At 41.7% G+C, this 70664-nt stretch overlaps 3 protein-coding genes across 6 annotated transcripts in view; all 3 read left to right on the forward strand.

Annotated features, from left to right (window-relative positions):
* Positions 1-2472: 2472 nt before the first annotated feature.
* PNISR (PNN interacting serine and arginine rich protein) lies at positions 2473-31419 on the forward strand. 4 transcript variants are annotated; one of them, XM_061460240.1, is made up of 12 exons: positions 2473-2558; positions 14636-14754; positions 16001-16186; positions 18883-19106; positions 20767-20953; positions 21218-21408; positions 22002-22139; positions 23134-23233; positions 23936-23989; positions 25257-25427; positions 28054-29149; positions 29396-31419. In XM_061460240.1, exons 2-12 carry the CDS (start codon positions 14667-14669, stop codon positions 29424-29426), a joined length of 2466 nt encoding a protein of 821 aa, XP_061316224.1. In that variant the 5' UTR covers positions 2473-2558; positions 14636-14666; the 3' UTR covers positions 29427-31419. The 4 variants fall into 4 exon arrangements, with proteins under 4 accessions (XP_061316224.1, XP_061316223.1, XP_061316225.1 ...); XM_061460239.1 differs by lacking the exon at positions 2473-2558 and adding an exon at positions 2877-3004; XM_061460241.1 differs by lacking the exon at positions 2473-2558 and having other exon boundaries at positions 13434-14754; positions 28057-29149.
* A 2776-nt stretch (positions 31420-34195) lies between these two features.
* COQ3 (coenzyme Q3, methyltransferase) lies at positions 34196-41087 on the forward strand. Its single transcript, XM_061460242.1, has 7 exons — positions 34196-34295; positions 35389-35512; positions 35863-36015; positions 36163-36262; positions 37794-38036; positions 39154-39313; positions 40801-41087. The coding sequence occupies exons 1-7, from the start codon at positions 34229-34231 to the stop codon at positions 40995-40997; spliced, it is 1044 nt and encodes a 347-aa protein (XP_061316226.1). The 5' UTR covers positions 34196-34228; the 3' UTR covers positions 40998-41087.
* A 10720-nt stretch (positions 41088-51807) lies between these two features.
* The window catches only part of FAXC (failed axon connections homolog, metaxin like GST domain containing), a 21218-nt gene continuing 2361 nt past the window's right edge, over positions 51808-70664 (forward strand). The window contains exons 1-5 of the mRNA XM_061460243.1: positions 51808-52134; positions 52625-52760; positions 58034-58230; positions 64925-65142; positions 70594-70664. The exon at positions 70594-70664 is cut by the window's right edge and continues 46 nt beyond it. Coding sequence (XP_061316227.1) covers positions 51860-52134; positions 52625-52760; positions 58034-58230; positions 64925-65142; positions 70594-70664 — 897 coding nt within the window. The 5' untranslated portion in view covers positions 51808-51859. The remainder of the gene's footprint in view (positions 52135-52624; positions 52761-58033; positions 58231-64924; positions 65143-70593) is intronic.

Below are 70664 nucleotides of genomic sequence, written 5' to 3' on the forward strand. Positions count from 1 at the left end.
GCTAGCTGTTTTAGCTGGGCTTGGTGTATAAATAAACTGCAGAAACAGTGGGTAAGTGACTATTCAATATGATTTAAAATCTGTTTTTTTCTTGTTAACTGAGATTATGTGATTACAAAATACATTTTCAGACAGCAGTCTGTCAGTGTAAGTCAAAACGCTTACTTTGCACAACCTTATATAAAAAGCCTAAGTGAATTTGTTAAAACAATTCCAATGCATTGCAACTACTAAGACTACTTGACATAAATTCCATTGACATAAAATTATAAATACTCCTGTCTTCATTGATATTCATAGAAAAACTATTTTGCAAGTGTCAAAAGTATTTCTTGCATCTATTGCAGCTTCTTTTTTCTAGTATAAAATAAAAATGTGCAGTACTGCTTTTAAAAGAAAACAGAAAAGTATTTATTTTGAGTACATTGATGATTTCTTAACACTTACCCCATTGCTTTGCTAGGTTAGTGTTTTGGTTTTGAGCTGTGTAACACGGGGACCATTACAGCAAACTCTAAGGAAACCACCATGTCAGTGGCAGCCATTTCACCAAGTTGAATTCTGATTCTACTGTTATTTATTCATTCAGATAATCCCTGGTACGTTCATATGTTCTTGCACTTAAACAAAAGACAATCCAAGTAACCAAAAAAACCCGTTTCTAAGTCCAAAATACTTGTGAGCAATAAATCAAGCATATTAGAAATTTCACCTTGTTTTCATTCATTTTATTTTTCATCTGTTTGAATTAGTAGCCTACTTTTATTCTGCAGGTATTTAAATAAGAATATTTTCAGAATTTATAGCATTCCGATACACTTAATTTGTAGATTTATAATTCCAAATGTTATTAAGTAAACAGAGCCTTAAACACAGACTGTATTTAGAAAACCTGATCAATTTTCCAGCCTGTCCTAGGTGCTTTAACAAGTTTCTCAGAATAAAGCTGCCATTTGTCTTCTATTCATTTCGTCTTTTATCTATGTTATATATTTGACAAATGTATAAATAGAACATCCAACCATTTGAAAACTATATTGTTTAAATATAAGCTGTATGCTGTACAATTGAGTTCACAAAGCTTCCATTTTTTTCCCCTCAACTTAAAAAGACAGTATTTTTTCCTTTCACTTTGTGTCACAACTTCGCTGCACTTGGAGAAGCTACCCAGAGATGAGTCCATACCCTTAACCTACACCATTTGTTCCCCCTGCCTTACCATCTGTGGCACAGGTCAGAGATTAAGACAGTTTCTTTCCTTTGCACAAACCAAGCTCTCTAGTTCTGTGATAAGAGCAAGACAAAGAGTGGGTCCCCCTCACATACCCAGCTTCAGTAGCAGCTTGAAGCTCATCTGTTCATAAGCATCACTCCAGGGTTCCAGCTGTGTGTCAGTCAATGCTGCACAGATTTAGAACTTCCAGAATACTTAAATCCATGGAAACCATTCTCTGTCTAGTCATTCTTTGTGACACAAAAAGAGAAAATTCTAGAACACTTCAGCTAACAGTAATACGTAGCGTAAGTGGCACCAACAAATCTCACACTTAAATCATTACATGAAGTAAAACACAAGTTTCTCAACACTTTCCTACAGATTTATAAAAAGTTATTTTGCTACTGCATGTATTAATTTATCCAATGATCAAAAAGACGATGGGTGTTTTAGGCATTTACATCAGATGACACTGAAGGAACGACAGGCAGTGACCATGGCAATGAGTAATGTGCCAGCTAATGACAATGTCTGTTCCACAAAAAGCAATGCAACCACCAAGTCCTTGCCTAGGTAAACAACCCTCATGTCGATACAACAACTATATACCAATTTTAGCTTATCTTCATACGTTAAAATGCAACTATAACTTTAATTTGGATATTCAATAGACTTAAAGAACTGCCCTCCTCCACATATGCACACACTGGCCGACTTACTCAGGACGCCGACACCCTGCAGCCATACATCGTGTATGTTACGGATTTCAGTGCAATACCACGACCCAGAGTTACACCCGCTTAACAAAACAACTTTATATACTTCTTCATGCCGACTCAGCCCTCCTCTACCCTGGGACACTCTCACTAGCAATCACCTGTGGAGACAGCAGGGCTGACGACTTTTCCCGGCTCCCCTCACATTAACGCATACAGGCGGAATGGGGAAGGCCGCGCCGCTCCTTTGGAGGGGCACACCGCTAGAATCACGACCCCGCCTTTCTCCCCTGCCGCGGCTGCCATGGAGAGCGGCGACAAACAGGAACTGGTGTAGCTGCCCACAGTCAAGATGGCGGCACCGGGCACTTCCCGCTGCCCTTCGCTTCCTGCCGCTGGGGGAAGCAAGGGATGCACCACCCAACTCTCCGCGCGCCCTTAGCAAAGATGGTGGCGAGAGGCGCTAGCGTGTTCCAGGCAAAGGTCAACGCCGTGACGCATTTTACTTCCGGGTGACCGCCACTAGGCGCCATATTGTCTTGTTCGGGAAGACAGGGAGTGAAAGAGAGGAGGCGACGGTGGAGCGATAGCAGCGGCAGCGCCTGCGGCGGGAGGCAGGGGAGAGTGTAAGTAACGGGGCAGGCTGCGCTCGCCAGCGCTCCCGGGGGCCGGTGGTTGTCGAGCTGACCCGAGCTTCCCGTTCGCTCCTCCTTCTCCTCCTCGCCGAGCCGAGCCGGGCCGGCAGTCTTTGGAGGGCGTGCAGCTGCGAACGGAAGCCGGTGGCCTGAGTGAGAAGGGCAGACTCGAGCTCTTCGACCGCCCCCGCCGCCCGGTGTTCCGCGGCGCATGCGCGGTGGGGGGACGAAGGGCTGCCGGCGCCGGGGAGCCCTCGGGATCCCGGTCCCTCCTAGCGCGCATGCGCCGCTTTCCTTGCGGGGTCTCCGGTGTCCGCGGAGGCCCGGTCCGTTACCTGCCCGTGCGCATGCCCCGGGGCCGCCCGTGCCGGGAGTGAAGCCGCCGCGGGTGCTGGTGGCCCAGCGCTGTGACCGGGAGCGGCCCGTGAGGAGCGCACGTAAGCGGGCTCGCGGGGGGAGCGCGCAGCCGGCCCGGGCGCGCCGATGGACCGGTGCTGCTCGGTGCCCGTGCAGCAACGCTCCCGGATGTGTAGGGGAGAACGTCTACTGATGCAGTCAGTAGCCTAGCTAAGGAGCACCAGTAAGGGGTAGCTGACCGTGTCAGCAGCCTGGCTTCTGCAGATAAAATGTCTCCGTGGAATATTTGTGCTGTTTCATGGGTTTCGTGGCGATTCTCGTGAGCTCATTCCGCTGGAGGGCTCCAGAGAACTAACATTAACAGTTTAATTACATGCAGCAACATTTTGAAGATACCTGAACCTGGTTCAGTAGTTTGGTAAACGCAGGATGTTTCTACATTGATCCTAAACAAACCACAGGTTTGCAAGCCCTTTTGCATTGATCACTTATGCACAGATTCTCGGACAATCCCACAAAGTTAAACACTGAACTAAACTTGGATGGGATGTGCTAGGCTTTACAGTTAAGGATGAGGCCACAAAAATGGTAAGAGGGCTGGAACAAATTAGTGTACAGACTATTCAGCCACCTTGGTTATTGTTTATTTCTTCTCTTACAGCCATACTTGTAAATGTTTGTATGCAAAAAATATTGAAAGGTGTGGGATACAGGGAATGAGGTATGCCCTAAAGGATTTGTGTTAAGGCAGAGTGTCAGCCACCTTTTAAAGATGAGGAATGGTAGTCTTCAAAGCAGAAGTCATGTCTACCAGCAGACAGTATTTAAGCATCATTTTACAAAGGCAAAGTTACAAATAACAGTTCAGTCCAGCTGAATAGCTGTATCACGTGTAGAAGTAAGAAACCCCTTTCAAATTCAAAGGTCAGGCCATGCTAAGAGATAGTGCCACTTCTGAAGGTGACAGAAGCTGTGCCTCCCTGTGATTGTAAAACTGGGGAACTGAGAGCCTCAGCTTTGTCCAGGGACAAGGTACTGGAATTGCTGACAATTCAGTGACCAATCAGAAGACAAGCTACTGATTTCTAATTAGTCTGGGGCAGCAGCAAACCTGGTGTCATCTCTGCTATTATGTCATTACAAGAATTCCTTATTGTCTTTGTCAGAGTGACATGCAAACTCCTGCTCTCAAAGAGTGGTTTCTCCACTTTTGGGCTCGGAGGTATTGCAGGGCTTAAGTCCATGAATTTAGCATAGTTCTGCAGTGTTTTAGTGGACAGCTCACCATATGTAATCTATAGTGATAGGGAGGAGTCTTAACAGTGTTTGATTTTCAGTTAGGTGCAGGATTATGCAGATATACTATGGACACAGTGGTGTCCTGTCTCCCTTCTTTTCATGACTGAGATACCTGCCTTTGGCAACAAGTGACACTATGAGTAGGTTTTATTAAACCTTCTTTCATCACTAGCTGAGCTCTCTTCTTTAAGTGATAATGTGTATCATTGAGGGTAATATCTGCTCCTGACCAGCAATGAGTAGTTGGTTGGTTGTTTAGTTATTGGTAGTACTCTTTGTGCAGTGCATATTCATCAAGGAGGAAGTTGCAGATGGACAGTTCACTTCAGAAAAAACATAATGCTAATTGCAGATCTAGCATCAGGTCTTCTGTTGGAATGATATGTGCAAAAAATAAGCAGATCAGACTTCCCCCAAAATTCATTTTGTTCTTTTGAAAGGGTTGGCTTCAGCTGAGTGGATATGTAGATTGAAGTTTAAAATAGCAGACTGTGGAAGCACTTCTTGAATGACTCACTGAAGAAGTTTTCATAGTACTTTTTTTTTTGTTTTTCTTTTTTTTTTTTTTTTTATTTGGCCTTTGCTCAGCCTACTTCATCTTGGTAGCACTGTATTAGTCAGACATGCTGATGTGTGAACCTGGTTCTGGAAAACTTTGTCCCAGAACAAGCTGTTTTCTTCAGTTCTTTTTCTGGTTCTGTATTTTGTATCTTGGTTACACATTTGGAAGGCCTCTGTTCTTCAGTCTGAGAAAGAATAGTTCTGATGTGGCAGAATGGGTGTAACTGAAGTTACGCTGATGCAGTGGAGTAAGTGAAGTTGACTTCCAGCATTCTAGTAATGCACAGATGTAAATAGGCTGGAAGAATTTTGCATGTTTTTGGCTGGACACAGCAGACACATCAGTTTAGCTACTAGCTCTTACGAGAAAGATCCATACTTTCTGGGCATTAAACATCTGCAACAGTTTAGGGTAATTCCCTAAGGGATGTATAGAAGTTTGTGCTCAACTTAAAGTGTGATAGGTGAAACAGAGTAGCAGTCAACATAGTTATTTTAATTTTTTTTTCCTAATTTATTACAAACTTATCTCACCCCAGAAAAGTTTCATTTTCTAAGCAGCAGCTGAGTATAATACAGTACTAAATATTCATTTTCCCAAACGAAATGGAAGCTGGTGTGCTTTTGTCTGAAAGATAGTACTAATTTGTTCTGACTCTGAGTGAATGTGTGTCTGCAGCCCTTCTGGAGTAATGCCTAGAGTTGGTTCCTACACAGGTGCATAGGGTGCAGAATGCTCCCATACTCCCAGATCTCTTCAGCTGCAGAGGCGTTCTGATTTATGTGGGTCCCCCCCATTAGGACCACCAGCTGATGATTCTTGTGGTACCCTTTTGCATTAAATTTTTCATCTTGGTAGAAGGGCTCCTCTGGCTGTGTGAGGCTATTTTTCTTTTGTACCTCTCTTTTCAGTCACCTGCTGTGTACATATTGTTACAGTAAATTATTCTTTATTCCAGTGGCACAGTAGTGGAAGATGTGCTTAGTTTTAAATTTCCTTCCAGTTTGGAGTACATTGAGATAGATATTCTTCGAATCTATACATTGTGTCCTTTATTGAGTTTGGACTCCAGTTCACATGGATGAGCTGCTCTGTGTCATTCTTTGGGAGAAACATGTGAACTGTTGGGGTTGTATCTGTATTTATCCACTAGTCCTTCCAGCCTCATCAGTGATGCCTCTGCTGTCATGACCCTAATGAAGCAATAGCATAGTGGGAGGAGGAGGGGGAAGGTGGGAGAGAAGCAGCTCTCAAGCTTTAACTCTTCATGTTGTTGGTCTGATTCCTGTCTTTCTGCTACCTGCTTTGTTCTAGGTGTTGTGAATGTATGGTTAGATTTAGCCTGTGTGCAAATGAGTGGTTCCATAAAATTCATCACAGAAATTCACTGTAAACCTTCAGTCACTGTGCTAAAACTTCACAAAGTCAATTTCGACTACCTTGAATGAAAGGAAGATACCTTACATTAGAACAAGGTGCTTATACAAAAGGTCAAGAGATCAGGCTTTTGATTTCAAGGGCCTCTACTTCTGAGACATCTTCTTTTTCCTTTAGGTCCATCTCCAGGCTTAAGCCTATAGGGGACAGAGAAACTCTGTCCACACAGTATGTGGTGCTTTTGAGATCCTTCTGTGGATGTGAGATGGGTAACTCCCTGCAGCCCAGGAGTTCCACGAAGAGCATCAGAGACTGCTGCTTGTGTTGTCTTGAACTCATGCTGAAAGCTAATGGCGCTGATTATTTAATATTAATTCATTTCAAAAACAGTATTTGCAGTTTATTACAAACCAGGAATCCTACCTCTTGGGATCCTTTCCTTCAGCTGCTCTGTAGATCAAAAGATAGCCAAAAGTCATGGCTGCAGTGGCAGGTTGTCTTAGAGGAGATGCAGGATCTGTAGGTTTGTTTTGTTGTTTTTTTTTTTACTCTATGAATGCAATATCAAAAAGTGTGTGTTGCATTTAAATCCTGGGGTCCAAAGGCTAGCTATGTAGGTGTTCTCAAAGCATGCATGATTGCCTGTGGTTTCAGCTTCTTTCTTTATTTAGATGGTGGATACTTTGCTAAAATGCAATGCCTATTTGGAAGGCCTTCAAGATGAGCTCTTCAGTCACTGCAAGAACTTCTGCAGCTATGTGTTAGAGCTCAGATTGCAAGTAAAACTTGTCAGGCCATCTTGCATCACTTGTGGACCAGGCGTTCAGGGATGATGAGTAACATTATCAGGAAGGTGATGCAATAGCTTCTCTTCTGCATCAGAAAGCACTTGATTATTGGCTTTGGTTCTGTAGGCTGTGGAATCATATTATTAGTCTACCTGTCTACAGGCTTGAATAAACCAGACTGCCAGATTGTGTGTCCTGGAGATCTAGTCAAATGATGTTGATGTCTAATGTAAGAGTTCCTGACTTCGATCTTTTAAGCTCATGACACAGCAAAAGGTGCCTGCTCTGTTCCTCCTAGGGACAGCTTGAGTCCCAGGCTCTCTCCTTCTTTCTTGGTGTTGAGGTAATCTTCCTTCTAACAAATACCCTGTTTAATTTCATTTTCCAGAGATTAATTGTATTTCATTGCTAAGATATTTCACTTCCATGAATTTCTTGGGACAACCCATTCAGAATCTCCAAATCTCTTCTTCTGCAGAAGGTGTCAGTGTGCAAGGTGTTCTGCTGTGTAACATTCATAATGAGGAGAAGCATAATGTCACAACAGGAAGTTAGAGCAAAAAAAGAGTGTGCTTGATGTACTCGCCTGGCCAGCTAGGTATGGTTAGCTATTTTCCTGATGCTCACCTGGAGCTGAGCTAACTTTGTAAGTATCTGTGTTTCTTGTCTTAGACTATCTGCATCCATTGGAGAAATTGAGATTATCCATTAGCTCTCTTAAATTTTATGTAGGGGCAAGTCTTGCTTACCTTTCCAGGTGAAACTTCCTGATATTTTTCAGTTCTGCTGCAACCAATGTCATAGGTGTATAAGAAAGATAGCATCTCCAGGATGATAAGTGGGCTTTGTCTCTTGAACTTCACAGGACTGAGCCTTGCTCCCTAAGACTGTTCCTATGTATGGTTGAGAGGGCTGAGCATAGTTACCTCTGCACAAGTGCTATTGAACTGGCTATCAGATTTGATAATCTTAGACTACAAAGCTGCCAGTGTAGAGTTGTCTGAGGAATCTGAGTGAGCCTGGTAGAGCTCAAGTTCGGTTGGTGGCCTTGTCTAAAAAACAGGCCCATTTTTTACATGTGGGCAAATAACTGAAGGGCTCCTTCACCAAGTACTGTGCCATTGGGAAATTGTCAGGAAACCATGCTCTATTTGACAGGGTGGCATCCCCATCTCTGTGAAAGTCGGATTATATCAATGTAACTGTGTTTTATGGGGAGTGCTGGGGAAGTCTCCCAGAGTTAAAAGGTGAGCATGTGAACTATCAGTCAAAACTCTGGTTACTGGTAAGTAATGTCTAATACTTTTCAGTATGTGTGGTGTGTCTGGACACATCATACAACCGTATCAGATAATAACTTACTTTGCAGACAGATAAGCATGTTGAAGGAGATGGCATTTTCCTAAAAGAATAGGTATAATCTATAGCTGAGATGCACATCGCAATTGAGGAGAGAAGTGGAAAGTTGTCTTTTAAAATACCTATTCTTTCTCTGTCTCAACCTAGCTTTTTGTTGGGTAAAATAGTGGAGTATAGTAGAGATTTTGACACCAACTTTAAATTTTTGTGGGTGCTCTTGGCTGTCAGAGGTTGCTGTCTGCTGGAGATCAAGGCAAGTCCTATCTATGCTGCTGTTGTCAGCTTTTATTGTCAACAGAGGAGTTTTCACCAGAAATCCTTTCAAAGGTGGCACATTTAGTACCAGTAATTTGCTGTAATAGAACTTCAGCAGATCCTGCCTTTGAATAGAGTTCCAGTTGGTCCCTCCTTTGAATAGGAATCTTTTTCTTGTTGTCGTGGTTTAAAACCAGGCAGACAGCTTGTTCACTCACTTCCCCCCCTTCTTTCCCTCCCCCTACTCCCGGAGGGACAGAGAGGAAAATCGAAAAGAATGCAACTCCCACAGGTTGAGATAAGAACAGTTTAGTAACTAGGGTATAACACAAATCACTACTGCTACTACCAATAATAACAATGATAAAGGAAATAACAAGGGAAGAGAATACAACACCTCAGCACCAGCCGATCAGTAACTCGCCCCCCCCCCAGCCTGACCAAGCTCTGATCGATACCTCCTCCAACCCTGCAGTCCCCCAGCCCTTCCGGCTAACTCCCAGTTACATCCTGGGCATGACGTGCTGTGGTATGGAATACCTCTTTGGCTAGCTTGGGTCAGGTGTCTTGTCTCTGCTTCCTCCTGGCTTCCCCTCCTCCCTGGCAGAGCATGAGGCTCAGAAAGTCCTTGGCCAAACCAGAACATCTCTATCAGCTCTGTTCCCAGGCCGAAAGTCAAAACACTGCACTGCACCAGCTACCAAGAAGGAGAAACATGACTGCTACTGCTGAACCCAGGACACTTGTAAACATATGACAGAATGTATTTCAGAACATGGCTGCTCTTAAATACTCTAGCAAAATCTTAAGATTTCATGTTAACTTTTCATGATGACATGTAACTTTTCATGATGACATGTAACTGAAATTAAATGCGAATTGATGGGATATTTTTCCTGTGTGATTGTGCCTCTGTATAAAACAAAAAGAATCCCGAATTGGCTTATGTCTTCATTGGTAAACAGATTTTTAATAGAGTCAGGTTCTTATTCTGTGATCTTAACATCAGGAATGTCTCTTTAAGCACCAATAAGTGTTCTTCTGTGTCTGCTAGAGAAAGCAGAAGCGCTGTGTCCAAATGGAGGATAGAAGAGGTAAATAAAAAAAGCTTACACCATCATCATGAGAGGGGTAGTATCTGCATTTTCCTTTGCAAATAGGTACCTGTAAAATCGATCCATTCTTTGAACCTGTTTGCTTTTCAAAGCCTGTTGTAAGCACTGGTGGTGTTAGAACCGGTGAGTCTTAATGATTTCTCAGTTCTTGTACCTCTCTGTTAACGTCTTGTTAAGGTTTGAATTTAGTAGATTATAGCCAGTGTTCATCGCCTCCTCCCCCCCTTCAGTGGAAAATAAAACTTGTTTCACTGCGATTTGGATGTTCTGATGTGTATTTGGCCATGTGTTGTTATTAGTGGGCCTAAGAGCCTCCTGCTGTGATAGGTGAAGCCTCTTTCAGGTGATGCTGATTTTTTATTTTCTTTTTGTAAGAAATTAAAACTCATTTATAATTCATGTGGCAGCACCCTAAGTTAGTTTTGGCAGTGCAGATTTTAATTAGGTGGGAGAAGACTTTGCTTCTCTTTTCTCCATTATTACTACTTTATGTGTCTCAGGAAAATGTTTGCTTCTTGTCCACATACGTTAGTGCAAGAGGTTTCAACTGTTTCAAGCTCTAAGTTACCTATTTGGCGGGTGGAGAGGCACTGTTTATTGGTTTTGGGTTTGGTGTTGTCTCTGCTTTCCCCAGGTTGGGTGTGAATCTCTTGCAGTAAATGTAAAGTTGCTGGAAACAGGCTACATTTTCTTTGCTGTGTTTTTTGAGTTCTTTTAGAAACAGTTTGTGCCCTTTCCCTTTCATTGTATGGCACTGAGGTTCAAAAGTGTCGATTTGGTTTGTTCGTTATCAGAAGACTTGCCTCAGACTGTTTTTATTTTCGACATCTTTAAATTAGCATCATTAGCAAAGGAAACTGTCAGAGATGTCTCCTGGGACAATGAGATTCTCTTTAAGAGTTTTATATACGCAGTAAAGTTTCCCAAACAGTATACAAAGTTACATTACTTTTATGTAAAAAGGAGTAACTAAAGCCAGTTTGTTTGCCTCAGAAACTTAATAGGAGATGAAACCATTAAACAGTGCTTAGCAGAATATTTTGTAAAGACAGTAAATTCATCTTTGAATGCCTGTAGCCTCTCTGTACTGAGAAGATTGTACATCAAGTACCTTTTCCATTTTTACCTTATACCAGTGAGTGAAAACTTTGAAAAGGTGCAGGAAACCAAGTAGGGAGCAAAAAACGGAGGAATTAGCAATGGTGTCCCTTTCTTTCAGGTCACCGTACAGATGGAGAGGCCATACAGCAAACCAGTTCTGTTCACTGTCTCTGAATAGAGCATATTAAAATATATCATTTCGTTTTCAGTATTAAAGAATTTGAATACATGTGGTCTTTTAGCCAATATACCTTAAGGTTAGTTTTATAAACATTTTAAGATGCTCATATTCCTTCATATCTAGTTTGTTTCTTTTCAAAGAATAGCATACTGAAGATCAAATTGAAATAAAAATAAGAATTAATAATAGTTTTGGCTAGTTTTCACATGATATTTGAAAAAGGGCTTTTGCGTGTTCAGTTTCATAAAGAAAGTGATGCAATTGCTTAAGTATTTGTGTAGTACATATTCCTCATGAGTAAAGAAAGCTTTTATATTGAATTTGGTAATAAATCTGTGTGCTTGAAAGCCAGCATTTTTTATAGTTGCCAACCTAAGAAAATCAACGTTTCTTCAGGAAAATAGTGAAAGTACAAATGCAATACAGAATTAAAAGCTTTCAAATACAGTCCATGAACAAAATTTAGCAGGTTCAAATAGCAGTGATCTTAAATCAGTCTGTTCTGGATGGCATAAATTGAATTAACCAAATGTTAAAGTTCTTCAAGGTTTTACACAGCTGTTGCTGTCTTCTTGTGCATCAAAATAGAAATGAACTCCCCCACCTGATTTCTCTGCCCAAAATAGCAATAATAAGGTGAGATAACCTCTTGAAGACTCTAGGCCATATTATGTTGCAGACTGATGAAGAAGCAGCTATGTACGGTAACAGCTAAAACCTGACAGGGTTATTCATTCTGGCCCTGAAGCCAGCTGGCACTGGGTGAGTGCCTGACCTTCCAAACCAGAATGAACACGTCTTAACTGCCTTCTGAGTCCCAGGTCTGTGCTGATACCTGAAACGTGTTTGGGAGCAGCCTGGATGAATGCTAGGTGTCCTGGGTCAGTGCTGCTCTCTGATGGGGAGATGGTGGAGTCCTTTGGAGTGTGGATTTGGCCTCAGCATCCTATGCTGAGAGGGAAACCAGGAGGGGAATGAATGTTGCTGCTGCCTGGTGTTGCTGCCTAAAGTCACTGCCTGTATTCTGTGTCTCGTGGTCACCTTTTCAGATGCCAGTTGATATAGCTGCAGAATAATTTATCTCCCTATCACCAAAAAGTTGAGTTAATTTCTTTGAACACTTTATAAAATGGTAAGATAGTTGCTATTTCAGGGACAGGATATGCACAGGAGATCTGGAGGCATTTGCTACCTTTGGCCTTCTTACTCTCCAAACTGGTGCTTCAGCTTGTCCACAGTGAGGATCAAGGCCTGCAAATAAACAAGAAAAGGCTCAAATACTGAATGTCCTTTTCAGTGCAGAATCCATGAGAAACAGATAACTGATAAGCATTTTATCAGGTACAAAAGTTTATTACAATCTAATTCTGTTAGCTGGAGCATGTAAAAAAAAAAAAATCCAAAGTATCTAAGATTTTAGGACAGAAACAGTCCTATAAAATTAAATCTCATCTGATCCTATCAAGTAAAAGCTGTATGTAAGAGGTTGCACTTCAGTTGAATTTGTGATTTAACAGCTGGGAACAAAGGGAGAGGCTGTTCAGGGCTGGTGGTTATCTTGAACCACAGTTGTTACAACTTTGGTTTAAGATGTTAACAAGTTTATTTTGACAATTGAAAGAATTTGGATTCTGGATGGAAAGATGAACTGAGGGGAGGAAGAAACTTATCTTTTTCTTCTTTAGGGTGGAAATAGTATATGAGGTTACTACTTCATACTTGGTGTATGAAATATGCACATAGGAGTATTTGGAGAGTTATGTATGTGAGGGCCTGCTTAAATGTTGCATTAAGTGCATTATTAGCCAGCCTTGCACTCAATTGGTATAAGAAAGTTGATTTCCTAGGTACAGATAAAAATGTAAAAAAGAAAAAAGGACGAAAGAAAAAAAAACCAAAAACCAAAAAACCTTACCACAAAAAAACAACCACCATACTGAATTTTGTAGGAAAAGATAGTGAAAATGGTAAGGTAGGTTTTGCCCAGTGCTCTTGCTGTTGTAAAGTTGATCTGGTCTTGTTTTAAGCTCCCCCCCCTGCAGTCCTGTGTTGTGTCCCCCCCCTCCCCCAAAAGGCATTTGCAAATGAATTTTTCTGAGCCGTACATGCATAATTTTTGTACTGGCTTGAATATAAGTGGTTTCAGAACAAAGGTGTTCTCCAATTTTTCAGATTAAAAAGAAAATATGACAGAAGTATGCAAGAGACAAGCTTGCATTCACCTCTGCATGACCCAACACCCCACGATGTTCTGTATAGCTTTTTTTGTTGTGCGTTTTTGCAACGTGATGCTCTCTTCCTATGCAGTCATGTAATTATTTGTATGAATGTGTAAGCACTAAGCATGAGATCCCTTTGCAAGTAGGATCTACTCTATTTTTCTGTGTGCTGAAAGCCAGCTCTGTCTGGCTTTGCCAGAGCCAGGGCTGCTTGCATCCTGCTCTGTAAGAGCGGTTGTGGTTATGTTCCTGGCTGGCCACCTGAGTGGCACTGGCTGCTCTGAGCTACTTTCTTCTGAAGTTGACAGGCTGTACTCATCTATCCTGTATTGCACTTGGCTGTGAGCCACAGTGAGGTTTTGTGTGCACCTCCTGTGAATGAATGTTTCTGTTTCTTTTAAGTTTGGAGTATTTGAAATAGCCTACATGGTTGATGGTTTTATTGCGTGAAATCAAGGATTGTCTGGTGAATGGTAAGAGGATATGTTCTTTGAGAGTGAAGCCTGTTGCGAAGTGGGTAGGACAGAGGGAGTCTTACCCCACTGGTGTTTGGGAACAGCTTCTAGAATGTTCTCAAAACTGCGCCCAGGGTTTGTCTTCAGAAAAGCTGTTTGGAGCAGTGCAGGTGGCCACTGGTCCTCCATGTGTAGTAGCAGGTTAGGTGTACGCAGGAGGTGCAAATGACGGGAAAAGAGCTGGCATTCCATTATAGGCATACCAACCTGGTAGGCTGCTCTGCCTTGTCAGATTCTTGCAAAGCTGGTCCTGGAGCTTCACTTAAAGCAGGTTATGGAGCCATCGGGTCCTAGAGCTGCTGCTCCCTGCTCAGGGCATGGAGCACAGCACCAACAAATGTTTCTCATGATTTTAAGAGACCATGTGGTAAATGCGCAGCTAAGCAGAGGCTTGTGGGTTTTTTTTTTCTTCTTCCTCACAAAGCATGTATTGTTTAGAAATTACAGTGAGCCTGTACAGCACATAAAATGCATGTGGACACCTTGTTGTACCTGTGCAATCATTAATGATGTGTTTTACCATTCAGTGATTTTCCTTTGTCTCGCTTAACAGACTTGCATGACACTTGTATAGAAAAATACACATCTTTTCCTTAAGAAACAGGCAAGGATATCACTTAATGTCTTTTACATTTTGACTTTAAATTGCATTTACTGTCAGATGAGTTCTTGTCTTATAAACTTGTCAAACCTCTCCTTGAACGTCATTTTGTAGTTAATTTCTTTGTGAAAATACAGAGAAAGCATACTGGGCTTCTGAAACTGATGGTAATGTTTGCAGATATTACTCTAAAGGATGAACTGTTTCCTCCAGCTTAAAATATTAAGCCAGCATTGCTTCAGCTTGCTTTGCAAGGCTTAACTGTGTCTGCAGTTATGTAAGTTTCAGTTATGTGATATTTCATGGGCATCTATTTAAACATACAACTATTATTTTTAGTTGAAATATAGACTATATAAAGACTTAAAAGATGTGGGATCAAGGTGGACAACCTTGGCAGCAATGGCCTTTGAACCAACAGCAGTGGATGCAGTCATTTCAGCACCAGCAAGATCCAAGTAAGTATATGGAAAGCTTCGTGGATTCTTTTATTTTTCCTGTTGTCAATTGGATTTGTGAATCTTTGTTCAGAGCATGACTGATAGTTGCCTTTTTGTAGCTGCTCCCAAGATAATACAGTTATAATGTTTTTCTAAAGAACTAGAAAAATAGCGTCAATTCCAAATGTTTTAACATAGTTAATATTTAATATGCAAAGTACAGACAAGCAACCTGAGTTATCCTGGACAAATTATCAACATTTTACCAGTCATACTGATTAACATTTAGACCTTACGTACTTTTACAGAATCTGTCCCTGTGAGTTACAGAATCTGTATTTCTGCCAGTTCTATAGCCAAGATTAATTATTTATTTGAGGAAATCTGCTTTTTATTCAGTGCTTGTGTGGCAGAAATACTAATGCAAGTTTATACACAGAAAAACTCTCACTGGAAGATTGGTATGGTATTTTAGGTTACAGCAGTGATGATCATGATCTCTTGTTTGGATTTCTTTCCCCCATCAAAAAAATAAACCCACCAAAGCAATAAACCTGAAATTGAGAGTGAGGTGACAGCAGTTCAAAGCATGAAGAGAAATATAGGAATAGGTAAAAGAAAGCGAAGGTGTGTATTTGATAATCTGGGTGATTGGGCACACTGGTTTTACATTGCTTTCTGTCACTTCAGTTTCTCTAACTTCACTAGAGAGATTTCGTGACTTGATAATGAGCATAATACACAGACTAGTGTCCTCCTCTGAGAGTGCAACTTACTTACAGGAAGGAATGGTAGTAAAGAAAAAAAGGGGGGAGAGAAATATGCATTCCAGAAATAGAGGGTTATACAAAGGCTATACCTTGCAAAATGTATATTTATATATTTATAAATTTATAACTATGCATCTTTCTTGGACTTGAGTTTAGAAATTAAGGCTATATATATTTTTTTTTTCTGATATCAAAACTAAATCACTTAGGTAAAAAATGTATTGCTACCACCCATACAGTGCTAATGTGAACCTAAAATAATCTGCCTTATGGCATTTTAAACGTATGCAGAGAAACGCTACTTCAGCAAGTATGTACACTGACATTTGCTTTCAGTTTGTTTTACTCTACACTGTGTGTTTCAATGGTGCTCATGGTACTTGCTGAAGGTAAACGTTGACCATTTCTCTTGAGCAGTGATACATGTAATTGAGAAACATTTAAACTTCAGGCATGTGAATACTAACCTTTTATATTTCCTCTGTTTATTTTAGGCCAGATTGACTGGGCTGCATTAGCTCAAGCATGGATTGCTCAGCGAGAAGCCTCAGGGCAACAGAGTGTAGTGGAACAACAAGGAATGATGCCGAACGGACAGGATATTTCAGGAATAGAGTCTGGTCCAAACAACCATAATAATTTTCAGGGGGATCCCAACTTCAACAGAATGTGGCAGCCAGGTTTGTCTTCCTTCCCATGCATTCGTTTTTAGTTTTATTTAATATATAATGAAATTTTAATTTTGTCAGACATTTTTGGGTGCGAATATGCCCTGTCCCTTAGGTTTCAAGATGCAAAACTAACAGTAGCATCGTAACTGAGTATCACAGCTGCTACTACCCAGTCAAGTGTTCCACAAAATGTGTAACAGTACAGACACAAAGGTCTGATAACACAATTCAGTAATCTTTGTATAAAATAAATCGTGTTTATAATATACATAAGCAAAAGATTTGTTCTGTCCCTGACTGTTGCAGAAAGATAGTGTGAATTGCAGTTATCTATTTCCCTGGGTTCTTATTCTTACATCTTATGTTGTGTTTTGCTTATCCCACTGCCCTAGGAACAGCAGCACTGAATGCAACAGGATGCCTCAGAATTGAAGAGTATATGTTGCCTTCTCCTGTAGTGTAATACCTGCTTCTTGCGTAATCTTGACATGTAGAATGAGTTCACAATATAGCTTGTAGATCCTGGGTTTGGGTGCGTTAAAATGTTGAAAAATGAGATGAGCAAAATTTTATCTGTAAAATATTTTTTCATGCATTGAAATGGGCTTCCCAGGGAAGTAGTGGAATACTGTCCCTGGAAGTGTTCAAACACCGTGCAGATGAGGCCCTTAGTGACATGGTTTAGTGGTGGACTTGGCAGTCATGGGGTAATTGTTGGACTTGATGATCTTAAAGGCCTTTTCTGACCTAGTTGTTTCTGTGATTCTCAGTTTCATATACTTAGTATTTTCCATTTTTTGCTTATGTATCTGATTGTCATCTGCATAATTTTTCAGTTACAAGTTGATTGAATGTTTCTATTAATATCAGTTATTTCAGTTCTTTATAACTTCCTCAAAACTTCAGTTTTGGCCAAAAATTCATTTTCTTTTTAAAACTTCATAAAGTAACACTGGCAATAAGCATGGGGTAGAGATTGAGTATTTTCTGCTGAATTTTTTCTGAAGTTGTTTTCTGAAAGTTTGTTACCTCACCATTCTCTTAATGCAATTGGAAATGCATGAGCAAGGTGTTTAGTAAGCCTGTATGCATGCTTTCTGTCATCTTGGTGAAAACTGCACTTCATGCTTGGTTCTGTTAATGATTGAAAGAGTAACACCTCCAGTTTTCACTGTGACTATTCACATTTGTTTTATTGCAGTGCTTCATAGAAGTAGGCTGAAAATGTCCTTGGCAGTTCTTAGGTATGCTTTACAAAAGGGAGGTGTAGCCATCAGGTTTTGCATAAGTTTCACCTGCCTGCTCTGGGCTCTAAGTTATTGTAGCCATATGCAAAAATGTGAACTTTACTATGTGGCAATACACAGTGTGTATTCTAGCAGTATTTCTATATAGGTAGAGGTTTTCACAGAAATACTGTGTCATTGGACACTTCGTTTTTCATATGATCCTGTGGTGCGAGTATGCTCACATAAAGCATATTCATCCTATGCTTTGCTGTCTCTAAGGTGAAAGAGAATAATATCTTAAATAGTATCTTTTGCAAACAGTCACAGAACAGTAAAAATGAGGAAGACATTTTTACTGATAATCGTAAATGCTTGGTGCCCAAGCTCACACAGAAAATGCAGAACAGGAAAACAGCCTAGATCTAGGAGTGAGAAGAATGGAACCCCTTTTTATTGACAGGAAACAATGTGCCAATGCATTTTGTTATGATTGGGTATATCATTCAAAGGATATGCTGTTTTCCCAGTTTTTTGGGATGCTAATAAAAGACCATGCTGATGAAGATATGACCTAGCTTCCCTTAATTTAGCCAGTGTTGTTCTCAGTGTGTAAAAGTAGACAAACTGAATCATACCATGCACTGCTACCCAAAGTTCTCTTCACATATTTACTTCGTTTCTACAAAGCTTAATCCTTCTCCATATCAGTTGACTTGATGTAAATTGAGCATTTAAATAGTGTCAAATGTTAATGCATTTATTAACAATAATTCTTGTAAGCTGTATTTAAAGGATAAAGGATTCTGTCCTTTAGAATACTTCAGGAGTATTTAGACTTATTTCCTAGGAAGACAAAGGTTATGGCCGTATGACCTATTAATTCATTCCTTAGGCACTTCTTGCTCTGTTAGCCAGCTGTAACTTTCGTTTGAGGGGTTATGACTGTAGCTTATGCTAGGACCTCTGCTAGATATTGGAGAATCCTGGGAATCACCCATTATTAAGACAGAAGACTTTGGAAAGCAGGTTTCAGTGGCTGTGCTCCTCAGAAAACCATTAGCTTTCCTTAACAGGTCTTCTAAGCCTGTTATGTGAAGGAATAAAATAGCTCATTACTTAGAAAGTTGAAGTAGAGAAGTAGGGTCACTTCTTCTACAATTTATACAGTTTATAAGTGCTATGGACTGAGTATCATTGGAAATTTATAAAAACAGATGTACAGTGTGTCTGTGTACATACAGTTCTGCCCCCAGCCCCTGGGTGTTAGTTCAGCTACAGCTATTTGTATTTCCTTCAGTAAGTTGAAGAAATTGTTAAGACAGTGTGGAACAGTCTGTAGATTAATGATTTTTCATAACTTCATCATCTGTGTTGCTTTGAGGAAGGAACCTTTTGAGAGGTACAAAAATGTTGAGTGATTGGTGACTCATAAATTGTACTAACTTGGTATTGAATTATATTCTAAATCCTAAACAGAATGGGGAATGCCTCACCAGCCCCCTCACCCACCTCCAGATCAGCAGTGGATGACTCCAACCCCAGGTCAGATGGAAATTGTTCCTCCGTCCGAAGACAGCAACAGTCAGGACAGTGGGGAATTTGCTTCCGACAACAGGCATATGTTTAACCAGAACAATCACAACTTTGGGGGACCTCCCGATAACTTTGCAATGGGGCCAGTGAACCAGTTTGACTATCAGGTGAAACATATTTGTTGCTTTAATATTGTAGGCGTGCCGAGTCTCTTCCGTGGATGTGTTCCTCTAATATCATCTAGCGGTGACTTTCATTCTTCAGTTCTACAAACATCTGCAGAATCTGTTATCTGCTAAGATACATTTTTACCAAATACCTTGCAGAAGAGACTTTAGAGTTTTCAGTTCTGTTCTGAGGCGAAAGGGTTTTTTTTTTCCTATACTAGTAATGAGAAATGGCTGTTGTCTGCAGTATTAAAACAAATCATCATGTTCCAGTATAGAAATTAACATTGTGTAGTTTTGTGGTTAAAAAAAGAAACAGTAAAAAAAAACAGAGGAGGAAGAGGAAAAAAAAATAATCTCAGAAATATGTACTAAAACCACTAGATAACGTACCATAGGGAACAGTCCTGTATTTGCAGGGAGATAGACTAGATGATCCATTGAGCTTCTCTATACCTATCTACTGTGATTCTTTGAATAAACAATGGTATTTCTAAAAAAATCCACATACACTTTTTTTTCTTCATTCTGGCATATAAATTGCATAGCATAATAAATCTGTAGGTGGTTTTAGTGCTCATAATAGCAGAGGGCATTGCAAATCTTAAAGTACAAATTTTTTTGATCTTCTTCCTGTTTTCAGTATTTTTCTTCCAAAACTTGGCTATAAAAGACCATCTGTACCTGTTAAAACACCTCCTGTTCATAAACAAACCCAAGTGAAGATGGGTAGAAATGAGTGTTTATCTTCTGGCCTACTTTATTATTAAATTCTTTTCAGCAATATTGTTAGGAAGTGAACCAGTAATTTTCAAATACAGTAGTTTAGTATAATTTCCTTTGTTTACTATTATGAGATCAACTCTTAAAATTAATTTTTCTAAATTCTACAGAAAACTTGTTTTTGCAGTGAATAACAGGAAGATGCTCAAGCTGAAATTGTAGTGGAAGAGTGTTTTTAGCACTAGTGACTTAAATACACAGTAAAATATAATAAAACCAGATTTGATGTTGTAACTCTCTTCCTAAACACTCTCCTCTTAAATAGTTTAATTAGGCATTTCTGGGCAGAAAATACTAAAGCACTCCCATCCCCCCATCTTTGCTTCAAGACTTGTGACTTTTGTATTGTATACAGCTTCCTCAGTACCGAGGGTCTCTCCTGTACTTGCATATTGATGCAGTTAATATTTTAATCAGCCATATTAGCAGCAGCCATGAAAGATTTCTGGGAAGTGCACAGTGCAAAACACTTCTGTAATAAAAGCTTGAACTTTCCATTTTTGTCCTCATGTTGTAGTTACAAGGAAAGACTGCGCCCATAGCTAGACTTTTTAGTTTTGTATACTCTTCATTTAACTGCATGCTCTGATGTTAAGCTGGTAAGGAACTGCTGGAGATAGGTGGTGCTTGTTGGGCTTATTGTTTAGGACAGTATAAAAGGAGACTGGTTGAAGCCCTTTCAGCTTTGTTAGGATCCCTGCTTCAATCTAAGTTGACACATTAAATATTTAAGGAAATCTTGTTTCTTGGGGACCACAGAAAGAGATTAAGAGCTCTTAGTAGCCTAGAAATCGTGGATTTCTACTTGCATGGACTTGCACACATGCTGTATTTAGTGTTACCATGTGAAGAAAAATAAACTGCATTACTCTTTCAGCATGGGGCTGCTTTTGGTCCACCTCAAGGTGGCTTTCACCCACCTTATTGGCAGCCAGGACCGCCAGGACCACCAGGTCCACCAGCACCTTCTGCACCTCCTCAAAATCGAAGGGAAAGACCCTCATTCAGAGACCGACAGCGTTCACCTATCACGATGCCTGTGAAGCAGGAGCCTCCACAGATTGGTACATGTTAACCACTCCTTAATAAAAAAAAATAAAAATTTGAAGACTTTTTTTTTTTTTACATATATATATAAAGTACAAAAGAAGGGAAAGGCAAAGCTATTGTAAATGCTTTGTTTTTTTTTCTTCCCACAATCAGATGTGTGGCATTTTTGGATCGGGGTGAAGGGTTTATTTCTTTGGGTTTGCTTGGTTTGTTTTTTTTTTTCTTCTTTTGGGGAAGGGTTTGTTCATCTTGCAGAACTGTAAACCTTGTTTATGCAGATGCTGTGAAGCGTAGAACTCTGCCTGCCTGGATTCGTGAGGGCCTGGAAAAGATGGAACGAGAAAAACAGAAAAAGTTGGAAAAAGAGAGGATGGAGCAGCAACGTTCACAGTTGTCTAAAAAAGAAAAAAAGGAAAGTGAGGAGGCTGGAGAAGGGGATGGCCCACGGTTACCTCAGAAAAGTAAATTTGTAAGTAGAAGTGGTTGCATTTTGCTCAGGTTTGTATTTCCTGAAAGGTATCAACTTCCTGGTCTCCTCAAAAGAGAGACTGTGTATTCTTGGTTCTCTTTGATTCTGTAGCTTAAAACTAAGGTTAAGCTGCTGCTTTGTAGATAATTACTTGGTGTTTTGGAGTTGCTAATGTCTGAAAGGTAAAAGTATGTTATTTGATGTGTGTAGCAAAGAAGCAAGGATGAAATTGGGCTTTTTTCTTTTCTGTATTTTGGGAGCATGCATGGTCTTTGAAGCAGCTGAAAAATTTAGATACCTGTATTTGCTAAACTGAGCCCATTTAGGAAACCTTATGTTCTGTTCACTTTAGCAGTTATCTCAGTTGTTAGCAGTTCTCAGTACCTCTCTGGCAGTGAACTGACAACTCTGTATTTTGTTATCTCCTGTGGGTAGAGACGGAGTTGCATGTTTATTGGGAGGGGGGAAGGAGAGTTTTATGATAACTGTAATACAGACTTCAGTACAAAGTAAATTAAGTTGACTGTCATCAATAGACACTAATGAGCTTGGCATCTAAGTTTTCCCTGAAATACATGATGTTGTTCTTGTAGGACAGTGATGAGGAAGATGAAGATGCTGAAAACACAGAAGCTGTAAGCGTTGGGAAAACCAGCAGGAGTCCATCCCCGGCTCCTCAAGAGGAGCAAAGCGAACCAGAAATGACAGAGGAGGAAAAGGAGTATCAAATGGTATTAATAATGTAGTTCTCACTAAGTGTTTCTGTCTGTTTGCTCCTGTTTTCCAGGCACAGCAAAGTAAAACACTTTTTCTCTGCTTGATGCTATCAATAGAGGTATAGCGCACATACTGTAAAGCAGAGTTATATTTGCATGTCTCTATATTGCTCTTTCTCATATATACAAGGATATGGGTTACATAATTTGTATTTAGCACAACAGTGAAATAATGTAATGACTGTGATTTCTACACACTGATCATTATTAATTCTGTGGTTTTGCTTAATTTGCCAAATTTCTGAAAACTTTTGATGATTAAGTGTCTGAAATCTATGCTTAAACCTCAGTTTCTGTGAAAGGGAGTTTTAGAAATGTATTCTTGCAAGAAAGTCCTAGATGAGCAACAATTTTTCTATGTCACCAGGAATTTAGAAACTTCATATTTTGAAATCAAAGTAGCATGCTAATTGTACAACTGAAACCTTGTTAATTGAAAGCCCTGTATTTTTGCAAAGCACGTGGCCAGGCAGAGCAGCTTGGAGAACTAGCTACCAACATTTTCAATTTTTGTAGGAAGTATGTCATAATAAAATCCTACATAAGTTACCTCTGATGATTTTTGCAAGATTGGGGTCAGTGAGACAGCATATCAGACTTAAATGTGCTCTTTATTCTTTTCTGAAAAATAAATGGGGTCAGTCCAAGTACATTTCTGATTTACATATTCATTGTATCATTTTTGACTTTAGGAATCAGCGGTGTGTAATACACATGGATACAGTTCACAGTCAAAATACAAACTGTTCTAAAATTTTTGAAGTCAGGTCAAATTTAAACAGTTTCAGACCTATGTTTTTAAATCATATGTTCCGAGAAGTCATAAAATAACACATGTAGGAGAGTATTTTAACAGCCATCAAAAGAAGGAAAACTCTATGGACATAATTTAAACATAGTATTTATTCAAGGTGTTTTGGCCTTTAATTGTAAATACCGTTTACTTCAGATGATGCTGACAAAAATGCTGCTGACAGAGATTCTCCTAGATGTCACAAATGAAGAAATTTATTATGTGGCCAAAGATGTTCACCGTAAAGCAACTAAAGGTATGCCAGCTCTTTTGGGGTTTTTTGTTAGTTTCTTCAGTGAATATTCTATATTTGCATGTCTCTAGAACACTTAAACTCCATAGTTACTCCCCAAGAACAATTTTAGTATAATGCATCCAACTTGGTAGAGTTCAAAACCAGTGATCATGTACTGTCATCCTGTGCAGTGTATTGTGAGTTACTTCATTTCTTTCATACAATTCATTTTAGATAAAATGGTACCTGTGTGTCAATGGCTCTTGAGTTGTAGCTGTTTCTTAATGCTGTCATCTTTATCTCAAGTTCTTAGCTGTTCAGAAGTGAAAAGAGACAAGCGTTGAGTCCTCAATTAGTAATTAATTTCCTTTCACTATTAACACATATTGTACTTGCGTAAAAGATTTCTTTAACATAACTGAGTAATCTAAACATGTAACTACTGAAACTTGAAAATGATGTGCAGATGCTGTAACTTGGAAAGTGATTTATGAGTATATTTGTGTCTTTTTTTCTGTTCACTGTTAATTTGCAGTTAAATTCTAAATCTTCGTGGTCAGAAAATCTAGAAGTGGTTTTAAATGGATGATGCATTTTTAATGTTTCTTCTCTCCCTCCAAAGAACAGCAATAGTAGTAGATTTAACAATACCATAGACTCATGACTATGAAATCGTGGCTATTTGTGTTAACATGTTGTTCCTGTTGTTGATGTGATACAAAGCTCCTGCAAAACAGCTGGCACAGTCCAGTGCACTGGCTTCCCTCACTGGACTCGGTAAGTATGTTCCTTATTTTTGAGAGGGCTTAAAGGGGGAGTTTCACTCTTGCCTTGCATTTCTAGAATTGCGTTTTGAAACTAGATTTTCATTGCCCAGGAGTATGGGTCACTTTCTGATAACTTTATCAGCACTTTTGTTTGTTCCACAGGTGATCCTAATGATATAAGTGGGATGGTTTTTGGAGTAAAGGACTAGTCAGTGTGAGTTAGTGTGTGAGAATCTTGCCCTAATTTTGAAAATACATAAAAACTTCAGATAAATTTACTTTTCGAAGTATGATTGTTTCAGAAGCATACTGCAGTCTTCAGAGAGAGGAATACTGTTTGTATTTCTTTCCTATTTTGATCCTTCCAAGCAGGAAGAGAAAGCTGATAGATTAACATGAAAGTCTAGAAATAAAAATATTTTTTTATCTTTGGTATTATCATTTTACCTAATTAAGCACAGAGGCTCCCATATGATATATTACAAGAAACAACACAAGAAAAAGAGTTTGAAATCCCAGTTTGAGAAACAATAGCAAAAGATCTTTCCCAATATGCTTTTTATTATCTAAGACTATCAGTGTCAGTGATCAGGTATGTGTTTGTAACTTGGAATTCTGATTAATTAGGTTGAATGTTATCACAATTATTCACGTTTTAAAACTAAGTCAATAAGATCATAAGAACCTCAGCCTGAAAGAAAGTAAAATATCTCCATGTCAGTTGTTTAAATTGACTTTATCTTTCTTACCAGTCCAGTAATTATTAATATCTCTAGGGGAGAAGAAAGTCCATTTCTGTTCCATCTCCATACCTGTCAAAGTGCAGTGTTTTCTAAATCAATATAGGAAAACTGAAATGGCATTCAGAATTTCTGTAGCCTTGGACTGCGGAGGCGGCTGAAGTAATTTCAGAGGTGTCTTCTGGGAAAGGTCCCAGGCATTTTCTGTCCAGTTGCTGATACAGAGGCAGGCACTGTTACGATCTCCACAGAGAGCTTTTTTGCTCTTCCATGCAATGGAAAAAGTACCATGATCACAGTGGTTGCCTGCTGAAAATAAACATTCCAGAAGAAGTAGAACCAGACAGTGAGCATCAATGCAGATATGGGGGCCTTGGTCACACCAGTCAAACACCATTGGCGCTTACCAGAATAAAGTGACTTCATCAGAGAAGAGGAAGTGAAGGAAGGGCAATGTTACTCTCCTCTTTGCCCCACAGAAATATTAGGAACAAAGCTTAATCTTTCCTCGTGATAGACTGGACTTTATGCACGCAGGTGGACTGGGTGGTTATGGATCAGGAGACAGTGAAGATGAGAGGAGTGACAGAGGCTCTGAATCATCTGATACTGATGATGAGGAATTACGACACAGAATCAGGCAAAAACAGGAAGCATTTTGGAGAAAAGAGAGAGAACAGCAACTACTACTAGAAAAACAGCTAGAAGGTAAATCATATAATGTCTTCTTACATACACTGCTTACATACATACACATATGCTACATATACTGCTGTATATGGGGTTTACTACTTAGAGAAAATACATTTTAAGCCAATAACTATCAAATTTAGAAATAATGTTCTTTTAAAAGTTTTCACAAAAAAGGTGGTTTGAGCTACTTGATCAAAATGGGGTTTGCTGCTTTTATTTATAAGAAGAAAAAAAATCCATGTAGTGTTTTCAATAAAATATTTACTTCAGAGTTAAGGCATGGTGCGTATCTATATGCTATAGATATTGTACTATATAAATACTAGTATTGCTTTATAAAAATTCATGTGTGTGTATAATATATTTTTTAAAAATTATTAGTATCTCAGTTGTGACTAGACTGTAAATTTCACCTTTCTGCACCAGACTGGAGTTTGTATAAACTTGATTCCTCAAAGTTGTATATACTTTTAAGTATATAAAGCATATTTTGCATCATCTAAAAACCATGCTTTTCTGTTACATAATGTTGAGCAGTGCTCCATTCGGAACGTACAGTGGTAGGCTGCAGCTTCTTCAAACTCGCTGTTCTCAGTTGTAGCAGAGGTTTGTTTCCACATGTTGGTTCTTCATAACTGGGGTTTTATACCTAATACTGGGGAAAGATATCTGAATCCAGTCAGTTCACGCTTCGCCTCTCGTAAGGTGGCAGGCTTGATTTTAAAATACAAACCAAAACCAAATCTCTAACTTAATTCTTCTTCTCTGTGCAAGGTAAGGTTTGTCCTTTTGTACCAATAATGTAGGTCAAAAGGGAATCACAGTCACCTTGGACTGCTGAAGAGCAGCGTAGATCAACCCACAAATACAGTGGGCAGAAGTCATGAGCTAAGTTCATAAGCTGCAGAAGAAATAAAGTGCTATTACAATAGCATACTTTTTTCTTATTTCAAGATGGACGACTTCCTCTTTTTATTTTAAAGGCCTAGAAATAAGACATATGGATCTCTTAATAAAAGGCTGAACTAGCTAAACTTTTGGGTTCCTTAATATTCCTGTCTGTCTGCGTATTGTAAGATGTATGCATAATAGGATAGCTTTTTATGGAGAGTGACTGAGTAGTGGCCTGTGACTGCTGTATTCCTAGTGCAGGAAGCCGTATGTCACTTTGGGGACATCTCCATGAGGCTGTTTACAGAAATATAACTCTGGAGTAAAGAAGCTGACTCTATACATCCAGAATACCAAAGAATACTAAATTCAGGGTCTCACAGTAGTGGTGTTTAGGAAAGGCAGCATATTTCTACTATACAATACAACACGTCATCTTCTAACGTAGTCTGGCTTCTGCCTTTATCACCTAATATCTAAGGGAGCAGGTGGAATTCTTTTTGTGGGTTAGATTTGACTCTCAGTTGCCACTAAGATCACTGGGTTTACAGATGCAGTTTTATTCCATAAGTTAATTCAGTCCACATCAGTGTGATAGCCCACATGAAAAGGCTGTGCTTGGGTTTTTTTTGGCTAAAAATGTATGTCAGATATTTTTTTCTTGAGCTCAATTTAAAATGGGAAGAGGAGATAAACCCTGGCCAGTGATGCAAAGGATCCTAGGTTGAATAGAAATAAGTAAAACTATTTTTAAGGTTGGAAATCTCTGGAAAATGCTCTGAGGGTCTGAATTTCTTTACTTTTCTCTGTGAAGATCTTGGCCTGATATTATGTTACTTTCAAGAAACGTATTTGTACATTCTGTTGTCTTCTTACCATGCTGACTACCAAGCTTACATACAATCCAAACTGACTAATTTTTTGTTTTGTAAGAGCTTCACAATCTATTCACATTAAATACTGTGGTCTTAACTTTTGAGCTTAATCTTAAGCAAAGAATTATCTGTAAGTCTCTCTTTTATACTGTTCTTACCTTCCTTAGAATTCATTTGCTATAAAACCGATAAAAACAAGGAAAAATTTGAATTGCTGGTACCTGTTAGCATTTAGGACTAATCTAAGTTATCTTACACTCTAAACCCAGTGTTTTCTTTAAAAAAAACAAACATGTCACTACAGCACAAGGTATTCCTCTAAGGCTTTTTGTGGTCCTACAGAACATGCAGGTACAGCTGCTGTTCTGAGGTTGAGAGCCCGCCTGTGCACTCTATGGAAAATGCAGCTTCTTCAGACCAGCCAGTGATTACTTGAACCCAGATAAGTGGGGCTGGAAGGAAAGCAGGAGGTGTAGGTACTGCTAGAGGAGTGTTGTAGGAAGGAGAAGGAAAGAATTAGTAAGTTGCAGGAGGAAAAATAATGTTTGTGTAGATGAGTTTGAGAGTTTTGGTGCTCCAGGGTATTTGTTAGAGAACTTTGTCTTCAGCCACTGAAACAGGAAATAACATCAAGGACTTCTAAAAGTGGGTTGTGCACTTTTTCTAAACCAGGACTGCAGCTCTTCTAGAGTTACAAAAAGAGAAAACAAGTCTTTTGGTGGGTAGTTGGCATGATGGCAGACAGTGTATTTATTGTAAGTATTATGAAAGATGCTTGGAAATCTGGTTTTGCCAAAAGTAATGGTATGGAAATTATTGTCATTTCACTCCAAGTTAATTGCTTTTTTTCTTTTACACACTTTTTTTTTTTCCAGAAGAAAAGCTACAAAGTGAAAAAGTTTCAAAAGAGATGAATGAATTTATCAACAAAGAACAAAATAGTAACTCGGCATCACAGGAGGCAAAAGAAATTGAAGCAGATATGGTTCATGAAAAGAAAAGATCTCCAAATGCAATTGCTCCTGATACAGAGCTTAAAAAAGAGGGTAAAGAGAGGACAGGAAGGAGTGGGTCAGGAAGCTCTAGCAGTGGTAGCAGTAGCAGCAATAGCAGAAGCAGTAGCAGCAGCAGCACTGTATCTAGTTCATCCTATAGCACTAGCTCAGGTAGTAGTCGCAGCTCTTCACGTTCTTCCTCTCCTAAAAGGAAGAAGAGGCACAGTCGCAGTAGGACACCTTCACATAAAGTTAGGCGCAGCAGAAGCAGGAGTTACACCCACAGAAACAGGAGAGAGAGAAGTAGGAGCAGGGAGAAAATAAGGGAAAGGAGAAGATCTAGTAGAAATCACAGTGCTGAAAGAGGAGAGAGGCGAAGAAATCGGAGTCCTTCAAGAGAGAGAAGCTGGGATAGACGTAGTAGCCGTTCCAGAGATAGGCGAGCTAACCGTGCAAGCCGCAGCAGAAGCAGGGATAGGCGTAAAGCTGAAGACCAGCGTAGAAGCCCTCCTGGAAATAGGCACAAACATAAAAGTGAGGGTAAAGACCAAGAAAGGAAGAAGGAGCAGGGTGGAGCTGTAGATAAGGACAGAAAAAAGAACAGAGAAAGGGAGAAAGATCAAGAAAAAAGGAAAGACAGGTCCAAAAAAGAGGAAAAAGAAAGTAAGGCTGGTAGTCATGACGACAGTAGATTAAAGAGAAAAAGGGACAGCGAAAGAACTTTCACTCGCGGTGAGTCCATATGTGTGAAAATAATAAGACAGGATTCCAGGCAAGAATGCAAAAGAATTACTACCAAAGATAGCAAAAAACGGTCAGGCTCCGAATCTAGTGCGAGGAGTAGTTCTGAATCGCCAGGAAGCAGCAAAGAAAAGAAAGCTAAGAAATCGAAGCATATTCGGTCATGCTCCATGGAGAAATCTCAAAGGTCTGGTAAGAAGGCAAGCCGCAAACACAAGTCTAAGTCACGATCAAGGTAGTATACTTTTTAAGTATTTTGTCTGACTTTTTACTTTTATTTTTTTATATTCGTCTTCATGTGTACGGCATATGAAGTTTTTTAATAAAGTATGGTATTTGTTAATTTTTTTTGTCTTAGGCAAAAGTAACTTTGGAAAAATCTCTTAAAACTGTTAATAGCTAAAGCCTAAAGTGTTTGTGGGTTTGGGGGTCTTTTATTTTTTCCAATTAACTTTTGCCCCCTTTTCCTTCTATTTTTCAGATCAATGACTCCTCTTCGTCGTAAACGCTGAGGAATTTATGGCACCAGTGCTATGATGTTTAAAAATTCCATGAGTTATAAAGGCTTGTCTCATTATAGAGGCACATTGTGGCTATGTAGGTGAAACCAGAATCCTTTTTTTATCTGTAAATAAGTGTATTTTTTTCCAAATGCTGCTCAGAATTAAATACCTAATAGGATTTCTTTGCATTACCTTTTTTTTTTTTTTTCTCCCCAAGAACGGTAGTGCTTATTAAGAATATAAACCAGGCCATTCTCTTTCAGCTGTAATGTTCTTAAAATTACTATTGAATGTACTGTGATGTCAATAAAGCTCTTTAGTTCATTTTTTTTGTTTAAAATTCTTGCACCTGAATTTTGTGTTAAATTGTAGAAGGTACTTTTTTTTTTTTAAGGAAAAAAATAAGCGAAGAAAAAGGCAGCTTTTTTGGTATAACAGTTTTTAAAGTACTTGAAAAAGATTTTAACGTAAACCACTTGTCAGAATATGTAATCCATGGACATGATGAAATTAATCTATTGGGGGGTGGAAGAACAAAGCAAAGACATCTTATTTTTTCTTCAGATCTGTGTAATAGATTTTTAATAACCTTTTTATTTGAACTAGCAAGTAATATATGCTGTGTGTGTAAAATATGGGTCACTGTAATACAAGCTATACTGAAAGAGACTGAACCCCACTAGGAATATGTGCAACTAACTGATCTTGTGTGACATTGTTAAGCTCTGGAACTATATTCCTCACCCAGTTTTCAGAGAGGACTTTCTGGATGTCCAGGGATATTACAGGAACAAGACTCTATTTTAGACGTTTTTACGGAATATATTTATAAATGGCACTCAGTACACAGTAGAAAATTGAGAGTAGGTTAACTTTACATTTTGGCACATGCATTAAATGTGTAGTAAACATTAAAGCTGCTTTTTTTTGTTAGTGTTACGAACGAGAACTTTGATTCCTGTAAATCACAGTGATGAGACAGCAACGTAACTAAATTTTTCATTTTAACGTCACCATAAAGTGAAAAAGGTCACTGATTATACCTCCTTCTTCAGGAAATTAACTGCTGCTGTTAGTAACAGGAGTGTGAAATAATACTAATTAACAAAAAAAGCCACACTACGTAACTCTAGGCCAGTGACTGTTAACAAGGAGCATTAATGCAGGAAAAGATTGGGGATCTGTGCCTAGAAGGTCTGGTTATGATACCAACTGTGAAAAAGACAACAGGCTTAACATCAAAGTAAGAGCTCTTTGATGGCTGTATCTTCTGAGAAAAACAAACTAGTAGTATGGGCAACTTGCAGAGCATGTCTTCATGAACAGTTTAATCCATTTAACTAAAAATAGAACTCAGTTATGCAGCATTTTTGCCAGTGTAATTTTTTCATAAGTTAGAAGTAAACTGCTTCAGTGCAAAGAATCACATTTTAAATACATGTTTATTAAGCAAGCTAATGGCTGGCGAATACATGATGCATGTTTATCAAAACACTGTTACAGATAAATAATAAGTTAATTGGTTATAAATAGCATACCTCCCCCACCCAATTAAGTCCTTTTACATAGCATATGTGCTCATACCTGTTAGCAAAATAAGGCACAATTTGCAGCACAGGACTTTTAATTGCATTGGTGTGGATATAAATAATGATACATTAATCCATTCGCAGTACATGATTTGCTCTTGGTAAAAGGGAGAGTTTTATGAGAACTAGGTAGCGTAACAGATGGCTCGGAAGGATGTCTCTTCAGGGCAGGAATTAAGTTTAAGAAAAGCTATTGAGGAATACAGTTTCCATGATGCATTGAATTTGATTTTCAGTTCAGATTTTATATTCTCTGTCTAATAATAAAAAAGATTGTGTATGGAAAGCTTTATATACTCTGACAACAACTGGAATTCTGTCACTTCCTGTAAATATGAGAATTATTTTTTGACACAAATGCACTTATATGGGTAGTGAGTGTATGCCAATAAAAAGAGCATACGATCTCTGTATTTAACTGTTTCAGAAATCTTACTAAACAGCATACTCAGCACACCAGTAATTAAAAATACATCAGTGCTATGTCAGCTTCACCTACATTAGAATTCTTTGTGGATTAGAAACTCCCTTCTGGCTGTTTTTCAATGGTAAAGCTAACATGACATCTAGTCTTTAATTCCACACATGTAAAGTGTTCCTAAATTCAAACATACAAATATTACACAATGGGAATGTATAATTTTGGAAAAATCTGAATTGGGCTGCTGCTCTGTTCTTTTGCTTTTTGAAATAAACACTGCAAAAACCATTTTGGTGTGCTGCAGGAGAGCAGGGCGTACAAGTTTGAATGATATGCAGCAGCATGACAGATGCAGGCACTTCCCTTGAAAAATTGTTTTAATAAGGGATGGTGTGGAATCGAGTAAAAAATGGTTTCCATGCAAATTGTCTAGAAGATGAATACAGCAAACCCAATGTGAGCAAACCCCAAGGCACCCCTTGTGCCATCTATGAACAGGAACCGGCTGTGGCCATGGACAGGCCAGTTGGGTAAAATATTCCAGCTTTAAAGATTGAACAACTACATGCTTTTTGAAATACAGGATAATTGGGGGTTTGGGGGGAAAAATCTGTTGTCATTCGTGTCTTTGAGGAGAGACTTTGTGTCCTGTGGGAGAGATTGGTGCCCAGGCTGCTGCTCCTAATTACAGTTACCTTAGAAGTCTGTGGTCAGAAAAATGGAATAGCTGCCTCCAGTTTAAAACCAGCTTATCCTATTAAGTAAAATACTTGCCATTGTGCATGTATTTAATTGCTTGTTACTAAATTTTTAGAAGTCACAAATATAAAAGCAATGGCAACAGAAGGATTGGCTCTCTCCAGATTTTGCATTTGCTGTGCTAAATAAATGGCAAGTAATAAATTAATCTGCATAAATAATATGCAGAAACACACTTGAAAGAAAGGTTAGTTTTGTGTCTTAAAGAGACTGTGTGTCTCAGCATAAAGCATTTCTTTGAGCTTTTTCCAGTAGCTCTGAGGTGTCATTCATGACTCCTAAGTCCACTGCAATGTGAACTTTGCTGCATGGGAGGTAGGTGCATAGTGAAGCGGTGCACATACAGACTGAGCAGCTTTGCCACGTATTTATTTGCTGCCAAGACCTGGTCTTTCGAGACCTTTCAGCAGTCCTTAATTAGCTTTAAAAAAAGTAAATCCGAACATTACCTAGTAGATGAATTACACTGTATTTGCAGACCTGCCAGTGGGCAGATTTCAAGCAGCAAGGGTTGGTGCACTGAGCAAGGTCAGTTAATGAAGCACCCTGGCTTTGGATAGAGGTTGTACTGCTCCAAACCTGCTGCCGGGTGGTTTGTGCAGGCCATGCTCCTGCCTGTGGCTGCCAACATCCATCCACGTGGCTGGACAGGGAACCGGGATACTGCAGTCACCTGCGTGGAAAGCACGGGAGCGCTGCCAGCTCCTGCTTTCATGGCTTATCTTTGCCTTTCTCCATACCCCTCCCTTCCTGAGAGCTTGGATTTTCATGGGACTTCTTCATGAGACCTGTGGCTGAATAAAGTGTCAGAAAACGATTCTTTTTAAAAACTGCCTGAATTCTTTACCATTTCAGCGTGTTAAACTAGCTCACCATGTGGATCGGAAAAGGCCAAAGCCTGCCAAGGGGAGGCAGGAGGGGAAGAAGATCTTGTGTGTCATCTCCGACAGTCACTCAAAGAGCCATGCAGATTGAAGCCCTCAGCTGAACCTCTCTGTTCAGGGCCCTGGGCAGCTGTGCCAGGGCAAGGGATGGGGAGGGGAAGGCAGCCTTGTCCCTCCTGGGCCACAGCAAGGGCTTCGCCTGCACACTGTGACTGAGCAGCCTCTGCAACAGGGAGGAGCAACACGGCTTGGGAAGTTCCCAAGCACCCAGGGGGTTGTCTCAAGCGTAGCTGTGCTGGGAGGCCCAAGAGCTCTGCTTCCAGCCGTGGATATGGAGTGCAGGCTGTTGAGGATCGGTTCTCCCCATGTCTCCCCTCTCACAGAAGTGAGGAGTCTTGTAATCCGGGCCTTCCCCTGCAAGTCCAGTGTGTTACCTGGTGATACAAGAGACTGAAAGCTAATTGCTGTCTCATTGCAACATGACTCTCCTAAAGAAGTGCTTCCTTGTGCCAGGACATGCAAGGATCAGGCCCACACGCATGAGTAAGGGGACATACATAAAACGGCTGTGAATTTTGAGCGGGGCGCCCGGGTGAAGCCCTGCTGCCGCAAGCTACAGTGCACCGCAGGTTGGCATGGGCTGGGTAGGGAGGGCTCCCGGCTGCTGCATCAGCAGTGGTGCCGCACAACAGCGCTTCACTGTTGGGAAGAGAAAGGTAAAAACAGTGTTTTCATCCGTCTTGTACCACATCTTCAGCTGAAGTATATATACACACACACACATAAATACATATTAGCAAGCATGATTAAGTGCTTGTAATGGTCTGTCCAGCGTTTTGCTCTGCTTCCCTTGCATTTATAATATTATAAAAATGCAGTAATAAATAATCACCTTTAAATCGATGTGGTGACACATTCTGACCGGCGGCGGTGCCTCACAACACCTAAGGCCGCAGCAGGCGCTGCCCGGGGCTGCCGCCGGACACTACCACGGACAAGGGCAGCACTGCCGGGCTGCGACGGCTGACGGCAGGGCCGGGCCGGAACCAACCTTCCCGGCGCCCGGGCCGGCAGGCAGCCGGCACCGTGTCGCCGCCGCACGCCCGGCGCTGGCAGGGTAGCGGGGCGGGGCGAGCACGGACTGCTGCGGCCTCGGAGATGTGGAGCGGCGGCGGGCCGGCCCGCGCCCTCACCCGCACCGTGTGGCGCCGGCGGGCAGCGGGCGGTGAGCAGGCGGGCGGGGAGGGCGCGGGTGGGAGGGTCCCGGCGCGGTGCCCGCGGGGCTTGGCTGGTTCCCGTCCCCCGCCCCGCGGCCGAGGTGGCCTAGCGGGGGAGTCACTTCTCCGGCTGCCTCACAGCAGGGCCCCGTAAGCCTCCCACCGGCTTCCACCTGGCCGTTGCTTCTGGCAGTTCCCGGCAGCGTCCCCCTGGCCTAGGCTCGGCGTGCCGGCCGCGGCCTGTCCCCGGTCTGGTGCGCTGGGCTGGGGCATGGCTGATGGTTTGCGCGGCAGAGCCGAGAGCCCGCCCGGCCGCACCGTGTTCGTGCCGGTAATGAGCCACTCGTGCTGGCAGTGCCACGCCAGGCTGACGCCGGCCTGTGAGGCCTGGTAGGGACTGGGGGGCTTCACGGAGCCCTAACAGAGCTCTCGTAATGGAGGCGTTTTCCCCCTGCTGCCTCCTTTACATCCCGTCAGCCCAGAGATACCTGTAGTTTACCTAGTTCACCCCACCGCTCCCTGCTGCCTAAACCCATCTGCAGGGGCTGTTACTCCGGTATCGCTGTGATTTGGTTGCTGGTGTCCTGGCCACAGCTGGATCGTGTGAGTGTGTGTTACGCTGGGAAAGCCCAGTGCATGTTGGCAAGGCTGGTGTGAAGGACAGGTGCCCGTGGCCTGTCTGCGCTGTTCGAGAGGTTTTATGTTTCATCACCAGTTCATAAGACAAAATGAGCATGCAGCTGTGTATTTCTTACTCCGATAGGCGATGAAACAGGAATCAGAGCCCAGCGTTAATAGTAGGTGTGTGTATGCGCAGCTTGTCAGAGGAAATGTTTTTGTGTAGTAATAGAAATACCTCAGCTGTGTGAAAAGTTCCTTCTCATCCAGGCTCTGAAAAATGCCACCATACATAACTTGAGAAGTACAAGTGCTCTGAATTAGCACGTGCTCTTTTATTTAATCACGTCCGCTCATCAAGTATGATAGTGGGCACCGTGTAAAGGTTTGCATGGTTAGTGGTGGTGTTCTAGCACAATATTGTCAAACAAGGTTCATAAAGCTGATGTTTTCCATTCGGTTGCCTTCCTTTTATTTCTGCAGACAGCCATGCTGATCTGTCCTTTCAGGCAGGCATGAGAGGTACCCTTCAGGACTGCAACTGGAAAACACAGCTGAAAGCCAGCAGTACTCTGGCTGGCCTTCTGTTCAAAATGAAAAGCAGCATGTAAGTGTGGTATCTAAAATATCCTGCGTGACAAGGACCATCATTTTCTGTAACAGTTCAGTTTTACTTCAGGACAGTGTCCTGTGAAGTCATTTTTAAATCTCACAAATGTTTAAACCTTTAATGTGGCCTAGTTTTGTTTTATTAATTACTAGCTTAAAAATTACAGGTGTCTGGTCATCTGTACACATAAAGTGTATAAAATCTGTTTGTTATTAATCAGGTGTAACTGGAGCCTCTAAAGGAGTGTGTGTTTTATCTCTTTTTCATCTTGTGATGCAGAATTTCCCATATTTTACCTGACATGAATACCTGTATGAGTTTCATGGCATTCAGCTTTTGTTATTCAGGCTTACTGTGAAGACACGTTTCAGCACTTCACGGTCATCAGTGGATCCCAAAGAAATGAAAAAATTCCAGTTCCTTGCGCAGAAGTGGTGGGATGAAGAAGGAGAATATTTAGCCCTTCATTCTATGAATGATATTAGAGTGCCCTTTATTAGGTATGGGTTTGAAGACAGATTTTTAAATAATACATACTGTTTCTGCATAAGGTCAGTAAGAGAAAAGCAGTTACCAGCCCTTAAGCTGCATATTGAAGCTATGAAAGCAGCCATGTGTTTGCCATTAATCCATCCCTTTTGTTCCAGAGATACTCTGTTAAACATGAGCAATAATTACCACCTGGGAAGTCCACTTTCTGGAGTAAAAATTCTGGACGTTGGCTGTGGAGGTGGACTGCTCAGTGAGGTAAGAAATGGGGTTCTCTGCTTTCTCTTGTTAAAAAGCATACAGTGTTTGAGTTGTTCTATTGTTACACTGCCTAGTTTCTAGTCCTCCTCCGAGGAGCTTTTCTTTTGCATGATATATTAGTTACTGCCTGGTTTGGAGTGTGGAGTGTTCTACAAACCCCAGAGAAGGAGCTGGTAATGAGAAGTTATGAAATTCCAAGGTTCATCAGATAAGTAAGATTTCAAACACTGTGAAGAAAATGAGAGGGGAAGAACAATGTCAAAGTCTTTGGGTACTCCTCTGGGCAGTCACAGTGTGACAGCTATTTCTTTTTTCAATTTACAAGCCTAGGCAAGAACACTTTAATCATGACAATCCTCGTTAGCAAAGAAGTGTTTTCCGTTACAAACTTGTTCTTACATGTTCATTTCTTTGAAATGCTTATCTTCAGTTTCTTATACTGGGGGTGGGGATTCTTGCCTTTGCTTTGATCTCATGGGAAAAGCAGGGAATAAAGTCAAATACCCGAGACATGCCTTCCCTCTATTGGGAGAGGTTCTCCTAGTACAGGGGCTGATGTTACAGCTGCTTTTGAAGGAGTCTGCACAAACCTGGGAGTGAGAAGTCACTGTCTCTGGTGGAACCTTTTGGTTGCACAGCCTTGGAGCAGTGCTATATCCTGACAATAGGGATTGTTTGTAAATTTACTATTACAGATCTGGGAACTTTATCAGCATCTGAAACATGGTGTTAAAGAGGGACCTGAATCTCTCCCTGTGCTTTCTTTATTGTTTTGTTTCTCATTTATTGTTTTGTTTCTCATTTATTCTGAGGAAAACCCTGTGGTCTTGTGAGAGCCCACTCTCTGACAAGGCTGGCAAAGCCAGAGTGCTGCATCAGGTTCTCAGGCTGCACAAATGGTGAATTTCAGGTTGGAATAACATACATGTGGTCATGTTCTGCAGCCTGTTTCAGTTTCAGAAGAGGTGATGGCTGAGGTGTTAACCTATGAGTAAGAAGACACGGGAGAAACCTGAGTGACAGCCAAGCCTGATACTATCCTAGTAAACATCAGTGTTTAGTTCTCAGCAGTGAGAAAGTCCCAGAGATAATCATATATTAAGTAACCATTAAAAAGAGATGAGGATTTACCATTACAGGTGGATGTTGAAGAAAGTAATGACCGTAATTAAATACTGCATTGTTTTCCCCCCTTTGAGGACTGTGTTGATTTTCCCCCTTTGTTTTTCCTCTATTGGAAGGTAATAGTGGCAGGTTTGGAACAATTTATTCTAAAAGACAATTTCAGTATGTCTATTGCAATGCATAATTTTCTAAGAAAATTAACACCACCTCCTCCAGATCTAAGAATTTCCTTGCTTTAATAAACATTTAATATAAAACTGCCATGTCAGAGCTCATGATTTTTTTTTGTTTGCCTTGTGTTCTCCTGGATTTTTTCTGCTTCATGTATGTACCTTGCAAAGCTGCAGACACCTTTAAGTAAATTGTTTTCATGCAGAGAATAAATTATACTCTGTATTATTAGCCTTTAGGTAGACTAGGAGCTTCAGTTACTGGAATTGATCCTCTGGAGGACAACATTAGAACAGCAGATCAGCACAAGTCATTTGATCCGGTCCTGGCCCAGAGAATACAGTATAAGTCCAGTTCACTGGAGGAGATTGTGGAAGAGTCTATGGAAACCTTTGATGTAATTGTAGCTTCTGAAGTAGTGGAGCATGTGGCTGACCTTGAAATGTTTATCAAGTGTTGCTCTCAGGTGTTAAAGGTAAGAGAGTTTTTGCTTTCATTATTGGGAACATTTATTCTCTTTTATTATTAAGGCTTTCATTTGAATGGGTGTGAAGACACCTACATCTGCATTCATTTCTCCACCTTGAAGTCTGAACCATGCTCTAGAGGTACATTCCATTCGCCTCCATCATGCAAGTACATCTTTCCAACTTCAGTAACTAAAGTTAGATGAGATTTGTTTCCCCAACCCTCCGTTAGAAAAGTGATATTGGCAATGTTGCTTTGAAGCAAGACCTTAAGAAACCTGGTTGCTTCTGATTTCACCCAGATGAGAGAAAACACGACATTGCTGCTATTGATTGATGGCTGTGGCTCAGACTGCACTGAAGCTGACTGTAATGATGTTTGGCTCCTAAGATTCCATTCCAGCTCTAGCGTCATGAAGGGTTATGAAGGGTCATAGTTATGCCTGGATGTAATCAGATGTTGTTTTATTCCTCTCTGATAAAGAAGGATGGTGGGCCCAGTACACAAGTAACAGCTTTCATTTAATCTCTTGATTTACCTTTCTGGTCATCAAAAGGAATATAGATGATTTGAATGAAATGCTGAACTAATTTTCAGCCTGCTATGGTAATGGAAATTACCCTTTATTTCTACCAAACAATCTCTGAAGTTCTTAGAATTAATTTCTGGCTTTGTTTTTTGACCCTGTAATCACTAAAACAAGCACAGCATTCAGCAGCTTTAAAAATTAGGCAGTATTACATATTTTACTTTGGTTTTAAATTTACAAAGTGTTTATTTTTACAACAGGTATTTTATGTACCTTAGTATCTTCTATTTATCCATTTCCTTGGCAATGGTGCATTATAAGTGACATTTTTTGAGGAAGGAAGTGGTTTTCAGACTGCCCAAGACTTTGATTAGGTCGACTCTTGAAGGACTACTGAGTAATATGGTTAGAACACTATATTCTTTATTGTATTTAATAGTATACTTGTAAATACTTATCCTGGGATGAAATTAATTCTTACTCTTGCAGCATGTAGACTTGTAGATAGACAAATTATGTGTTTTAATGCCATTAAATGTACATTTTTTAAAATGATAAATATTTTTCTAACTGAATATTTTAATCTTTTAATTAGCCTGGAGGTTCTTTATTCATTACTACAGTCAATAGAACACAGTTGTCCTATGTCCTGGGAATTGTGGTTGCAGAAAAAATTCTGGGCGTTGTACCAGAAGGAACACATGAATGGGAGAAGTTTGTTCCCCCTGAAGACCTGGAGCGCCTCCTGGAATCAAGTGAGTTCCAGGCTGGATGATAGTAATGCAGAGAGGTATTCACATGGTCCCTGTAGAAATGGCAAGGAGATAAGTTAGGTGGGGTGTGTGCTAGCAACAGTACACAGCTTTTCCTCTGTGAGTTAGCGGTCATACATTGATTTCTGGTTTAAGGACACTATTGCTTACTGTATTTTGCATAAGTTAAATAAACTAAGTGGAGCCCTAGGGATGCAGAGATCAGTCAAACAAAATCACCGGTACAGCTTCCCTCTATTTGATAGCCTAAATGAAAATCCCAAGGTTTTCCATCCTGTTCACATGACAGAATGTATGCACTGAAGTGGTTCCTTATGCTCTAGGTCAGGTTTGAGAAAATAACTGTATTGGCATTCCAGAGCTGCACTGCACTGTTTCTCATCTTTTCCTTGGGAGAAAGGTGTTTTTAATTTTGGATGCTGCTCCATGCTCTTTATTCATATTATATGACTAAAAGATTTCTTAAAAAATGTGAAGATTAAACCTACCACAAATTCATTAGTCAGTTCTTGAGAAACTGTATGATACTGATTTGAAGAAATAATTAAATTACCATGGCTTGAGTGCTTTTAAAATATACAAAACACTGAGCTGGGAAGAGTTCCACCCATTTTCCTCCTTCTCTACAGATGTTTTAAAACCCTCTCACTGAATATTTCACTTTGCTTTAGTTCACTGTAAGGAGGCTGTCCTGGGTTCAGCTATAACGGTTATTTTCCTCCCTCCTAATAGCTCATGCAGTGCTGAATTACGAGTTGAGCTGTTCTCTTGGCAAGGTCTTTTCCTGGCGCTTTGCAGTACTGCTGTAAGGAACATGACTAATACCAGTTCACATATCAGTGTCTCTTTCTCTTCTCCCTTCAAAAGGAGAAGGAGGTGCAGTGCAGTGATTTGTTTCAATAGGGTGTTTCTACTTCCATCATGTACCCTGATGGGACACAGCAGAGCCATGCAGTGAACTGAGAGCTGCTCAGCAGGGAGTGCTAAATCAATTTTCATTTGCACTGGGTCCTTGATGGCATTTTTCTGCCTCTTTCTTACATTTTTCTACTCCTAAGGGGAATCTGCAGAATCCTTCCAAAGATATGCTCAGGTTTTCACTTTGAAAAGTGCGACCTCAATCTGAAGAATATTTCCACCCACAGAAAACATTACCAGTCACAAAGATGTGGTGAAGTTGAGGTTTCTAGCTTATGACTTTGCAGTGGCTCACTGTATAGCATGCTAATGGTACATGGTCAGGCACAGAGCTACTGCTGCTGCTGCCAATAATGGGACTCACTGTTACCAGTGATGCCTGCTGCTGCTGCTGCTTGTGATGCTGTCTGACAAAGGCCAGCTTGTGAAGCACTGCTCCCCAGCTCAGAGGAAACAGCCTGTTTAAGGCTTGCTGTTCTAAATGGTTTGATGTTGCAGTGACTTACAGTATTTAAGAACATCACTTGCTTTATGGCTTCTTTCTTTTCTAGATGGCTTTTCAGTCAAGACAGTGAATGGGATGTTGTATAATCCCCTCTGGGGGTCGTGGAGCTGGACAGAAAGCACAAGTATTAACTATGCAATGCATGCTGTGAAGTCTGGGGCTCAGGGACAGTCAAGCCCAACAGATGCCCCATCAGAGATGGAAAGCAAACAGCACTCAGACACAGCTGGCACTGCGGTATGATGGTCTGAGATGTGTGGTGATGGGCTGTCACCAGGCACAGAAAAGAAGGTTTTACCCAAATGAACATAATAAAACCTTTTGTAACAACAAGCTTGCTGTTTGTGTTAATAATGCTATTTTTGGCCAGATATTTTTGGGCAGTCTCAGATAAAAACAAATGCCCATTATCTCAGGAATCTTGTAAGATCAAAATGAGCTTTTAAAGAGTATTTTTATATGAAAGTAGTTTCAAACTGTTGGACAGGAAAATGCAAGTTACTCTGTCTGTAGCTTGAAGGAAGCTCTTATTTGTGATGGCATTTTCAGACGGCATGTAGAATGAGCTAAAACCCACAATGATGTACAATAAATAAAATGCCTTAGGTATTTAAGTTACCTAACTCAGTTAAAATACAGGAAACAAGTATTTAGAAAACATAAACACTTATTTCCATATTATGTCGTCTTCCTGAGAGGATAAAAAAAAAGAGCAGCAAACCTTTTCTGTCAGGTCATGCTATTTTCTACAGCTGACATGAGCTGATTGTGCGGTGGAAGAAGAGTCTCCTAGACCGGACTGCCCCAGCTGTCAGAAGCCTCTTCACCATAAAGGTACTTGTGGCTGTTATTTCAACTCTTCCTCTGCACAAATAAAGGAAAGTAAAAGTTGTGGGTAAAATGTTTCTAAGCAACCAGAGCTTTATGCTAGAAAATGATGTTGGCACTCTGTCCTAGAATTGAAGTGCCATACCTGCTCAGGCTTACAGCCCGGTGCTAGGGGAAGAAAAAGTGTTGGTTTACAAGGAAACACAATGTGTGTGTATCCATTGCTCTGTCTCTTTCCTTCTCTGTCTTCTTTCAGCTTGCATACAGGCAGAGAGGTGGCCTTGCTGTGTTTGAAGGGAGGAAACCGAAATTTTTAAAAATGTTTTTATTTTTTCTTTGTATTTTCTTTCTTATTACTTGCACATTTCTTCCACTGTAGCAGTTTGGTGGCCTAAATTATTGTTTTGCATGTGCATTCTTACTGTTTTGCTGAATCTGCATGCTGCCTTAGGATCCAAGTTTCATGATTGATCTGATGATGCGTGAAAGAATATTTGTAATGGAAATACTACTAATTTGTAGGTATTAAGACTAAAAAGGATTATCTAGTGTGATCATTTCCATGACAGTAAGTTCTGTTTTATAATATTTGGCTATAGCTTGGCTTTGAAAAGAAGATTCATCTTCGTATAGAGAGTTGAGTGATGGAGGAACCACTACGTTGATAAGTCTATTGTTCCAAAAGCTCATCAGTTGAAGTGGTCTGGCCTCAGATCCTAGCCAGTGATGTCTTCTCATCTTCATTTTTCAGGGTAAGGACCTATCAGCTGTATTTTCAAGTCAAGTCAGCCCTTAATTTTCTCTTGGATAAATGGGCTGAGATTATCTCTATAGCTATTACCACTGCAGTGCTGAGACCATATAAAATTTTGTGGTAAACGTCCTTTCTGAAGCATGACAGCGGAAATGGATGCAGCATTTCAGAGATGGTTTCAGTAATGCTGTCTGCAAGAGGAATATATCTTTCCTTCTGCTTGACCACCTTCTGCAGGGGAGTCTCTGCTCCACTGGTCATGCATGCAGCGTGCCACATAATGTTCAGGAGAGGAGTTGCACTTGGACAAATATGGACCCACAGCAGATAACCAGTGGTCTTTGTTCCTAACATTACCCTAACCAAGTTAACAGCTTCAGCGTAAGTTACTACAACTGTATGGTTGGTTGTTTCAAATTTTGCCAACAGTGAATTGAAAGAAAACAGATTCTGAGAAGTGCTGAGAGCTGCACAGATTCCTGGGTTATCCCACTAGAAACGTCCCCCAAGGGGCACAGTTTCTCACTTCATCTATTTGTTTTGAGACCTATCAAGTGAAATAAAACTAATGTAGATAAAACTGGAATAGAACAGCTAATTTTTGTTTGCTTTAAAAGCCTTAGATCCAGAGGTTTGTGTGATCAGCTGTTATCCTGGCTTTCTCATCTTTTCCTTTCTTCCCACTTGCTTGTTGCTTGCTTGTAGTTTTTCATTAAACTGTCAGCTGCCTGGGGAAGGAACTGTATTTTTTTTGGACTGCTTTTCCTATATCGCTTAATACAAAAAGCGTTTGATGCTGCTTGTTTCTCTGTATCTGGTAAGAGGGATCATGTACCTAATTAACAATGGTTGGCATTGAAGCAACAAGCACATGGACCTAATTGTCTGTGGATAACCCCTGGTTTTGACAAAAACCTTACCATGAGCACCTGACTTTCTGCTTCTAAGCATGCATAGAAGCCCTGCCAACGTGGGAGAGTTCAGTGAGTGGTGTGGGCAGAGGGGTGGGACTGCTTAAGCAGGTCCTTGTGTACTTATGGCATGTCTCCAGATGTCCCCATGTGCTCTCTCCTCACTCTCTAGCCCTCAGGTTTACTCTCCTGGTGGAGTATCCAATCTGTTATGGCTGTATTTCATTCCTCTGGTTAAAACAATCTGGTTTAAAGCTAGAATGTACATGATTGCACTAGAGATAATTTTAGCAAGATAAACAGTGCAAGAATATCCTGCACCTTGGTTTTTAGCTGTTTTGGATTTTTTATTAAAAAATTCTTGTATTATTCATAAATGTGCAACTCTGGCACAGTGTAACTGAGTACTGTGCACTGAGTACATGCTACATATTCATGCTGCAGAAAGTTTTTTCTTAATCTGTGCATAGGAAACCAATCAAGATTTCACACTTCTCTTAGCCCAGTTCTGCGGAAATTTAATAGGTGCTATTGAAGGGGACAGCATTTAAGTCAAATTTGCAAATCTTTTTGCCTTCATGTTGGAACTTGTTCATGAGTATGGAGCTGCAGCTTTGATGCTTACAGAAATGGTGGTGGTAGGAGATAAAGTCATGTTACAGCATCAGGCACACACTTGGGATTAGAGGTGAGGCAAGAGGTGATTCTCACCTTGAAATTGAGAAAGTCATATTTGGGGCTGGTGTTTTTCAGTCTCTGTGTTTATTTCTGGTTGTAGGCCCCTGGTTCTCCTGCTCCTAGATATTTGTTTCTGCAACACTGCAGTCAGAGCAAGGAGCTGATCTGCCAAAAAAAAGTCAAGCAGAGCCAACCATGGTGGTCTGGGTGGCCTCAGCTATTCAGCTCTGTTGTGGTTCATCGTGTTGCCTCATCTCTCCCCCATTGCTCCAGACAGTCCCAGTCTCAGCCCTTCACTGAAACTGATGCTTGTCTGAATTGTAAATATATGTTTTTTCCTTTTTTTTTTTTTCCTTTGAAGGCACCGCTGGTGGTTTTGCTGTTCAAGCAGCTGAATTTTCCCCTTATTGAGGACTAGTGCCAGCCAGGAGGTGAGCAGTGCCAGGAGGGAGCATATGGCCAGGGAGAAGGTGGGGCAGAACAGCCCTTTGGAGAAGGGCAGTAAGCTTTAAGGTTGGCTTAACCTGTGTTGTGGAACAACAGTTTCAGATAATAATTGAAACATTAATTGTGCCAAAACCCAATTGGACTTGTATGAGAGCCTCAGAAGAGATTTGCATTTAATTTCCATGTAAAATAAAACCAGAACTTGAATTACATCACGTCCTGTTACACTGTCTCGTTGCTCATTGTTCCTTGGTGATCCAGTGACATTAAATGGTCATTTTTGAAGGACTTCACAATTTCTTCACATATTTTCCACAAACACCCTATGTCAGGTTCCTAGGAAAAGGAGGGAGAAAGTAGTGGGAAAAGAAATACACAGTGGCTATGAGCAGAGATAAGAATAAAGACTATCTCGTAGAAAGTTTTTCTGAAAATGGCTTCTCAAGTTATTTCATTATGTTGAAATCTCAGCTGTAATTAAAGAAAAAAAAAAGCAGTTTATTAGTTTATTTATTTTCCACACACTTCTAAGAAACACTTGAAAGGAACAGTCACATGTAGCTTGGAGGTTCAGAAGTCAGAAGGCTCAGCTTCTGTAATTAGCCAGCCTGCTGAAGCAGACCGGAAGAGAAAAAGTGAGATGGAACATGAATCATCACATACTGCAGTTGCAGGGATATGAGATACACCAAGGAGTACATGGAATGGGGGACAGCCATTCTCATTGAAAAGCCAGAAACTAGAAGGAAGAAGTGCGGTGCTGGAAGATAAATACAATTCTGATGGAGATGCAAAATGTGAAGTAAAGTTAACAGAGGGCAGTCAGGTTCAAGTGTGCCTTCAAAGAAGAACTACTGATGGTTGGGAGGGTGGCTCTGGGTCAGTCTGGAGCCTAACAGTTCAGGTATTCCCAGCCTCCCACTTGGTTTTGCACATTAGCCTCCCGTGTCTTGTAAATGCCCACACCCTTGCTTAGCTCCTGGGAAGGAAAGGAGCACTCCTCTCATTTCAGACTGAGGGTTGATCACTTGGTAATCGTGAGTTGCTGCCAGCTCCCTTATTAATTGTGCTCCCTATGTTAGTGTGAAGGATCTTTTGCCCTGCCACATACAGATGCATTCCCACTTACTTCTTTGCATTAAATTCCCTTTTATCAGGAGCAATAACCTAGAGCAAAACTTCTTCACTATCTACTCCAAGATGCCCACAGGTATGAACAACTTGTGTCCTGAAACTGCATTTCTGTTGACTTGAGTCAGCTTTTATTTAGTAGAATTACTGACATTATCTTGTTAAAGGGAAAATGCAGAAGCCCAAATGCACAATTTCTCTGCCCCATCACCTCGTCTTTGAAGTTCGCAAGCTGCTGAGGGGTACTGCTTCTCCCTTACTGCCTCTGCTGAGCTTTGCTGAGCCTGCGAGGGAGTAGTACCACATGGTGTACAGTCATCAGGTGTGGTGTACAATCATCCTTCAGTACCTCTAAAGCAGAGTTTGTGGTTTATTTGTTTCTGTGCCATCTCACGATAACTTTTCTGTTTTATTTTTAGCTTGGGGTGAATTTGTTGCATTGTTTCCTGCTTCATGATGAGTGACCAAAAATTCTTCTTTTTATGTAGCACACTGTCTTGCCATCATAACCACAGATTTTCCCTGGCCTCTTCTCCAGTGGAAAGTAGAAACCTGCTTTTATAATCCTTTCAAAATAATTTGATTCTGCTTAGGCTGAACAGTACTATACATTTGAATAAAGATAACGTTATTTTCAGATCATGTTTTTGTGATAAAAATCAGGCTGTATTTCCCATTTCTTCGAGGTTATAGAAAAAAAGATTCTAATCATTTAAAGCTTGTGCTGCCAGTAGACTTTATTTGTATTGACACATGTCCCATTTTCTTGAAGCAATATAAAATGTCATGTTTTATTCTAACCAGAAGAGCTGTGATTTCACCTGGGCTGTAAAATCATCTGACCTGTCTTGACTTACACTGCATTAATTGCACAGCCACCTCTTAGTGCATTAGGAATGCAATATATATATTTTGGTCTGCATTTTACTGTGCTTTAATTCACCCATGGAGTCACTCCAGCAATATAATCAATATTCATTTTTTCTAAAATAATCTTTATTTTTTCTTCTTGAAAGGATTGTGAAGACCATTAGTGTTCCATTAATAAATCCGAAACCTCTGTTGCATCCTCATGAGATGCTGAAAAACTGAAAACTGAAAAAAATGAAAAAAAACCCAACCCTGAAACAACTTGGAGCTTGAACTTCAAATACTGCCTTGTACAGTAGCTGTAGTGTAAAAACTTGCAATAATAGAAGACATAGAAAAATATACGTTTATTTTCCTGAATTAGATAAGCACATACAACCTGAAGTCATACAAAAGTAGAAGTAAACAAAGCATAAAATAAAAGGAGACCTCAGAAGAACATATCTACCTCATGAAAGTAACTGCCAAAGTTAGCACATTTACCCTGAATGCCCTCTCATGAAGCCTAGCTCCAGCACTGAAATTTAGGGTTTAATTCATGGCTTTGCCTTACAGCTGTTAGAGATGTGGCAGCTCAGAGATGCCAACCAGGTCTTGACAGTATGTACTGCAAATGTTACTTCTTCTGAGGATGCTGTCAATGCGAGAGCACTTACAAATGGGCAGACTGGGAACCACCACAATGGGCTATGGCAAGCAGTTTGTAGCTGGTTCCCAACACTGTTCTGCTACCAAGAAAGTTCTGCATGAAAGATCTGACTATAAAAGTGTGTAGTCTTTGTTATGGCTTTGTTTATCAGAAAGTACAAGGTAAACCTTGGGGAACTGCTGGAATTGTACTTAACGTGGACTTAGATACAGGTAATTTTGTTTAGCACGGAGGCAGTTTAGATACTGGATGGTTTGCATTTCCTACACATTTGTACCTTTGTATGTAATTGAAGTTATCATTAACCCCTTTTCTAAATCCAAACTGAAACACAGAATGACTGTTTTGCAGTTATACCTTAGCTATTTTTATCTGAATAATTAAAAAGATGTGCACATGAAACTCAAGCTGCCCAGAGAGATCATTAATATTACAACAAAACCAATCCTGCCAGCAGTCAGTGATTGTCTCTTTCAGAAGAATCTTGGAGAGCCTCCTGGTGATGCAAAAGCCTTTTTTCACCCTCTCATAAACTCAGCCCTCCAACAAAACCCTATTAAATTATTCTGCAGACAAGGGCTCAGTATGTTTGGGCTGTTTGTGATGACCTCATAGCAGCCTTCCAATATCTGAAAGAGGCCTGTGAGGATACTGGAGAGCGATTCTTCACCAGGGACTATGGCAATAGGACAAGGGGTAACAGGTTTAGACTTAAACAGGGGAAGTTCCGGTTAGATATAAAGAAGTTCTTTACTGTAAGGGTGGTGAGGCACTGGAATGGGTTGCCCAAAGAAGTTGTGAATGCTCCATCCCTGGCAGTGTTCAAGGCCAGGTTGGACACAGACTTAGCAGACATGGTCTAGTGTGAGGCATCTCTGCATATGGCAGGGGGGGCTGGAACTAGATGATCTTAAGGTGCTTTCCTAACTATTCTATAATTCTATTTCAAAGAGAAGGAAAGCATTTCTGTACCACTGTAGGATGTCCCGCCAGCACACAAAGTGGGAGTCCAACCTGAGTAGGGGTGTCACTTTGGCTGGGGACAGCTGGTCACTGTGCATGGGCACAGCGAGATGCTTTCACTTCAGGCACAGCAACCTGGAAAAGCAACCCATACTGACTGATAGAGCTCTTAACAGCTCATCGCTGCCCGAACTCTGCCTGCTTGGAAGAGGGAATGGCAGCAAGTAGGAGCCATAGGTGATACCAGTGTGGGAGACAAGTGGAAGATGGGTGGCCCTATTTCTCAAAGCCTCAGGGGAGATTTGGCAAGTGAAGCTCTGCTGCTCAAACCCAGTCAGCAGCAATACAGGAAAGCAAAACTTGGGGTGAGGCATTCAGTGTGAGACCTGATTTAAAAAAAAGCTTTGTTAGTTCTCAGCCAAAATACAGATGGGACAGCTTCTGCAGTGGGACTCCACAGAGACCCATTGCAAACAGGGATTCTGACATGTGCCGCCAGCTCCACGGGCAACCCACCACGCTGAATGCAGGCTTTTTTAAGAGGTGCAGTGAACCCAAAGGCATTACAGGAAAAAAAAAATACATTGATGTAATGAAGAGTCTTTATACCAACATCCAGAATCTGGTAACACTGATGAGTTTCTTAGTGCCTCCCTGCCCTAGATTAAACTGTAGACCTCAGAAGAAAAATTTGGCTTGCTATGTAAGAAAGTAGGCTTAGCTTTATCTTAAAGAAATCTACTTATTTTGTTCTGTTGTTCTCTCTTCCTTTAGGTATCCACACTAGAACAGATTACAGATAAAAGTGTGCTTTAACATATTAGGTCTTGTTTTTGCTCTCTGTGATAATATATCTGAGGGATGACTGTGCCAGACTGTGCCACGCTCGGTATCTAAGCCAAACAGGCATGAGGGTGCATCACTGTTAGCTCTTATTTTCCCCACTCAAAAAAGAAAATTGGTAATTTAGCAAAGATGCAGAGCTGGATTCTCACACTCCCTGAGCAAGACAGCAAGGTGGCTGATGTCCACCTGTGAGCTTCAAGGCAACAGTGGGAATACCAGACCATATCTCAAGAACCTGTGATGCACAGGAGCAGAAAGCGATGCCCCCTGCCAAAGTACTGCAGCTTGGCTTCCTCAGCACTACTGCTGGCTAATAAGCCTCTCTAATACAAGTCATTGGCCACAGGCAACAGTGCTGTCTTGTGAGGCTGTGCACCTTCCCTGGAGGAATGGATATTGCCACAGCCAGGGAAAAGGCAGGCTGAGGACACGCTCTTTGCTGTCTTGCCTGTAGAGCATCTCAGCTACCAGACTACCAGGCCAAATGGACTGAATACCTGCTGGCAGGAGTCTTAGGCTGGCAGAGCACCACTAACAAGTCATGTGTGTAGGACAGGTATGAGGGTACAGAACCTGTGTTTTGTACCATGCTCTTGATTTGCTGCTGTTCCACTGTGGCTACCAAGATGTGGCATTGGGACCTACACCTTTTAAATGGCTAAGTCTGGTCATTGCTATGCAGGTCATAACCAACCTCTTAACATCTGGTTTATGAGCAGCACAGCAAGGCTGCGGGGTGTCTGTGGGGATCTGTATCTGACATACCATGAGGCACATGGGTTCTGAGCTGACGCTTCCTGTGCTGTGTCCTACAAGGCATTGCTGCGCACTGGACAGTTGCAGCCTCCAGGAAACACTGCACCCAGAACAGGAGTAACATATCACAAGGTCCTTCTCCAAAAGAAGGGTGGCAGTCTCCTTGCTGAACACGTTAAACAACTGACTGGAGTACTGCTGTAATAATCTGGGGGCAACCAGTTTGCCTTACTGTCTCCTTGCACCTGTAAAGCATCTCAATGCCAGCAAAGGCACGAGCAAGACTACCAAAACACTTTCAGAGCATAAATTGCACTAATGCTTCCTCTGAAGTACCAGGCTTGCCTGCGTTGCTGAGGGCAGCACTGGAGGAGAATGATTTACTCCCTCTTTACCTCTCTCCTCTTCCTCACAGGTTATCCCCACTTGTGCTGGCCACTGACCCAAAACAGGTTTTAGGATAGCTCATTTGCCTCTGAAAGAAAAGCAGTGGCAGCAGCTGGGATGTGGATACCCAGGACCTTTCTCTGCCCTCACAGAAGCTTTGATCCCATCTGTCACTAGATCCCTCTTATCAGTAGCACAGCAAGCAATTCCCTTGCAGCAGCAAAAGCTGAGACCAGTGAGCAGGTTGTGACTGGCCAGATTTATTAGGCTGTCTGCCACTTGAAACAAATCTTCAGCCTGAGATTTACAGGTTGCTGTAGCAGAGAAAACCCACTTTTCTTCCTTGTGTCTTCATTGCCCTTTTGTAAGAATTTAACAAAACCTCATGCTGCAAATCATCATTTGTGGCATAAAGCAGCTGCTGCTCCCACATTCTACTCTTACTTCACTACCTGTGCATCATCTGTAGTGTAAAATGCCCCAAAGCTGTGAATAAGGTGCTCAGCCAGCACCTCACTAAGGAGGAGGGCAAAGGAGCGCAACAGATTAGGAGGGAGCAACCTGCGTCTGCAAGATGTGCTGAGTCCCTGAAACCTCTCTGATCCCATTGATTCCCGAGAGCAGGGCGTCAGCACAGCATCAAATGCATGCTATATATCAAACATGAGGCTCTTGTGCTGTAGCCTGTGATTACTGAACACCTGTAAAGAACAAGTCAAAAGTGAGGAATATAATCAGAATTTTGCAAGGAGCTACTGCAGGACAGTGCCAGAGCACAGCAGTGTTCCTGGTGAGTACAGGTAGGAGGCAGAGACACTTGCTCTCAATGATGTTGTACAGTAAAACTAAATGCAAAACCGGCTACCGCTGGCACTTGGAAAAGCTGGTACATGGCTCTGAACTCAGCTCATCTTCCTCCTTTGTCTAATCTTTCCTATACTCTGAGGTAAAGCCCTACAAATCTGATCTAAAAAGCCCTGGTCATAGACCCCATCTATCTCCTACTGGAGACTGAAGGTTGCTCCATTTGTATGAAAAATCAGGTCACTTCTATTGACTCTGGTGACTTAATAAAACATGTAAATTGCAGGAACTCTCTGAAGGAGCTGTGTACACACCACAACATCTGATGAAGGACTAAACGTTTGGGCGGCCGTATTAATCATAAAACAAATGGCACCATCTGCATTTTAGGGTCACTGTGTTGTGCAGAGCTGTGGATATTGGGCAGAATACAACGTGAGTTCTGGTCATGCCATCACGGGGCACACAAGGCTCCCCCTGCAGCGGGGAGGCGGCAGCCCAGGATGCGCTGGGACCCTCAGTGTCAGTAAAATCCCGCTACCTCGTGGGCTGAGGGATGTGAAGTCACTTTGCTTCCTTTTGTGCGTGTAAAGGCGTTCTCCCCTGTGACCGAGCATCAGAGGAACAAAAAACTACCGCGGGGTGTCTGCTAAGGGCCGGACACCGAGGTGTGATGGATTGGGTGGTGGCCTTCGCCCCACATACGGGGTAACATACGAGGCCTCTGCTCAGATCACGGCTATTTCAGGAGGACAGGCTTTCACACAGTACCCCACTGGCGGAGCGCGGTCAGCAGCGCCGCAAGCATTTTAGCCCTGCCTTTCGGGCAGCGCCTGCCTACTCCTGATACCCCACTCCAGCCCTGGGCCGCCGGGGCAACCTCCGCAAGGGCAGGGCAGGCCCAACCCTCCCCTCCCCACCGCCTTGCGCAGCCGCGCAGCGAAGGCTGAGGGAGCCGCCGGAGCCGCCCACCGCGGCAGGGCCGGGCTGGGCTGGGCCGGGCCGGGCCGGGCCGGGCCGGGCAGGGCAGGGCAGGTGCGGGGCTAGGTGCTCGGCGGGGGATGCGGTGCTCGGGCGCAGCATGCTGTGGGGGGTGGGCCTGGCGGCGCCCCGCTCCTGCGTGGCGGACCTGAGCCGCAACCGCAGCCTGTCGCTGGGGTGGTGTGCGGGTCCCGAGGAGCCGCCGCCCGCCTTCTATGGGGGCGAGATCGTCGCCTTCCCGCTGGCGGGCGGGGGCGCGGGCGGCACCATGGCGGCGCTGAGCCCCGACTCCTGGTGGAAGAAGACGCTGTACCTGACGGGTGGCGCGCTGCTGGCCGCCGCCGCGTACGTGATCCACGAGCTGCTGGCCATACGGTGAGGATGCGGCGGGGGCCGCGGCGGCAGGGCCTGCACGGGACACTGGCGCTGTCCGCGGAGGAGCGGGGCTGAGGCGGCTCTTACCTGAGGGAGAGAGGGCGCTGGGGCCTGGCCGGCTGGTACCTCCGCTCCTCCGGGGTTTTGCCATTTACCCCTTTTTATAACTCGGTTTTCCCCCATTTCCCGTCCGCAGCAGCGCAGGAGGCGGCAGGAGCCGCGGTCGCCTCCACAGGTGGCCCAGGGCGGCGGCGGGGCCGGCAGCCCCTGTGCTGGTGCTGTGCCGGGCACTGCTTGCGCTCACTGGTGCTGGATGAGCCGAGCCCCAGAGCGGACTGGGCTCCAGATCGGAGCATCACCTCACTGCTGCAGGCCGTGATGTGTAAGCTGCCTCGGTCAGCGCTTTTCCTGTGTGTGTTCAGTGAGCTGGTCACGCACCGGTTCGGGTTTGGTTATTTATTTGTTTTTAATTCTGCTTTGTTTCTGACAGGAAGGAGGAAGAGCTGGATTCGAAAGATGCTATCATACTGCACCAGTTTTCAAGGCCTACCAATGGCGTTCCAAGTTTATCTCCATTCTGTCTGAAAATGGAAACTTACTTGAGGATGGCTGATCTGCCCTATCAGGTACATTGGCCTGTTTTTCTTTTTAATTTCCTATATTGCAGCTATAATTGCGTGAAATAGTAAATAGGCATCCTGTCTCCCTCCTCCTCCCTGCCCCGAGTCTGTCTCACCCAGGAAGATGTAGACATACACCTACAACTAAGTGGGTACACTTCATGTCTTCAATTAAATTTGGTATGTAACCTTTGAAGATGTGGCTTGAAATGAGATTGGTCTGGGACAGCTCTAGGTTTAACTGGCAAGGCTACATGAATGTTAGAAGTTAACTTGGCTGGAAATGCTGAAGTGGGAATGTAGTCTGGAGTTTATATAATATTAAAATAACACCCCAAACCTAAAGCATAATGGTCTTTGAATTTGACCATACCGAAGAGATCAAAGTTCAATAGCTGCAGCTTCTTACTTTTCTGGAGGGTTTCTCTTTAGAGCTCTCCTGGGAAGACATGCCTGCCTTTTGCTTCACCTCCCATCACTGGTGCTTCTTCCCAGTGAAGGGAGACAGGATTGCTTTTAGAGGTTGTGAACACTGCTCCTTAACTGTGGTCGGATGCATTCCATGCCATTTTCCCACAGGGCAGGGGATGAAGCTTGAACTAGTCTGATGAATGTAAGCCATGAGAGCAGGAATAGTATCAGGGTTGAGTTGCGATGCCGTGAGTCTGGTGTGTGCCTTGATGTGGTGTCAGCAAGCTATATTGCATACAGGCTCTTTGAAACATGGGGCCAGTTTCTTGTCTGCTTGTGTAAAGCATTGAGTACATTTCAGGTAATGGAACAGTGGTGATAAATATAATGAGGATCTTGGGCAGAAGAAAGCTCCTCACTTATGTAAATTTCGCATCCTTCTTTGTCTCAAGGAGACTAAGCTGCATGCTCACCCCAGTTGGATTCAAGTCACTTATTACTGCTGCATGCCAAGGTGCTAAGAGGAATGTTTTGTTTATGTCCAGTATTTTATAGAGGAAAACCAACCATATTACAACTCTTTTTTTCCTACACATTTGTGGTTGATATTTATTTGGCTTCATATGCAATTCAACTCCTTTATATTGGAAGTGAATGAAAATCCCTAATTAGTACATTTTAAAAGCCTGAGTTTAGTGTTCATTATCTTAGGATTTAATGGTACTTGAATCAGATTCTTCAGAGTATTAAAGAGGAAGATTTCCATCTGTGGGATGTATTTTTTTACATTCAGGTGTGCAGAACCTGCAAGATACTGAAGTTTAAACATGTCATTGGAGCAGGAGGACTTAGTGCACATTGTTTCTCCGCCTAGTGTAATTTGGGTAGAAAATGCACATTTGAAAGAAAAACTATTTTGGTGAGATCTGTTTTCTTTCTAATGGCAATTGATGTGGTTCAGATGTTTGTGTTTATTAAAGTTGCTTTGGTGGAAAGTGGTTAAAGAAAGCTGCAGTATAAGAGATGGTTGTGGTAGGGTATGGTCACTTGTAAAAGACAGCGCAGCACATTTGTGTGGTTCAGGATGGAGCCGTTCAGACAGCTCATGCTGGGTAGAAGTGGGTCGTTCAGCATTTTGGATGGAGACCGATTTCCAGAGGGTTATCCTCCCCTCTTTATTTTTTCTATACTGAAGGTCAGCATTGTTTTTTGGGGTTGCATCCATTTCTATCCCTGCTTGCTAGCTCTGACCACACTAAGCTGGCGTAGGTCAGCAGGACCACCAAAAGCAAGTCTTACCTCTAGCAGCTCCCACTTGTCCTTCCCTGCATGTGCTTCTCTGTGCCCGATCAGACTGGGACAAAGCTGGCCTAGCTGGAGCCATGGAAGTTTGGTTTATCTGGTTTTAATCCACCTTGGTTGCCCACATGCTCTGTGTGCCACGCTGGAGGAACAGGAATGGGTCCTGTGGGTGCTGGGGAACACCAGGTTGCTGATTTTAGCTATGCCGGTTTATACAGGCTTGAGGTGTTTGTGGGATTACCAACCCTATGCAGGGTTTTAGAGGTAAGTTTGGAGCTAATCTTACAAGCTGAGGATGCAGCTTTTTTCTCCCCAGAAGAGGCAAGATTCTATTTCTGCCCTTGTGTTAGGAGTACAGTGCTGTTTTGCTCTGGGTGGAGGAAGGTGTGGATGCTGCTGTGGGATTAAGTGGTAGGAGAGCAAGAGGGGAGCAAGCAGGTACATCCATTCTCAGCTGGAGTTACGAGTTTTCCTGTACTTGGACTACATGGAGACTTTTGATTCATGTGCTTGCGGCTGCATTACCTGTAGAACACTGGAGGTTAACAGGGGCACGTGATGGCTCCTCCAGCAGGGAGTACGGCTGGATGCAGGAGGAAACACCTCACTTCTCTATGTGCCAATGGGGGCTGTGGTGGAGAAGCGATGGCACTCCAGGTGGTGGTGGGTGCCAGGGCTCACCTCCGGAGATTTGCTGTGGTCATCACATGTCAAATAACATGCTGTGTTACACAACAAGGTTTTAATGGCATGTGAGAAATGCAACTGGGTGACACATTCCTATCTTACTCTCACCTGAATTTCTCCCAGCAGATGTGCTCTTGTAATGTGTTTTCTTGAAGCTGCCTTTCTGGGTGTGAGTTCCCCACCAAAAATAATTAGGGCAGCCCCACCCTGGCTGGGCTGTCATAGTATCTGGCTGTTCTTTCAAAACCTTTGATGCTTTAGTTGATAAAGCTTGCTTTGAAAGATCCCATTCTGCATTATTGTGGAGATCTTTTGGTGTTTCTTGATTCCCTTGTGAATGTGAAACGCTGAGGGTTTATGTAATCTGATAAGTAACTAGCACAGGCTGCAAAGATGGTAGGCTCCTTGAGAAGAGACTTTTACTTCAGTAAAAGTAAAAGCATAAGCAGCAGTAATTGAAAATGTGGAGCCTAATTTCTTCTGGATAGTACTATAAAATTACCCCAGAAGTGCCCTGTGCCATTCTGTTTATAAATTCCTCCATAAATGAGGTTCTGGGGAACTCTTCTTATTGTTGCTCTGCAGGCTGCAGTTCAGTTAAATGTACTATGAGGTGTGAGGGGATATTTTGTTGGGTTGTTTTTTTTAAAAAATGATAATAACCTAGCTTTTTCCTGATTTGCAGCTGGAACAATTTGTAAGTGGAAAATGGATAAGTATTTGATGGCAGTTAGTAGCAGCCATAAGGATACTGAGGTTTCAAGCCTAAAAATACCCATCTGAGAACAGTGGATACAAGAACAGTATAATAGATTTGTCAAGAGACTAAGGTTTTCTCAGGCTATGTTTCCTAAGAAACATCCCTAAGATGTTTCCTATTTTGTTTGATAAACTGTATGTAATGAAACATGCAAGTCCTGAAAAGACTTTTTAAAGTTTAGGCAAACCAGTTTTGCTGTGAAAACCTTAGCTCTCATTTGTGTTTTTGGGAGTGTAATATTAATGCAGTACTAATAAGTTTTTATTTATTATATATATATATGTGTTCGAAGAAATATGCAGCTGAATAAGAGGAACTTGCTTTTTTTCTGGATTGCAAATGATATGGACTACAGTAGTTGCAATACATAATAAACACATCTTCAAGTCTAGCAGCTTCTACAAAACACCAGTGTGTGCGCAAGAAGAGAGATCTCATACTGGAGGGGCTTAACCAAAGATTAAGCCAGAAATGCTCAGTGCCATATAGACACACTGTGTAGTTCCAGAAAAGGCTTGTGATTGTATAGTAAATTCATAGTGAAAAATTATGGAAACCTGAGTGCTGAAAGAGTCTTCTTGATGAAGTAAAGGTCTGGAAGGTGGAAGGATGTGGCAGTGTTCTCCTTTCAGTTTCGGATGTTCAGCAGTTTTAGAGTTTCTCCCATGGACCAGAGTAATAATTCCCATTCACCCACACATGCAAGCGGAGGGGACTTGGCTACTTTATTCACCCATGCAAGGATGCAGTAGACGAGACATTATATAATCAGGTGTCCCTACCATGCTATTTGTTTGAGCTGGAATCCTGGAAGAGGCCCCTACCAGAAGGCATTGTTTTCCCAGCAGCATTACCTGCTTCGTGTTTTCATCCACAAGGGAAAGGCCTCCAGGAATGGCTGCGTGTTTGTAGTGCATTGCACATCTGTGTTTGAACAACAGCCAGAATGTGGTGCCTTAGACTGAGCTGAGGAACATTCTGGTGTATGCTCCTTGCCGCAAGAGGACCTTGATCCATCTTTAGTGGATTCAGGAAGGGTAGATACTTGGGACCTAAACAAGTCAGTCCAGAACTGCTAACCCAAAACCTCTAGCAATGAGGAGCTACATCCGGAAGTGCTTAAGGTGACTGCCAGAGATAGTGCAGGGTCTTTATTGTGAGCCCTTATGGCTCAGCTTTCTGAGCTAGGATTTTTCATTCACTAAATAACAGGACTCAAGGACAGGAATCACAAGAAAAGAAAAAAGTTCTGCCTTGTGTCTTTGCTTTCAGGAGTAGGACACAATTGAAGTTAAATGCTCACATTTTGACAGCCAGCAATTCCATTGCGTGAGGCATAAAGTTTCTGACTTCTGTTTCATCTTCTTCAACTGTAAACTGAGGGAAGATAGATGACTACTTCTGTGTGAGTGCTATCCTGAGCAGACACAGCAGTATTTAGCAATATACTAGTGCTGTGCTGGTGTTGGGCTGTTGGAGACCCAATTGTAACAATTGTGTCTGTAAGTGTATGAGATTTCTAAGTTACAAAGTGGCAGAAGAGAGAGAGAAGGTAAAGGCAGATTTCCTTGCTGCTCAGTGAGAGAATGATATGCCTTTCATTATACACTGGTGATTGTGTTCATTTCATCCTTGGAAGTAATGCAGCTGTCCAAGATAGGCAGTGAGTTAATCTTTATAAAGTCCATTTAACATTAAAAGTGCTGCTCTCTGCAAAAGCCAAATGTAGTTGAGTCTTGTGATTAAAAACTTGTTGAGAATAATGGATCCAATCTTCTGGGAGACTGAGCACCTCCAACTCTTAAATAACCTGGGTGCTGAAATAATACTTCATCACTTGGCATCTAATATAATAGTGTATAACACCTCGCAGGGCCTGGAGACTGTTTTATCCTAGTTATCCTATAGACAGTCGGAGCAAGAACTCTGATTTGAGCAGCTGCTATTAGTGTAGAGTATTAATTTAAAACAAAACGAAACAAAACAAAAGTTTTTTGGATAATGTTGCCTTTAAAAACGCAGAAAAATATTTTAAAAGCTTTACTCACATTGAAACATAACCTGATGGTCCTTTTTTGTCTGTATGTCTCTTTGTTTACTTGCTTTTCTTTTTCCTTAGAACTATTTTGATGGAAAACTTTCCCCTCAAGGGAAAATGCCTTGGATTGAATACAATCACACTCAAGTATCTGGCACTGAGTTCATTATTGATTTTTTGGAAGAGAAGCTTGGAGTGAATTTGAATAAACACCTCGGTCCACATGAAAGAGCTGTTTCCAGAGCCGTGACAAAAATGGTGGAGGAGCACTTGTACTGGTGAGTTTGCATGGCAAAGCTGGCTGCATTCTTGTGGTATCAGATCTGCCCCTACGCTTGTGCCTGGATGTGAATGCTTATTTTCTCTTGCAGAAAGCTTGGTAATAATTGGGTACCCAATTATTAATTTTACAACTCTTCACCCTGGAAAGCTGCAGCTTCTTTCTATGTACACTAATATGAGCCAGGGGTAATTCATCTGAAAAGCTGTCATGCTGTGTAAGCAAGGTAAAGAGTTAGGCCCTTCGCCTGCAGCTTTGCAGAAGGGAGCAGCAGTGGGCTGTTCATCTGTCTTGATTTATGTGACTTCCATATAGAAACAGCTTTGTTAATAAGGATCAAAAACTCATTACATTTGTGGTTTGGGGGTGCAGGGGAACAAATTGGTGTTCATAGCGAATCTGCAATACTGTGTTTTTACAGTTACTAATTTTAATTACCTGTGCGTGTGATTAGAATATGGATTATTGTCTTTTCTGTAACACAGGATACTCCTGTTAATATGTTGTTGACAATGCTGCCAGTTGATAGGATACAGTATTAGTCACAGTATCCTGGGAAGCTAAAGTACATGTATGAATGGAAAACATAAATATAACCTTGCTGGTACTTTAAGCATTTTACTGGCACTTTTGAAAAGAATACCTGTGCGTTCCTCCCCACCTTAAATTTCACTCCTTTTTAAATGCCTTTTCCAGTCTGGATTCATAGAATTAGCAGGTAGACATGGCATCTTGGATGCTGCATTGGCTGCCTCAACAAGCACAAGGCTTTTTCTGTTTCCTCCCCCCACCATTTGTTTTTTAGCCTGCATTTAAGTCCTGGCTATGCTAAGTCTTGCATTTATGTTGCACTTTTTTTTTTTTTTCCAAAACAACATGTGATTTAAATTGAATGTATTTACCTACTTTTTCTTTCACCTTGTGATGGAAGATTAGCAGCAACATGTGTACATACAGTTCTTCAAATAATTTTTAGTGTTTCCTGGGAATAATTTTAGCATTCAGTTGGCAGATTAAAATTATATGGTTTAGAAATATAATCTCTGCCTTTCAGGAAGTGTGATCTTTATCAGTTATACACATCTGTTAGTGCCATAGCCTCACAAATGTCTCAGGTAGCATGCAAATGTAACATTTTTTTTGTCCATTTTCCCCCCCTTAATTGTTCCAGCTGCCAAAGGGAAGAGGCCTTTTAATCCCCTAATGCTTCATCTCCTTGCCTTAGCTTTGTTTTTTTTTTTGTTTTTTTTTTTGTGATCCATAGACTTAACTGTTTAAATTGTAACATGACTGATGACAAATTTATACTGCTGCTGTCAGTTACAAACCACACTTTGCTCTGTGAAGCTGTTGTCTGTCCATCCAGGCTCCCTCTTGAGTTGATTTGGACACTGCTGGACATGATGTAGGGGAACATGGGAGGCAGGTATTCCAAATTCAGGCACTGACCCAGGGAGGTGGCTAGGCCAAGTAAGAATAGAGATATGCATGCCTGGTTTATGTGCCTGTTGTCTTTCCTGTTGAGTCATGCAGCTGAGTTTCCTTAAGGCATGCATTTTTGCTGCAGCATAGTGAAACATCCAACTGTAAGCCTTATTGTATGTCCCTGCTGTGTGGCTGTGCCAGAGGCTTGCTATGTTGGTGAGGTTATACCATGCTGGTTCTCTGCACTAGGCAAAATCTGAGCTATGAGGCATCACAGCTGTAGCACTGTAATTCCTGGTTAACAATTTTGACCATCTTGTAGATACACCAAAATAAGATCAGGCTTTAGCTGTGCAGGACCCCTTTAGCATTGTATCTGTGGTTGCAGAATCCCTTCACATTGGTTCTTGAATCTGCCCAATTTATCACCAGAAGCTTAGGGTTTGTTCGTGGTGTTCTCAAGTACCACTGTGAGGAATTTAAAACAGTGATCACCTTTCTGCAGATGAGGTTTATAAAATCAAGCCTCCAAAGCAGTGATATAAAACTTGATTCACAGTGTTTCATTGCCAGCAGCATGCAAAGTAGCTTCATCATGAATAAGTAATGCTATAGAACATTTATCGAACAGAGCAGCAAAGTACATCCTGTGGCTGCTTCTTTGGATGGAGGTAATTCTGGTGGGTGCTTAGCATTTCCTCCTGAAACGTTTTGCTTTTGCTGAGGTAATTGCTCATCTTTACCAATTAGTGCCTCTTACACGTGGAAATTGCTGCTCTGGCTGGAGCTGAGAGCAGTGCAGAGCTGTTGTGAACCTCAGCCTCTAGACACCCTGTCTCTGCCCCAGGCTACCTAGCAGGGGTCAGGCAGAAAGACAGCATTTGAGTGAGTGTATCTATTTTCATCCTTGGATTTGAGCATATCTCCAAGAGGCTCAAGACTAATTTGGAGCTGGTGCCGGAGCTGCTGTTTCTGGGGAATGCTGTAACTATTAGGCTTTTGCTACATTTATGTTGGCAAAAGACTAAAAGACCGATAACCTAAATGGGTGTTGGGCTAAGTCATCAGGGAAGAGACAGGAGCAGACCAGTTCTGTCGTGCTGACCACAGGTCCAGGCTCTGATGCAGACCTCTGTCAACTGCTTGCTTACCCTGGGTTGCCTCCATTGTCTCCAGCAGCTGTGTGCCCTCAGAAACCAGTGTGACATCCATGGCCACCTTTAGGATGTGTTAAGTTTTTGGTGTATCTGCAGCACATTTGTGGGATTGGACCTCAGTGGTAAAATAGGTTGAGGGCATCTGTTTCTCATGTCCTTCTGGCGCTGGCACACTGGGCTCAGTGGCACTGCCAGCTTTCAAGCCCGGCAGCTGCTGGTACCTGGAGGGCTGGCCGTCACTGTGAAGTGCTTTCTGGTGCTTTAATCTCAGGTGAGGGATCTCAGGTTAGTGACACTGGTGTGCTTAGTGAGAACCTAAAGCCTTGAATATGCAGCTTAACCACACTAATCCCTTAGATGGTATTTGACAATACAGTTAAACCAGCCGTAGTAATTTATAAGTAAGTGTGTGTATGTATACATGTGCACACATATGTATTTAACTCATTTTTTGCCTCATCTTTCAAGAAGATGGTGTAAACATAATGTGGTGAGTGCTTGAAGTCCAGGAAAAGCGTGGTATGAGAATACAAATAAATCTGACTTTGGTATTCAGACTTAAAATGTATTAAACATAAAGTATGTTTATAGTATAAATGTTTAAATACATCAAGCCAATTGTAAGAGTGATGTTTCTCCTTCTATTGATGAGTCTTGAATGTCCCACATGGCTTAAAAACCAGTTGCTGTGGGAAGTTGAACAGCAGGTGGGGTTTCTACAGCTGACTGTGGAATTAATTTGCTACAGTCCTTTTGTATATCAAGAAATTCCAGTCTGCACAGGTTCAGATAGGAAAAATAACCCCCAGTTCACATCCTTGTGAGCACCTCTCCCTTTTCTTGATGTACAGACAGTTTGGGGATAATCAAGCAAGCTGCTACTGATGAGTCACTTTCTCCATCTCCTCTCCTGATTTATGTATTGAGGCCAAAGCTGCTGTTACATTTAGTCTTCAGATTTGCTTTACCTCCACAGCATTGCTCTTTAAAGCATTTTTGGTTTATTATACCCTTAATATTTGTACAGATGTCCTAGCACAAATGGGACTGTTAATGCTTCCCAAAATGCTCAGTTCAGGACAATATTTAAAGTAATTATGTCTTCCCATAAATACTAGCTGTAGCTAAAAATATATAGTTATGCTGAAGTAGGTTATATAGGCTACCTGATTTCTGGCATTTCCTTAACCTATTGTAGTGTTGATAATACTCTAGTAATGTAGTCTGAACAGAGGCGTGATGGGTGGGAGCGTGTTTTGGTAGGAAGCAGATTAATGAGCCTTTGAATAGAATTATTTCAACAAAGTGCTTGTAAAGCCAGTTTTAAAAATGCTTGTAACTGTTGAATCTGAGCTTATTATTTTCTTTGCTTTTGCCTGCTCAGAACTATACAATTTTAGAAGTAAACTCTGTGGTTGTGTATTTAGCAGCCTTCATTGCTCATATAAATTTGAGATTTGGGACATGTGGCAACTTGACTAATTCAAGATGACAAGTAGATGTCTAAGACTGTGCTTGACAATTTAGCCTAAACAGGATTACCTAGATCCTGTGCAGCTCTGATCTTTCTGTACTGGTGTCCTGATCGTTAAAAGCTTGATCTCGTCTCTGCCTCTTCCAGACACAAAGACCTTCTCTCCTAGAGCGAGCAAGCAAGCGCTAGGGAAATGTATTTTTACTTTAATGCATGAGCTAATTAGCTTTGTGGGAAACCTTGTTAATCCTGTCGCATGAAATTAAAAGCATCCTGGACATGGTTGGTCATTCTTGGTGCAGTAGCAGCTTGCTGGTGTGGTTGGAGTGAACAATACTGATGACAAGCCCACAGGGCTATGTTAATCGTGGTTGACTGGAGTGATGCTTTAAAAAGTGCTAAAGCAGAGTCTCCTCTTTTCCTTTTCTGTTTTGTTTTGCTGTCTTGCTGTCCCTTTCATGGCTGGGCCTGTTATCCTAAAGAAACTAAATTGTGTTGCAGAGTTGGAGGTGAAGCTGGTCAGGTCCACGCTGGGGAAGGAGGGTCTGTGCAGCAAGATACAGCAGTGCTCTCAGAGAAGAAGTTTTTCTTAGCTTATTCAAGCAATAAATGGTAACTTACAGATATAGTTAGTATTTGTAGTTATTTCCCAGTGTTCCAATCAAGACCAGAGTTTTTTTTTCCCTATTCAGAGCTGTACCTGCCCAAGGGACTTTGTCCTTTCTCAGGCCCGTGAGTCACGACTACTGAAATGTTCTGCTCTACGGAACACCCTAAAGCTTTCAGTCCAGTCTCCTCTTCATCCTTCTTAAATCCTGTTTTACCTTTGGTCATGGAACAAGGCAATCTCACACCATGTTTTCTAGACAAAGGTTATATACTTCTGGAGTTTCAGTAGCTATTTATTCCTGTGCTTGCTTACTTCACGTTCCCATTTTGTGCTGGTGCCTCTCACTAACTCTGCCTTTGTTTCAAACTCTGCTGTGATGCAACCAGCCCATTGACTTGAGTTGATTTATCCATTGTGAAAAACAAGGATTGTGCAGGACACCCCCAGTTTGAAGAGTGGTACTGAAGTGTGTGAAGTGTCAGTGGCATGCTTTTGTCATTAATACAGCACAAGAGGTTGTGGAGAAAACCTCTGTTGAGGATAAAGCCACCAGTAACGTAGCAGGGGCATCTTGTTCTTCAATGTTCATGCATTTGCAGCAAAACCTGCACATGCCTGACTGTTACTGACTTTAATGAAATCAATTTGAGCAGAAGGAATTGTTCTGCAGTGGACAATCTTTAATAGAATTAAAGTGCCTTTCACCCACTCTGTTGGGAGCACTCTAAATTTGAGCTGTAAGTAGATTTGCTGTTATGCCAAATACTCTCCTTTTACTTCTTGTTATTACTAATCCAAGAATCTGAGGAAATTTAAAGGTTAGATCATTTTCCTATTGTAAACATAGTTGTTCCCTGATGGTAGTGCTGAATTCAGCTTCATGACATATAGGAGTCTAATTTAGAAAAGAAATTCACAGGAGTTCTCCAGGAGAACTTTGTGTTTAATATAATTGCATGTGTGAACTTGCAACTTTTGATATTTCAACTTTTAGGGTCCAGTTGCACTATTTTTATTATGTCTCCATGAGCATGTTTTTATGTGACCTCAAATATGCAAATCCACATTTATATTTTTCAGTTTGGAAACTGATACAAACACAATAGAATATGGGTATCAACATGCAATGTTTCTGAGACTGTTGGCTTCATATGTCTACTCTGAGATGTTTCTAGTCCTTTTTCCAACATTCCTTGAATTTGGTCACAGAATTTATGTGGTGCCTTTGATTTCTTTGTAATGTCAGAAGATGCTAGATATTCAGAAAGTTAATGTTCGTTTTTTCATAAGTTTCTTGAGTAGTGACAGCAACAAACCAAATTTTTGTTTCCCTACAATATTAGTAAAGAACAAAAAAATTCACTTAGGAAATAAAAATTTCACCTGCAAAGACAAGTTTTTTATAAAAGACCTTTCAAAAGAATATATTTGCCATTCAGTACAGCTGAAATGCAGCCTAAAATACAAGAGTCCTTTAGAAATGCCTTACTGATGAAATCGGCGTTTTGAAAAGAGGAAAAAATAGAGGACAAAACCTGTGACTGCTGCAATATTTATGTTAGGGCACAGTTGCTTGGCCAAGTTTCAGCAGTATAGAAAATGAGGAGTATATGTTTGTAGGAAAGACTCGTTTCTTTGCAGGCTGTCTTGTTATTTCCCCCAGGTCTGCACAGTCAATCATCTATAGCTAATAAATCTTTTTGGCACTGCATTTTGTTACATGAACTTTTATTTTGTGTTTCAATGTGAATCTCATTTTCTCTTGAAGTGAGTCATGATTTACTGAGGGAATAAGCACTGGGCAGTCTGCGTAAATACCACAAAGTCAAGTTTTCTCTGCTGTCACTCTTGAGTTGCATCAGGGTCTACTCTTCACTGGAAACCACCTCTCCATCAGGGCAGTGAGCACTCAGCATTAAGAAGTTCAGCATTAGTTTGCTGCCTACCCTTTGTGTTAGCCTTTGCAGGGGCTTGAGTGGGCTATCTGGGTATTGCACCACTGTAACTTATTTTTATATCCTTCTAGGACTTTAACTTATTGCCAGTGGGTGGAAAATCTTCATGAGACGCAGAAGATGGTTTCGCTTTTTGGCCCCTTCAGTGACTTGCTGAAATGGATTCTGTGCCATCTGACCAAAGGGATTGTGAAGCGGGAGATGTTTGGCCATGGCATTGGCCGCTTCTCAGAGGAGGAGATGTACACACTGATGGAGAAGGACATGCGGACTCTAGCAAGTCTCCTGGGTAACGTACAGCAAGTTACATGTGTTCTCTTTTTTTGCACCCCACTGTCTGCAGGATGGAATCAACTGGCAGCTTGATTGTGTGCACAATCTCTTTTTGTCAATAGGCAGAGTCCACACTGCTTTGTCATTCAGTGCCACCCTCACTCTGGCAGGGACAAGTGTTTCTTTCCCTGCTGTTTGCCACTAAGTTGTGTGTTTGGAGGAGTAAGTGGCACCGGGTATGCGTATCTACAGGAGCAGAACGTGGCTTGTGATTTTAGAAGAGCTTTTTTCTACGTGAATTCAGGAAAACATAGTGTTTAGTTCTGCAAATGAAACTTGCTTATATTTTTTGGGGGGGGGCTTATTTTTCTTCAAGAGACTCATGGCTGTTTGATAAGATTGTTAGGAGGCTGCCATTTGAAACTCTTTGCAGATGTTATTTTGATAAGTTGGACTTTGTATTTGGTTGGTATTAGCAGCTTTATTCAAAGCTGCTAGTAGAAGATAGGTCTGTGTTGTTAAAATAGGTGGTTTTAAGCTTCTTAATTGCCATGGATGGATCCCATGGAGTTAGCCTTAAAGCTGTCCACAGTTAGAACAGTATGGACCTTGTTTCTGTTTCGTAGCTTAGGCTGAAATCTGCACTGGAGCTGTCTACACTGTGCTGCTCCCCTTGCAGTGTGCTGAGAGCTAACCATCTTGTGCTTTTGTGTAAAATTTGCATTTTGAGGAGTTGGTTTGGAGCAGGTTGTTTCTTCCCTTGAGCTTGTGCTTCTCTGGCACAAAACCAAGAGAGATGGTACACATGTGACTGCTTTGTTTCCTTTTGTGATTGCTTTAAAGAGGTGGCTGAGTGGAGGGCAGGAGGGATGCCTCCCGTGCCCTGTGCTTAAAATAGGTGGAGTGGATGAAGGGAGCAAGGTGAGGGAGAGCCCAGCAAAAGGCAGAAACTACATGCTTGCTCAGAAAGGAGGGGAAGAGAGATACTTCTGGACTTCCAAGGTATTTTGGAAAGGAGAACCTAGATGGGGGTGTGTAGAGTTTTCCATAACTTTTTATGAAACACACCTGCCAAGTTGATGGATTAGGAGCAAAGTGGAAAAAAAGACATGTGATGCATCAGCACAATGGGCAAGGGGAAGAGTTGTTGACAGCTCTTCTGTCAACACTTTCTCATGCTGTATTTTGTTTGTTAACAAAAAAAGTTACCTACTTTAGTGCCTTCTCAAAGAAAACCTGGTTTGGAGTTTGAGGTCCCTTTTCTTTCTGGGGGAGGAAGGGCGGCAGCAGCTCAGTTTAGAAGAGGTCTGGGCACATCTACTGCAGAGCTGTGGCCAGATCAAGGTGCCCTCAACTGTTGGACTTCTGCTGCCATAACTTCAAAGTCAGCGCTGTATGGTTCCATGTATGTCACAAAGACGAATGGGGCTGGAATGGAAGCTAAAGCGAGTTCAATTTATGATTTGGGACCTCAGCAGAGCCCCCTAGTTCTGACTAGACAATGCTGGCAGGCTGAATAGAGCAGCAGTGAATGTGTCTGTGCTAAAATCATCTTTGTCTGCCTAGAGCAGATATAGCCTTCAAAAGAAAACTGAAACATGTTCCTGAGTACCTGTAGAAGCCTCTAGGTTTGCTTATTTGAAATCTGCATCCTTCTGTCTCTGGAGTCTGTACGGACACTCAGATTCATAAAGTTTGGAGTTCAAAGGTTTCATTAAATCATCTAGATAGATCTCTGAATTGGACTGTTTGGTTGCTGTCCCGAGGACCGTGTCTTTTTTGTCTGGAGTATGTCTTTCATTCAGTTTTGATTACAAGATTTCAGCAGGGGGAGGTGCCACCACTTTCATTAGTAATTGGTGACAGATGTTGGTCACCATCAAAATCTGCTCAAGATCTGACCTGTTCAGGTTGGAGTTTGTCCAATTCCAGCCTGCAGGCAGATGCTCCTCCTGGTTTCTTCTCCTTCCCTGGGTGGCTTGGGTCATCTTGTGAAAGTAAATGCTGTAATTGGTCTCTCCTGGTTTTGGTGGGAATAATCACTGGAAATCCTCAAGGATAAGGTGTTTTCTTCACTATATATATATTTTTAAATGGTCTGCATATGTTATCAGCAGAGGTTTTGTATTTACTTCCAGATTATTGATGAGAATGTTGTGCTTTGTATGCTTCAAAAAGCCTTGATGGGAATCTGCTGCATACCTGTTATTTTACTACATTAACATCTGAATATTGTTCTTTTTTTTTTTTTTTCATCTTCCCTTCTGAAATGGATGTCAGGTTAGTCAGTGTGCAGTTATGTGAATCATTGTATTAGCCCTTTTCATTGTTTTTTCATTTGTCTACTGTTCTATAATTGTCTTGATTTTTTTCATTAACATCAGCGTGCTCAGGTTTTCTCCAGCCAGCTGTTTATGGTTGGAGATAGTAACTGTGGTCGCCAGGTACTATCCTGGAAAATGGGAACAGGAGGTGGAATGAGGACTTCTAGCCTGACTGGAGACTCCCCTGTTTCACAGGGGAAGGGAGAAGGCAGTCAGTCAGCCTGTTGCCTCCACAAGAATCTTCGTAAGATTCCCTTCCCCATACACGTGCTGATGTATTTTCCCAGCAGAGGAAGCAGCTGGAATTTTGGCTGTTAGAGGGCAATCTTAAGAGCCTACAAAGGAGGCCTGTCAGGCAGCATAGCTGCACGTGCCAAACTGTAGCTGTCAGTCACCAGGCATATCAGATTAATTTTGTGCTCCCCATTTTTTAACAGAGCCCATTCTCATGGGAACAAGAATAATTTTTAAATTCCAAGAGTTGCTTCCAGAGAATGGTAACTTGGCAGCTGCTAAGTCTTGTGGCACTCGTTTTGACATTTCCAGTCACATCTTGGGTGCTGTTTTTTCTTTCTTTTTAATTTCTGAGAATCATTTTTCCTTCTCTCATATACCTACTTCCCTAACAGACTCCTCCAGATCTCATATAAATGTGGAAATTGGAACTAATCCTCATGTGGTGGATTAGCCTGCCCGCTTAATACCATCTTGCTCTCTGTTGTGCAGTCTCTAAACCACAAATGTCATTTCCTTGTGCTATGGTAGGTTCCTGCTGCCTGGTAGAAGTGTAAGGAAGTTAGGGGAAGCAGGCATATGAACTAGCAATATGTAAAGATATACATTTGGGTAAGATGCAAGTCAGTGAGCAATGCCCATAAATCTGTTGGTGCTCTCTCAGCAGTCTGCCTGCCTCAGGCTTTAGGGTAAATGGGGATTTTGAGCAAAGACTTGCAGGGCAGTAGCTGCTGGAACCAGCTTTTTAAAAGCATTTGACGTTTTGTGGAGGGCAGGGGTGCTCGGGGCTGAAACACAGAGGTGGGACCAACCTGAAGGTGAGCCTTTAATGCTGGTTGAAATGCCCTGTGATGGCCTGTGCCGGCTGTACATGCTGCAGTGGGAGGGTGCAGGCACAAGGTGCCCTGTGCCTTACAGATCTCTCTCTTGATTCTTGACCCAATGCTGAATTAGCTGCTTTTGAATCCTCTGGTGCGTGCATTCCAAAAGAGCAGAGCTGTGTGCTTTCAAATCCCCCTGGGCTGTACAAATTTGCCCAGGTGTGATGGGGTGAATACACTTCCGTTGGATTAGCCAGGGGATGCAGAGATGTGTTTGCAATGATAAGCACTATGGCAGCCTTGATGTGAGAGGTTCTGTGTAATCTGGTTCAAAACTAGGCACTGAGAGATACCTGCTCTGTCAGAAAGTCTTCTGGATAAAAATTGCCCTGGAAGTTTTGGATACACGTTGGAACTGGTAGAAGGAAATGAGCATGGAGGCCATGTTATGTGGTGCAGGTTGACCTACCAGATTTACAGTGTTACGGAACCCCAGCTTTATTTCCTCCTCTTTCCCTTTGTTTCCACACAGCTGATGGTGTGGAGTGTTGTGCTTGGGGAGCCACTCTGTTTGTAGAAGGGTGGGATGGTTCAGCCCTCACCCACCCTCTGTCTCAGTTGTACCAAGATGGAAATGGCAGTATTCCTTCCCAGTGCAACATCTCTATGCATCGAGTCTCAGACCTGGTTGTATGGTGCTAAATCCTGGTGTTGGCACATAACTGTGGTTTGGAGACCAGTTTTAGAGCTGTGTTTGAGATTGATGAATGCTAGGTGTCACATAAATACTGAAAATGCGTATTTACCCCATACATAGTTTTTCAGCAGGAGATTGATACAACTGTGAAAGAGCTGGGGAGAGCCAACTTCGTGTTAAAATTATATCTGACAGGCTAGAGGAGGTTATTGTTACTGGTTGTTCCTGAGCACTGCTTTTTTACACTGTTGTACAGGGAGATGACAGCAGTCTTTGTACTGTACTCTGGAATTTGATGCATTTTACTGCTGGACAGTTTTTCTAAGCTCATGCAATAACCCTAACATTTAATAACCAGCTGAATTATGGGCAGAGGAAGAATGTCCTGGGGAGATGGGATAACTGGATTTGGAGAATTGAATTACTTACCACATTTTATGGAGTTTATAGCACTTTAGGACAAGGCAGGAACAGTGCAACCATTTAACCTGACCTCTGCAATACTGCATGTTTCCTGTGTTCCCTGTTTGCATATTTATCCATCTGTTTGTGCTGTGGTGGCCACTTAGAACCATCATGGCATTGGGGTGCCCAGAGGGGTAAAGTAGAATAGCAGTGTGGAGCAGACATGTCCCTCCTCTGGACCAGGCTGCTGTTTCACGTGCCTGCCTCCGTGCCTGATGTGCCCCTGTTCCCTGCCAGGTAGAGCCAGTGTTTGCAGCTAGGACACTCCACTGGTGATCTGTGAGAGGAGCTGTTCACTCCTGCCTGGTTTTGCCCTCTTCCTGGAGGCTTAGGGTTTTCTGAGCAGTTGCGGCCAGTCTGGCTGGTGCATTGTTTGCAGCCTGAACAAATGGTGGCAGAGGAAAGCTTTGTGCATGACTTTCTGTTCTCTTGTGATCAGCTAGGTAATCTGAAACGGGGTCTGCATGCATGCGAAGTACTGGGTGACCAGCTTCTTTCAGTGCAGTCATGATTTCAAATGATGTTTGAGCAATTTTGGGTTTGCACCAAAAAGAATCATGCTTTCAGGCGCCTGCTGGCTGCAGGGAAGGCTTTAAATGCAGCAGAACTAGTGCAGTGTGTATGCTCTGCCAGCTGCGATGAATGGAGAAAGTTACTTGGCCATCAGTAGCTCTGTAATTGGTCTAGTTAGAGAAGTGGTGAGCACAGGGGAAGCTGCAGTAATGGATTTCACCCACTGAACCTGAGCAAACAGTTTTTGAACTGTATTCAACATGGAATCCCTGTCCTTGAAAGAGTGAATCTTTCAGCTAAATGATTTCAATTTAAAAAAATGCTAAGGCTATAAGTGAGGATTTTTAAAAAATTATTTATTTTTAATTGAGAAGTGACATTTGGTTGAGAAATGTTTTCTTTTGTATTTACAGGTGACAAGAAGTACATTATGGGACCAAAGATTTCCACTGTTGATGCCACAGTCTTTGGGCATCTGGCACAG

This window comes from Pezoporus flaviventris, unplaced genomic scaffold (genome assembly GCF_033815535.1).
Source record: "Pezoporus flaviventris isolate CSIRO_AGI_PZ_B2104156 unplaced genomic scaffold, CSIRO_AGI_Pfla_v1 ptg000031l, whole genome shotgun sequence".
In the NCBI taxonomy this organism is placed as follows: domain Eukaryota; kingdom Metazoa; phylum Chordata; class Aves; order Psittaciformes; family Psittacidae; genus Pezoporus; species Pezoporus flaviventris.

Bases quoted from the DNA above. Each gene is read 5' to 3' on its own strand.
- COQ3 (XM_061460242.1), top strand. From the start codon at position 34,229: ATGTGGAGCGGCGGCGGGCCGGCCCGCGCCCTCACCCGCACCGTGTGG. The intron at 36,016-36,162 runs GTATGGGTTTGA...CTTTTGTTCCAG, and splicing joins ATTAGAGTGCCCTTTATTAG to AGATACTCTGTTAAACATGA. The intron at 39,314-40,800 runs GTGAGTTCCAGG...TTTCTTTTCTAG, and splicing joins GGAGCGCCTCCTGGAATCAA to ATGGCTTTTCAGTCAAGACA.
- PNISR (XM_061460240.1), top strand. From the start codon at position 14,667: ATGTGGGATCAAGGTGGACAACCTTGGCAGCAATGGCCTTTGAACCAA. The intron at 22,140-23,133 runs GTATTAATAATG...CGTTTACTTCAG, and splicing joins AGGAAAAGGAGTATCAAATG to ATGATGCTGACAAAAATGCT. The intron at 25,428-28,053 runs GTAAATCATATA...TTTTTTTTCCAG, and splicing joins ACTAGAAAAACAGCTAGAAG to AAGAAAAGCTACAAAGTGAA.